This window comes from Mus caroli, unplaced genomic scaffold (genome assembly GCF_978045245.1).
Source record: "Mus caroli unplaced genomic scaffold, Mus_caroli_1 scaffold_4, whole genome shotgun sequence".
Lineage (NCBI taxonomy): Eukaryota > Metazoa > Chordata > Mammalia > Rodentia > Muridae > Mus > Mus caroli.
This window is the reverse complement of record NW_028227259.1, coordinates 139,098,951-139,168,296: the sequence shown is the minus strand read 5'-3', so window position 1 is coordinate 139,168,296 and position 69,346 is coordinate 139,098,951. Positions and strand designations below refer to the sequence as shown.

General features: G+C 50.4%; 4 protein-coding genes and 1 pseudogene across 5 annotated transcripts; 4 read left to right on the top strand and 1 right to left on the bottom strand.

Annotated features, from left to right (window-relative positions):
• Window positions 1-12,616: 12,616 nt before the first annotated feature.
• Window positions 12,617-14,418, top strand: Cldn4 (claudin 4). Its single transcript, XM_021163738.2, has one exon. The coding sequence runs from the start codon at window positions 12,813-12,815 to the stop codon at window positions 13,443-13,445; it is 633 nt and encodes a 210-aa protein (XP_021019397.1). The 5' UTR covers window positions 12,617-12,812; the 3' UTR covers window positions 13,446-14,418.
• Window positions 14,419-18,348: 3,930 nt separating this feature from the next.
• Mettl27 (methyltransferase like 27) lies at window positions 18,349-27,048 on the bottom strand. Of its 2 annotated transcripts, XM_085837255.1 has the most exons (7): window positions 27,003-27,048; window positions 26,583-26,791; window positions 25,887-26,015; window positions 25,069-25,204; window positions 23,612-23,704; window positions 18,887-19,123; window positions 18,349-18,688 (listed from the first exon to the last, which is right to left on the bottom strand). In XM_085837255.1, the coding sequence occupies exons 2-6, from the start codon at window positions 26,703-26,705 to the stop codon at window positions 18,888-18,890; spliced, it is 717 nt and encodes a 238-aa protein (XP_085693381.1). In that variant the 5' UTR covers window positions 26,706-26,791; window positions 27,003-27,048; the 3' UTR covers window positions 18,349-18,688; window position 18,887. The 2 variants fall into 2 exon arrangements, with proteins under 2 accessions (XP_085693381.1, XP_085693382.1); XM_085837256.1 differs by lacking the exon at window positions 25,887-26,015 and having other exon boundaries at window positions 18,349-19,123.
• Window positions 27,049-39,541: 12,493 nt separating this feature from the next.
• LOC147005364 (claudin-13-like) lies at window positions 39,542-43,259 on the top strand (annotated as a pseudogene).
• A 3-nt stretch (window positions 43,260-43,262) lies between these two features.
• LOC110293857 (claudin-13) lies at window positions 43,263-44,306 on the top strand. The gene is made up of 2 exons (XM_021161703.2): window positions 43,263-43,890; window positions 44,299-44,306. Exons 1-2 carry the CDS (start codon window positions 43,263-43,265, stop codon window positions 44,304-44,306), a joined length of 636 nt encoding a protein of 211 aa, XP_021017362.2.
• Window positions 44,307-53,385: 9,079 nt separating this feature from the next.
• Window positions 53,386-58,076, top strand: Tmem270 (transmembrane protein 270). The gene is made up of 3 exons (XM_021163727.2): window positions 53,386-53,474; window positions 56,625-57,062; window positions 57,784-58,076. Exons 1-3 carry the CDS (start codon window positions 53,403-53,405, stop codon window positions 58,066-58,068), a joined length of 795 nt encoding a protein of 264 aa, XP_021019386.1. The 5' UTR covers window positions 53,386-53,402; the 3' UTR covers window positions 58,069-58,076.
• The last annotated feature ends 11,270 nt before the right edge of the window (window positions 58,077-69,346 follow it).

Genomic DNA, 69,346 nt, shown 5'->3' with positions numbered 1-69,346 from the left:
TTACTCCTGCGAATCGCAGATGGCCAGGGCATGGATCTGTTCAAAACTACCCACATTGGGCCTGGTAATGGAGGCATGTTAACCCAGCTACTGAGGCAGGAGAAACAAAAGGTCAAGGTTTTCCTAGGGTAGAGGGTAAATTTAAGACCAGCCTGGGTAATTTAGTGGAACTCTGTCTCAAAATATAAGCGGGGCTGGAAGATTGCTCAGCGGTTAAGAAAACATACTGCTCTTTCAGAGGATGTGAGTTTCATTTATTTTTAAATTATATACATGTGTGTTTGTGTGTGCGCAAACAAAGTTACAGGAAGCTGTGGGCTGTCTGACCAGCCTGGTCTACAGAGTGAGTTCCAAGATAGCCAGGGTTACACAGAGGAACCCTGTCAAAAAAAAAACAAAAAACAAAAACAAAACCCACACATATAAACAGACAGACAGACAGACAGACAGACAGGAAGGGCTGTTAATGTGCTCAGTGGCACAACTTCTTGGCAGCCTTCAGCACGTGGAAGACAATTGGGAATCAGAAAACCAGAGAGCATCTCCCAGCAGAGAATGAGGCTTGTTCTGGCCATTACTGGAGAGGCCTGGGATGTCACATCAGCGCCCAGAACCTTGGTTTTTCTCATCTTTATTACCATCTGGCAGTTTAATTGGGACATAAGTCCAATGCCTGTTTTAGAAAGGTCCCTAGCCCAGTGAGTGCCCAGCCTATACAGGTTCTTAGGGAAGTTTGCTGGCACTGGGGTTTCTTTGCCTGGGGAGGCTGCAGGGATAGGGAAACCGAGTTAGGGCATCAGATTAGAGAGACTTCGAGGGTCCCGGAGCTGTGTGGTGCTGTGTGGGGCTGAGAGCTGTGTGGGGCTGTGTGGGGCTGTGTGGGGGCTGTGTGGGGTCTGTGTGGGTCTGTGTGGGGGCTGCGTGGGGGCTGTGTAGGGCTGACGGGCTGTCCCTCTAAGCCACCGGCAGACAGACAGCCTTTAGAAACCAGGCCACCTGAAATGAAGTCTTCGGAGGAGGAGAGGGGTGGATGAGAGGAGGTGGCCTTACTAAAGAAACCTGACGGGCCTTAGAGTGCTGTGAGGAAGTGGGTTGATAGTCACTGGCAACAGAAATGGTGGTAAAGAGGTTATGGCAGAGGTCATGTAATGTCAGGGGAGGAGCCAAGGGTCTTGGGAATTGCTTAACCCTGCTTTAGCCCCTGGGGGAGGGATTCTGGGCAGGTGCTCTATCACTGAGACACACCCCCAGCACCTAATAGGGAAGGAATTCCTGTGAAATTAACAAATTCCAGGGAAAGTAACTTAACAGCTGTCCTCGGAGTGACTAAGTCTCCTCTACATCCCTGTTCCTGTTTCCTCTCTCTGAGTATCTCTTTCTCTTGAGCCCTCCCCCCCTCTCTCCCTCCACGCGCTGTGCCATCCTCCTGGGCCTTCGGACTCCAGCCACGAGGCAGTCAAGTGTCTTTTCTATTCCTAGGAAACATGGCCACCTCCACCCCAGGCCACGTGGGGCTCAGCACTCGCCCGCCCGGCTAGTCTAGCCAGGCAGGGCAGCCAGGCCTGTCATTACCTGGCCTCAGGACTTAGGGGGTCGGGCCGGGCGTGGTGGCGCACGCCTTTAATCCCAGCACTTGGGAGGCAGAGGCAGGTGGATTTCTGAGTTCGAGGCCAGCCTGGTCTACAGAGTGAGTTCCAGGACAGCCAGGACTACACAGAGAAACCCTGTCTCGAAAAACCAAAAAAAAAAAAAAAAAAAAAAAAAAAAAAAAAAAAAAAAAAAAAAAAAAAAAAAAAAAAAAAAAAGGACTTAGGGGGTGGATGGCCTACCCATTTAGGCTGCCAGGACAAGGCAGGGCTAGAGATTGCCATGCTAGAGTTAAGTACACTATCATTAGCTACATCCCCAGCTCTGATGTTACTCTTCTTGTGCGTGTCCATGTACATGTGTGTCTAAGTATGTAGATACACATGCAGAGAGGTCAGAAGTCAACCTCTGGTATCATTTCATTTCTCAGGAACCATGTGTGTGTGTGTGTTTCGAGACAAGGTTTTCTTTCTTTCTTTTTTTTTTTCCAGAGCTGAGGACCGAACCCAGGGCCTTGCGCTTGCTAGGCAAGCGCTCTACCACTGAGCTAAATCCCCAACCCCGAGACAAGGTTTTCGCTGTGTAGCCCAGGCTGCCCGGGGAACTCACTCTGTAGACCACCCTGGCCTTGAACTCAGAGATCCACCTGCCTCTGCTTCTCACATGCCTAGGTCAAAGGTGTGCACCAGGCCTGGTGAGACTTTTTGAGACAAGGTGTCTCATCTAGGCTGCGTGGCTAGTGATCTGTCTCTACTTCCCCAGCTCTGGGACTAAACCGTGCTTGACTTTGTATGTAGATTCTAGGAATTAAACTCCTTCTGTTTTACCCACCCAGCTGTATCACTGGTCCCTTACTCCTGTTACAGGCTCAGCAGAAGTGAAGATGTTTCAAAGAGACACCCTCATCTCTCAATCTGGTCATCAGACTACTGGAGTGGGGGATCCCAAAGAAATGAGAGTGAGTCCCATCCTGAGAGGAGGGAGAGGTCCAGGCAGAGGAGGAAGTGGCCTCCCCGAGGGACACTTCACACGGCTCTAACAGCTTCACTGACAACCTTCCAGGATGAGAATGAAGCCCAGACAAGGATGAGCCTGTGTGGATGGGACCACACCTTGACCATGGCTGCTTAAGTGTGTATATTCTGCCAAGCATGGTGGCGCACACCTTTGATCCCAGCACGTGGGAGGCAGAGGCAGGCGGATTTCTGAGTTCGAGGCCAACCTGGTCTATAGAGTGAGTTCCAGGACAGCCAGGGCTATACAGAGAAACCCTGTTTCGGAAAAACAAGAAAACAAAAAAGTGTGTATATTCCTGGCCATCTATTTAAACTTGAATCTCATTTTAGGACATTGAATAAGGCCCTCCCCTTTCTACTTCCCACTATTAATTTGGCTCTTTGAATTAACTAATTGAAGACCAGTGGCAGAACCTGCCTTGGGCATAGGCTGAGACAAATTCAGTGAAGACCAGTGGCAGAACCTGCCTTGGGCATAGGCTGAGACAAATTCAGTGCAGGCTGTCCTAGCTGACCTGGAACTTGAGATCTTCCTGCTCAGCTCTTCCTCCCACATCTGAGACCTAGGACCTTGGCTTTCTAGTGGCTTGGCAAGTCCAAACAACCCAGCCTATTGGTCAGAAGAATTTAAGGCAGTGGCTCTCAATCTTCCTGACTCTCAGAACCTTTAATAGAGTTCCCCATGGTATGGTGATCCCCTCAGCCGTAAAATTATTTTCACTGCGACTTCATAACTAATTTTGCTACTCTAAAGCATCATAATGTACATATCTGAGATGCAGGATACCTGTTATGCACCCCGTGAAAGGGTCATTGGACCCCCAAAGGGGTCGTGACCCGTAGGTTGAGGACCACTGATTTAAGGGGCTGCCCAGGCCTGGCTTCCAAGGCTTTGGATCATAGAGACAGAGAGGAAGTGTTTATTCTCAAATGAGGAGATTGGCTGAGAGGCCATTTCTGTTGCCCCGCATCCTTTCCTGGTAGTAGAGCGTTTGGAGCCCAGCCCAGGGCCACAGTATAGAAAGTGGTCAGTCCATACTGGCCCGTGTCTGAGGGAGTGCCCTGTTTCCTGTAACCGGCCACATGACTGCCCTTCAAGGGCATTCCATGCCGATGACTCTGCAGTGAATCTGCAAGGTATACATTTACACGGGGGAATCCGTTTAAGGTTTTGTAAAACCTTTGACAGACTAGTTACTGTCAAAATAGGGGGTGCGGGGGGAGCTGGAGAGGTGGCTCAGTGGTTAAGAGCACTGGCTGCTCTAATAGAGGACCCAAGTTCAGACACCAGAATCCCCATGGCCACTCAGATACACAACCATTTGTAACTCCAGTTCCAGGTAATCTGATACGTTTTTGGGGGTTCCATGGGCACCAAGCACGTATGTGCCCATACATATGTGCAGGTAAAATGCTCACACACATAAATACATCTTCAAAACAAAAACAAACAAATAAAACTGCTGAGGAAACATGATCTGAGCTTGATCCTTTTTTTTCTTTCTTTCCAGATGGAGTTTCTCTGTGTAGCTCTGGCTGTCCTGGAACTTGATCTGTAAACCAGACAGGCTGACCTTGAACTCAGAGATATGCCTACCTCTGCCTCCACAGTGCTGGGGCTAAAGGTGTGCGCCACCACTGTCTAAGTTCCATTCTTAACCAGCAGACAGGCTGAGGCTGGAGCCAGGAGCATCCCTGAAGCTAGCCTAGCTAAACTGGTCAGCTTCTGGTTCAATGAGAGACTATCTCAAAAATGAAAACAAATAAAAAGACAAACAAACAAAACAACAACAAAGGAGAGGGGCTGTCTAGATGGGCAAAGGAGCTTGCTGCCAAGCCGGACAGCCCGAGTTCAATTCCTGGGATGTATGTAGTGGAAGGAGAGAACCAACTCTTGTAGGTTTCCTCTGATCGCCACATGTGTACCAACCCCCTCCAAAATAAATAGACATAATTAAAATAGTAAGGTGGGGAGTGATTGAGAGGACACCCAACACCAACCCCTGGCTTCTAGGTGCCACGCAGGTGCAGGAACATGAATTTACACAAACACATATGTATGCCACACACGGACACGGATCTGTGTACCTAACACTATTTGTATTTGTGTATAATTGGAGCCAGGTTGGTGCTGCATACCTGTAATTCCAAGAAGATCAGGAGTTCAAGGTCACGCTCAGCTAAATGGCAAGTTTGGGTCTAACCTGGGCTACGAGGGACTCTGTCTCAAAAACAAACCGAAGAAAATGCTTATCCTTGTTCCCCTTATCCTGACTCTCTTCACCTGGGCCCAGAAGGTGATGAAAAGCAGAGGAAAGTTTAGGTCTCCGCTTCCATTTTGGTTCTGTCTCCTTGATTTTGGGTCAGCTGCTGCCTCTGCTTGTAGCCATGTTAATCATTCAAGGAATGTCTTTCTTTCTTTGTGTGTGTGTGGTTTTTTTTTTTTTTGTTTTGCTTTTTTTGTTTTTTTGTTTTTCTGTGTAGCCCTGGCTGTCCTGGAACTCACTCTGTAGACCAGACTGGCCTCGAACTCAGAAATCCACCTGCCTCTGCCTCCCAAATGCTGGGATTAAAGGCGTTCGCCACCACGCCCAGCGTAAGGAATGCCTTTCTAGAGTTCAGCGATACCTAAACTATCTAATCAACCTTCAAGGCAGAAGGCCCAGAGATTAGAGGAACAAGCATCCTGCTGCAGGCTTTTACAATATTCTGTTCCAGGTTTCCTGCAAAGCACCTGAAGGTGTGCAGTCATTGTTCCGAACCCGCAGTCACCTTAGCCTCTAGGGACAACAGAGCCTCTCTGGGCAAATCCAGTTCCCTAAAGAAGGCATACACTATATCCAAACAGCGCTCTGGAGCCAAGTAACAATCTCCTTCTAAGCAGTTTGTGGGGCTGACAAGAGGGCTCAGTGGCTAAAGGTTCTTGTGATCAAGCTTGAGACCTTGAGTTCAACTCCTGGGATCTACTTGGTGGAAAGAGAGAACTGACTCTTACAAGCTGTACTGTGACCTCTACACACACACACACACACACACACACACACACACACACATACATACACACCCCAAACATAACAAAGCTAGAAGCAGCTTGTTCCTTCAGGTAGGAAGGGTTTCTCAGGGCCTTCTTATAGCTCACATTCTCCACCTGGGTGTGTGTGACCCTTTTGGGGGGGGGGTCCACATATCAGATATCCTGCATAAATTAGTTATGAAGTAGCAATGAAAAAATTTTATGGTTGGAGGTCAGCACAACATGAGGAACTGTATTAAAGGGTCACAGTGTTTGGAAGGTTGGGAACCACTGTCATAAATCAACGAGACCCCACTTTCACCTGGACTGTTTAGTTATGCGTGACTCTCACCACCAGCACCCCGTTCTTCCATTTTCTGAAGTTGATGCTCAGGTCACTGCTCTGAAGATGAACTTGACCTTGGTTAAATCTCTTTTCTCTGTTTCTCATCCTTGCCCACCTGCTTATGTGACACACTGGGATGCACGGCTGGGGAGGCTGGAATCATTTGAACACTCTCTCCCTCCTTCTTCCTCTTGGTTGTCAGGTTCACGTCTGTATCTATAAAAACAGATACAGCGAGGAGGCTGGTGAGCTAGCCGATGCTCTGGGATGGCTGTGGTGGTGGTGGTGGGGTTAGAGGAGCGTGCTACCCCTGAGGAAAGCCAGCTTGGATACTATGTATCCACTTGCACAGGCATTGAAGACTCTGCTATGAAAAAGACAGTGAATCTGTAACAGTCCTGGCAGGAGAGCATTCTAAACACACACCTGTGTCCCACCCTTTGCCCATCATTCTGCTAGAACAATGGCTCCTAAGACACTGGAATTCGCCAGGAGTCTCATGTTGGGGGAAGAAAAAGGCTGAAGCCTGGCGCCAGCCAGAGGGGGAGTTTGCCTCCCCTGGAAAGAGACCTTCAGGGTGCTGACAACTTTCAGTTGAGAGGAAGATGGATGGGTGATGGTGGGCCCAAGCCTGACTGTGCTTGGCCCTGTGTTGAACAGTATGGGACCCTTGCAGCTCTGCCTGTCTCTTGTCCTGTATTCAAAGCTAAACCTCTTATCTGGACCCCAAGGGTGAACTTTCAGGGGTGTCAGCAGATCTCTCTGTTACTCTTCACAGGGTGGCTACACTAAGGACATCTCCTTTCTCTGCTAGTCACTGTTGTTCCTTTCCTTGGGGTTTTGAGGATACGTTCCCCCTCCCCCTTGTTAGGGCTGCCGGTACCCAGCCTGGGAACCAAGGGTAGCTCTTGGGCTGAGGAGCTGGCACAGGGGGTAAAGTGCTTGCTGCACAAACAAGAGGCGCTGAGTTAGGGGGACCTGTAGTTCCAGCACTGGGAAGGTGGAGGCAGAGGATTTGGGGCTTGTTGTTTAGCCAACCTGGCCAACTGGTGAGCTTGAGGGTCAGCAAGAGTCTCTCTCTCTCTCTCTCTCTCTCTCTCTCTCTCTCTCTCTCTCTCTCTCTCTCTCTCTCACCATACCTACACACCACACATACCACACACATATACATACCAAACCCACCCACCCACCACATACACACTATGCACACAACACCCATACACACTATACACATACACACCACATACACATCACATATTCACCACATCACACACATATACACACACACACACTGCACACACACAACATACATACAGCATAACATGCACACACACACACACCCCAATCTGCATCCCACAGCCCACAAATTGCAGACACATGCTGAAGGCTTACAGCACGAGTTTGCATGCCATCTGCATCAGGGCAGGTGCACGGGGGGGGGGGGGGGGGGTTAGGGGTGGGTGGGTGGAGGTGAATTTTTTGTTTTCTCCACTTTACTGTTCAGGGAGCCATAGAGGCTGCAGGAAGGTTTCCTGGGCCTGCAGGTGCTTTGTTCTACGGCAGGCGGGGTGCGGGGGGCAGGCGGGGTGTGCGGAACATCTCTACCTGACTCGCGATCCATCAAATGTCCTCCAGTCTCGCCCAGCTACTGCCTGTCTGTCGAGACCTGGATGTTGTCCCAGGATTCTGCTTTGTTTGTCTAACCTCTGGCTGGCTCCACAGCCTCCCATTCCCTGGCTGACCACCTCTGCCTGTGGGATCCGCGAACACCTGTTCCCCCACCCCCACCACAGCCCTTCCTATTTCCTGTTCCTGTGTGGATGGCTGGACCTCTTAGTCACTTAGGATACAGGTGGAAAGTTTTAAGGCTTGTGTGCTTCCCCTCCTCCACCCCTGCTCCCTTAGTGCCATTTGGCGAAAGTCTGAAGTGGAGGGCAAGATGGTAGGGGTGGGGGTGGGGTCTGGCCACCTGCTTCCTGTAAGGTAACTCGGGCAGGGGCAACAGGGAAGGAAAACCTGCCTAAGGCTACCCTACCCATCCAAGGCAAGCGCTGGCTTCCCCTTGGGCCTCAGTTCGCTCTTTAACGCCAGTGCCCCTGGGGTCTTGCGGAGTGACTGGGCGTCTGGCATGAGGTCATTCGTGGGCAGGAAAGCGCTTCTGGTTTGCCCTGCTGTTTATTTGTTAGGATTGAGTCCGCAGCCTTCTGAGAGAGTCTTCAGAACCTTGTATGGAAAGTCCAGGGGAGGCGTGGTCCAGGCTGAAACTGTCCCTGTTTATGTTGCTGAGCTGTTCCCGCCTGGGGGAGGAGCAGGAAGGTGGCTAGAGAACAGGAGATGCCCGGTGCACCCTGAATCACATGTCCACCACACACCTACTAAGTGCAAGTCCTGAACACTGAACTTGCTTTTGTATGTTTGTTTTGAGGTAGGGTCTTACCTCTGGCTTGTGCAGGACTCTCTAATGGAGACCTTCCTGCCTGCTCTCTGCCTTCCATGACTCTCCTGCCTCTGTCTCCTGAGTGCTGGGATTACAGATGGATTACACACCCATCTTTTCTTCTCTTTCTCTTCTCCTCTCGTTTCCATCTCTCTTCCTCTCCTTTTCCTTTCCCCCCTTTCTTTTCTTGTTTCTACCTCTTTCTCCTGAGTGCTAGGATTAAAGGCATGCACCATCATGCCCAGTCTTCTTGTTGATTTTGAAGGCATCTTTTTTTTTTTAATTTTATTTATTTTTTAATGGTTTTTCTGTATAGCCCTGGCTGTCCTGGAACTCACTTTGTAGACCAGGCTGGCTTCGAACTCAGAAATCCACCTGCCTCTGCCTCCCATGAAGGCATCTATCTTATGTGGTCCCCAGACCGCCCTTGGAACGTCTAATCTTATTGCTTCCACCTTTGGGTTCTGGGGTTACAATTGTGCCCCACATGTTTAGTCTATGTTTAGGCCATGGATGGAACCTAGGGCCCATGTATGATGTGTAAGCATGATACCAACTGAGGTATATCCCTAGCCCTTAATTTTTTTAATTTTAATTTTTATTATTGATTGATTGATTAATACAGAGTCCTGCTATGAGCCCAAGCTGGTCTCAGACTTGTAGCTGGTGAAAGGGCTTTGTGGTGAAAGACTGTCTAGCCATTTGGTGGCCAAACCTTGAGGGCAGGCCTTTTTTGTTGTTTTTTTGTTTGTTTGTTTGTTTTGTGGTTTTTTTTTTTTTTTTTGAGACAGGGTTTCTCTGTATAGCCCTGGCTGTCCTGGAACTCACTCCGTAGACCAGGCTGGCCTCGAACTCAGAAATCCGCCTGCCTCTGCCTCCCGAGTGCTAGGATTAAAGGCGTGTGCCACCACCTCCAGGCTGAGGGCAGGCCTTATAGGAGGTATGACACATGTGTCGGCAAAATACAGAGACTCTGGAGATGTGTCGCCTTGGTGATGGCGTTATGCCCAACAGCCTGTCTCAACTTGCTTCAGCTTACCCAGGACTGGAATTACCCCTCATATCCAGAGAACTTTATTTTTTGGAATATTGTTTAGATAGGTAGCCCAGGCTGGCCTTGAATTTATGATAGCCCTCCTGCCTCTCCCTGGGAGTGCTGAGTTTATAAGTGTTTGCTGCCACGCCTAGCTTGAGCATTTAACTTGATAAGACATTGCCATAGGCTTACTGAGCCCCCAGCTCAGAAGGAGGCATGGAAGTGTGTCACCACGGCCTTAACATGAGAGGGGATCCCTGCTCCGTTGGTTCTTCTAACCCAGAGCACAGTATTGGCCCCGATTCAGTCTCCAACAAACTCCAAGTACTGAGCGCTCACAGACCACGTGGGATGGTGGAAAATCAGATCGTGCTCCATAGAGTCAGGGATTATGCACCAGTTGTATACAGTAGCGTACACACCTGCAATCCCAGCACCCAGGAGGATGAAGAAGAAACATGTGAGAGTCTGAGGACAGCTTGGGCTACATTAGTGGTGGTGGGGAGGACTATTTTAAAGAGACTGTGCATCTGTTGGGGTTGGAATTGGACAGACCGGCAGGCAGGACACAGGGTTCTGGGCAGTGACCGGAGTTCAGAGATCTATGGCAGCTGTGGTGTTCGTGGTGTTCACCCAAAAGTGGTACAAAGAGAGTAGAGTACACACTTGTAACCCTAGCAGATTGGAGATTGAAGCAGGAGCATTGCCAGGGGTTTGAGGCCAGTCGGTGTTACATAGAGTTCCAGGCTAGCTTAGATACACGAAGATGCTGTTTTAAGAAACAAAACAAAGCCAGGGATAGAGGTGGTGCTTGCCTTTAATCCCGGAGGCAGAGGCAGGCAGATCTTTGAGTTTAAGGCCAGCCTGGTCTACAGAGTGAGTTTCAGGACAGCCAGGGCTACACAGAGAAACCCTGCCTCGAAAACCACAAAACAAACAAACAAACCCAAACCAAGATCAACAACAACTAAGTCAGAGACTAAGCCGGACTTGGTGCTGTGCACACCAGGAATCGAGCACTTGCAAAGTGGAAGCAGGGCCGGGAACAGAAACTTAAGGTTGGAGTTGGAAATGAGGTTCGGTTGGGTAGAGTGCTGGCCCTGCATCCACAAAGCTCTGGGTTCCATGCCTAGCACCATATGTGGCTTGTAATCCTAGCATTTGGGAAGTGGAGGCAGGAGGTTTGGATGTTCAAGGTCATCCTTAGCGACCTCGGGAGTCTGAGTTAGTCAGAAGTATAGGAAACCCTGTCTCGAAAGAAAGAAAGAAAGAAAGAAAGAAAGAAAGAAAGAAAGAAAGAAAGAAAGAAAGAAAGAGAAGAAAGGAAGAGAGAAAGAAAGAGAGAAAAAGGAAGAAAGAAAGAAAGGAAGGAAGAAAAGGGAAAAGAAAAGAAGAGAAGAGAAAAGAAAGGCACACACTAGCCAAGGTCAGACAGAGGGGTGATCCCAGATGGAGCTATGATGACAGGAACTACATCAATGACCCCCTACTCCTAGTTCCCCTCTGCCCCTCCTGTGCACCTGCAGTTCTCCTTATCTGTATTTTCCCAGGGATATACGTGGTCCCTTCTCAGCCTGCTCTCTCTTGGATGGACATGTTCATCTCTGTCCTTTGTACCAGGTGGGGTGGGGGCGGGGCAGGGGGTGAGGGAGCACAGGAGACTCTTTCCCTCGGCACCCCCTCCCCCACCTCCCCAAGGCCAGTGCCTGGTCAAACTAGATTCCTTGTCTGGTGAAACATCTCTCTGACCTGGGTCTCCTTGCTGTCCCCTCCCTGAGATGTCCTCTTTGACCCAGTCCCCACTGCATTGCCCAATCACCCTGAGAGGGTGTGTGTCTCTTCGTACTGGTGTCCCTAGCATAATCTCAAAATACAGTGGCTCCTAGAAGTCCCCTAGAATTGTGGCTGGAAGCACACCATCTCTCTTCATCTCCCTGTTGGCACCTCTGGTGGAGGGCCCCCTTTCTCTTTGATGTCTCCAAGGACTTTGTGCCCAGCAGGCTGGCTTTATGGGAACGGCTCCTGTGTCTCGGAAGAGTAAACATCCTGTCTCTGGGGCCTGGCTGGGTTTTGAATTTGTCTTCATCCAGTTCTCACCAAGCAAGGCTCAGCCCTAGGAAGGAAGAGAGGACAGGATTCTGTCACCACCCCACCATCCCCAATTTTATTTTATTTTATTTTATTTTATTTTATTTTTTTTTGTTTGTTTGTTTTGTTTTTTCGAGACAGGGTTTCTCTGTATAGTCCTGGCTGTCCTGGAACTCACTTTGTAGACCAGGCTGGCCTCGAACTCAGAAATCCGCCTGCCTCTGCCTCCCGAGTGCTGGGATTAAAGGCATGCACCACCACGCCCGGCCATCCCCAATTTTAAATTGCGTTTATTTATTGATGACATTTGCGCATCAGAGGACATGTGTGTCTCCTGTCACAGAGGTCCCAGGTCCTTGGGGCTTGGAAGCAAGCAGCTCTACCCACTGAACCATCCCACCAGCCTTTCTGCCTTTCCCTGTTTCTTGTTCTGGACCAAAGTGCCTTGCCTCTACACCCTGAGGCACTATGGCTGGGTGGGGAAATCACATTAGGACAGCAGGTGATCTGGTTCTCGCTGTCCCCACCCCAGGTCCTCATTTCCCCACACCAACTTCCTCTGGCCAACAGTAGGAAAGTTGCTGTTGAGGCAAAGTACAGATGGTGTTCCATTAATGACAATAATAGCCATGATGGTGGAGATAAAGTTGATTTGGTAAAAGCAACACTAATTAAAACAGGGGTTCTCTTGGACACCCCCCATTCACTAGGCTCAGATTCTCCCGTGAAGGGTCTTCATTCTCTTGTCTCACGGGAGCCCAGAATGAGTCTTGGGGACCTTCCCTATAGGCTCTGAACCCTGGAGAGGCTTGCTTCTCAGTCTAAGTTGTCCCCACCCGGTGAGCATCCAGGTGCTCTAGGCTGGTGACTCAGTGTCTGTGTCCCAGCTGACCTCAGCGTGAGCCTGGGGGCTGGGGGAGATGATAGTTTCTTGTGATACTGGCGGGTGACTCAGGGGCCCAGGACTGGGGCCTCTGAACGCCTTTGTTGGCCCAAGCTCAGGAATCCAGAGAAACTGGTCCCGAGGGAGGCCTCGGGGACTGAAACCCCTCCCTCTGCCTCCGCCCCTCCTCCAGGAGCTTTAACTGCAGCACCTGTGGCCTCCCCTCCTCGTTGCAGGTGCAGGCAGGAAAGAGCTGCAGTGTTCGCGCTTGGTAGCTGGTGTACGGGACTCGGCTGGCTTTGTGTCCCTGAAGCTCACCAGAAAAGACTTTCTCAGCCCTCGGACTCCAGAGAGAGAGAGGTACTTTTTGTGATCACCGACTTTGACCTCCTGCAGAGGCTGAGCGATGGCGTCCATGGGACTACAGGTCCTGGGAATCTCCTTGGCAGTTCTGGGCTGGCTGGGAATCATCCTGAGTTGTGCGCTCCCCATGTGGCGGGTGACCGCCTTCATCGGCAGCAACATCGTCACGGCACAGACCAGCTGGGAGGGCCTCTGGATGAACTGTGTGGTGCAGAGCACTGGTCAGATGCAGTGCAAGATGTACGACTCGATGCTCGCCCTGCCGCAGGACCTGCAGGCCGCCCGAGCCCTTATGGTCATCAGCATCATCGTGGGTGCTCTGGGGATGCTTCTCTCAGTGGTAGGGGGCAAGTGCACCAACTGCATGGAGGACGAGACCGTCAAGGCCAAGATCATGATCACCGCCGGAGCCGTGTTCATCGTGGCAAGCATGCTGATTATGGTGCCTGTGTCCTGGACCGCTCACAACGTCATCCGCGACTTCTACAACCCTATGGTGGCTTCCGGGCAGAAGAGGGAGATGGGGGCCTCGCTTTACGTCGGCTGGGCAGCCTCCGGGTTGCTGCTCCTGGGAGGAGGCCTCCTCTGCTGCAGTTGCCCACCTCGTAGCAACGACAAGCCTTACTCGGCCAAGTACTCCGCAGCCCGCTCTGTCCCCGCCAGCAACTATGTGTAAGGTGGGCCACTCTATGTCCACATTGCCTTTGTTATCTTCTTTTCGGATTGAGCTCATAACAGCCTGTGGCCCCTCACATTCTCCAAGACCTGCCCTGCTATGGGCCACTAACTGCTTGCTGGGGACAGGCAAACCCGGACTGTGCAAAGTTACTAGCCCGTAGCTCTTGGGCTGCTCCACATGGCTCCTTACTGCTGGCAAGGATGGATGTAAAAATATCACCTTGCTGCTTACATCCAAATTGCTGGTGGATATGGGGCTGAAGGCAGAAGCAGCTGGGAAGGGCAGTAGAGGCGCAAGCTGGGTCCTGCTGGCCGGGGTAGCTCAGCTGTGACTTTGGACTCTGGAGTGGATGTCCTCATGTTAGCAAACGTCCACTGTCCTTTCTCTATCCCCCTCACTCAGCCTACACGTTACTCCAGCGCTACTCTTGCCATTACGCCCCGTGTTTCTGAGCACAGCTGGTCCTACCCCAAGTCATGGTGTGCTGAATGACTGACTGAGGGGCCATTGAGAGCCGGTGGGCTCTGCCATGGAACCCTTCTGTTGATTAGCAATGACTGTGCTTGACCCACCCACCTACCCTACTAATGAATTTCTGTAGAGTGGATGGACGGGTTTGAGGGAAGAAGGGTGGAGGTGGATTAAACTGGTTTGGGGAGGGCTGGGGACCTAGAAGCAGCCCTGTGTGTCCCCACCCCTTTTCCGCACTGTCTTGCTAATGTTCTGATCACTGTGCGCCCCCCCCTTCAGAAGGACCCTGGGCCTCTTGAGTTGGCCCCTCTGAGTTCCCTCCCTTTGCCCATTTCAAGGACACCGGCCAGTCTGCGGAAGGAAGGTACGGGGGTGATGGCATTGTACCAGGGAGTCTCCTGGACTCCCCTGCCTTCTCTGTGGTTTCTTGTTTTGTAATTTAAGGTCTGTTCACAGCTGTAATTATTATTATTTTCTACAATAAATGGCACCTGCATACAGGAAAGGTTTGGGCTGTTCTCTCTCTGTGGATGGGACCGGGCTGGAGGGGTGGCTCAGGGTTCACAGGAGACTTTGATGTTCTAAGCAGTAGGTTCAAGGCTAGCCTGGTCTACAGGAGGCCCTGTCTCAAAAAGTGATTCAGGAGTTCTCACTGTAAAAATGAGAACTTCCCCTATCCTGGAGGACCATGGGCTTTGAGACCTTTATTTGCTTTTTTTTTTTTTTTTTTTAGACACAGTATAAAGCCCAGACTAACATCAAACTCAATTCAATTCTCCTGCCTCAGTTTTGAGTGCACTACCATGATGGCAATCTCTTCATTTGTTAGAAGGGAAACCCTGTATCTAGGGCCCAGTGTATGCCCAGGACTGGGGGTGGGGGGTGGGGCTGGGGGACTCTGGGAGGGACAACAGATGACAGGAACAACAAGGGCTAATTCCCTTGCCTCTTCCTTTCTGGCCTCCCTTTCTCTGAGCAAGCAGGCTGGCCTGCTTATCTTCCACAGGCCACGTTATAGCAGTCACCTTCTCTAAGGAATGTCCTTCCCCCACTCTTGAAGCCTTGCTGGTCTTACAGGTCCAGGCTGTGGCCTCTTCCCTAGGGAGTCCTCCCACAGCCCTGGAATGCTCAAGGTACTGAAAGTCCTTAAACCTACACCTGCACCATCCCAGGGCAGCCTGGGCCACACCCTGACTTTCCTATCCACTCCTTCGGGGAATGGGATCATTGTTTTGATGTAAGATCTTAATTTAGCCCAGGCTAGCCCCCAGGTAGCTAAAGACGACCTTGAACTCCTGATCATCCTGCTTCCATTTCCCTAGTGTTGGGATTAGAGATGTGAACCACCACGCCTGTTTTATGTGTTGCTGAGGAGGAAGGGTTTGTGCTTGGGAGACATTGCTATTAGGGCAGGATCCCTACTCTGTTGAAACAGGGATTTGTATCCTGGCTGAACTCAAACCTGATCCACCACGAAGGCTGGTTTTGAGTTTCTCATTCTCCTTTCTCCCCCTCTCAGGTGCTCTGATTATGGACAGGGACACCACAGATTTATTCAGAGCTGGGATGGGACTCAAGTACACCAGCTTTCTAGCTCTGAGCCCCATCCACACAGAATCCTTCCCTGTTCATGCGCAACTGTGGCTCAGCTCCAGAACTGAGACCAGAAGACCACGTTGTGGAGGTGACTCTCCCCTCCCACCTTTACGTGGGTTTTGGGGGGGGGGACTCACACCACTGCGCTTACGCAGCTCCTGCCTTTACCGGCTGAGCCCTCTCGTCACCCCACTTACCACTTCTTGACTTTGTGGGGACAGCCAAGTTCTCATGAAGGTATCAGATTGTTTTCAAGTCTGGAGAGTGGGCTTGTGATAGGATCCCAGCACTCAGGAGGTAGAGATGGGAGGATCACAAGTTCAAGACCATCTTTCATTACATAGTCAGTTTGAGGCCAGGCTACCTGAGACTGTCATAACAGACCCAAGCTGTTCTATTTTCTCTTTATAGTTCATTTTTTTACTCCCTGTGGTCCTTGGGGATCAAATCCAGGGGCTCCCATGTTAGACAAGGGCTCTATTGTTGAGCAGCCCCAATCTCCTCTGTGTTAAACATTGAAAAACCAGGTAGATGTGAGGCAGGCAGAGACTTCTGTGAGTTCAAGGCCAGCCAGGTCTACATAGTGAGTTCCAGGTCTACCAGGGCTACATAGTTTAACCCTCTTTAAAACCAACAAAGCCAACAAAACAAAACAAACAACACTGTCCTTTCACCAAGGTGCGGGGATGTACCTTCCTGAGTGGGGGCTAGCCTAGCGTACCAAGGGTCCTGAGTTCAAGTCCCAGCACTGCCTAATAGTAAGCAACACAGGCACACAGGCCAGTAAGTAGTCCTAGATGCTTCAGAGGAGGCTGCAGAAGGATCAGAGCTTGAGGCTCCTGCTAGGCCTTAGCCAGTTAGAGGCCCACCAGGCCTCCCTCTGAGAGTAACAAAAAAGATGAATCAGAATAACAAAAGAGACATTACATCATTTTCCTTTTTTGGGTATGTGGGAAGGCTCAGCTGGTAACTGCTGCCAAGTCTGATGACCTAAACTGCATTCCTGGACTCAAAGGGTTCTGCAAGTTGTCCTCTGACCTCTGTAAGCAGGTATTCCATGACACACGAACACACACACACACACACACACCAGGTCTGGTGAAGCATGTCTTTAGTCACAGCCCTGGGGAGGCAGAGGCAGGTGGGTCTCTGTGAGTTCGAGGCCAGCCTGGTCTACAAAACTAGTCTTAGACAGCCAGGGCTGGCTACACTGAAAAACCCTGGGGACAGGGGAGAAATATATAAATGTAAAAAAAAAAGATGAAGACAATCAAACTTTTTTTTTTATTGTTAATCTATTTTTAGCCCCTGTGCTAGGGATGGACTCCAGGGCTTCTAGGCAGGGCTTCCATACTACCGCTAACACATACCTTTAGCCCCTCACTGGGGGATCCCAAAGTGCTCTACATCTCTAGATCTTTTAAATTATTTATTTAATTAGTTTTATTTTACACACATTGGTGTTTTGTCAGGTCCCCTGGAAATGGAATTACAGAAAGCTGTGAGCCGCCGAGCCACCATATGGTTGCTGGGAAGTGAGCCTGGGTCGTCCAGAAGAGCAGTCAGTGCTCTGAACCTCAAAGCCATTTCTCCGGCCTCTCTAGATCTTGTCTCACTTTTTGAAATGGAGTGTGGCAAATGGTTCAGGCTGGCCTGGGTTTTACCCTGCAGCCCAGGCAGGCCTTGGACTTCCTATCTTCCTGCCTCAGCTTCTCCGGAGGCTGGGGTGCTGGGCTTGTACAACCAGGCCAACCTAGGTCTAGCTCTTTGTTCTGGGTAGGTCTAAATTACTTATCTCTTTGCCCTAGCTTCCCACGTGACTCAGAAAAACCCAGTCTACCCACCTGTTAGCTTAACTACAGATAACATCTCTGATGGGGGTGGGGGAACGACTGGATGGGACCAGATGTTGGATGGTTCACAGCTGTTTACCTTGCTTCCTCTGTGTGGGTTTGGATATTGCCTTGCCTAGTTCAGACTGGTTGAAGCCAGGTTCTTGGACGCAGCAGAGTCCGGGAAATGTTATTTTGGTATCACGGGGCCCCAGGCTAAGATCTCAGATCAGGCTAAACCACAATTTTATGAATATGCTTCTCCCATTCTCCCATAAATCAGATCACCCCATTTCTTTTTTTTTTTTTTGGTTTTTCGAGACAGGGTTTCTCTGTGTAGCCCTGGCTGTCCTGGCACTCACTTTGTAGACCAGGCTGGCCTCGAACTCAGAAATCTGCCTGCCTCTGCCTCCCGAGTGCTGGGATTAAAGGCGTGCGCCACCACGCCCGGCGATCACCCCATTTCTTTGTCGTTAGAATTTATTTTTACATCTCTTTACTTTCTATTGTTGCTGTGTGCTTGCGTGCGTGCATGCCTGTGTTTCGTAGCAGTCTGAGTACTACTTGCTGGAGCTGGTTCTCGCCTTTTGTGTGCATCCTCGAGATTGAACTCAAGTCTTCCTCTGAGCCATCTTGCCAGGCTAGCCAAACCTGTGAACTCAGAGATCCACCAGCCTCTGCCTCCTGAGAGCTCGGAGGAGTAAAAGCATGCATCACCATTGCTTGTTTAGTGTGTGTTTTTGAGTGACACCCTTATTTAGTTCATTTACTTACCTTGCGTGCCTCTGTGTGTGTGCTTTATGCTATGTAGACAGCAAAGGACAACTTGTAGGGGTCATTTCTCTCTATTTACCATGTGGCTCCTGAGGATCCAACTCAGGTTATCAGGCTTGGTAGTAAGTGTGGCTTTATCTGCTGAGCCATCTTGCTGGTCCTAATTCAACATCTTTTGCAAAATGGGGATGGGATGGCGCTTGGCTGTGTTACAGTACACACTGGTCTCTGTGTTGTTTTATTTTTATTTTTTTCTGTATCTGGTATCTGTGTGGCTCGTGCACCTGAGTGTATGGGTGCGCTCGCACATGTACAGGCAAGGGGCTGGGGGTCGTCCTCTCTGTCACTCTCCATCGGTCTGCCTTATTATTAAGACAGGATGCCTCACCGAGTGCAAAGCTGCCTGTTTTGGTCGGTTGCCTGCTGAGAGACCCACCCATCTCCCACCTCAATGGTGGTATTACACACAGGCATGTTGGAAACCTGTGATTTGTATGTGGATGCTGAAGACAGCCGCTTGGTTTCTCACGCTTTGCAGAGCAAGCACTGTTGGTGATCACTCGAGCCCTGGGTCCAAAGAAAGTAGAGGAGTCTTTTCAGTTCCTTTGGGCTATACCTAGCAGAGTACTCCTAATGGGCGTAGCTAGGAAGTTGGACCCATTTTACAGACAGAGCAGGGAAGGCCAAGAAAACACACTGGGCTGAGACCATACACAGAGGAGCATTGGTCAACTAGGGGTGTGATACTGAGCCTCTCTCCCTTACCCTACACTGTCTCCTGCTTTCGGTAAAGGTAGATGATGCCAGAGATGAAGCCATCATTGGCACAGGTGCCTAGCCCCATCTCTTGTTCTGATGTTGCTAGCTCCCAGTGGTCCACAGGCTGGGTCACCAGGCATTCCCACACTCCAGCCTGCTCCAGGGAGTCTAAGGTCGCTTCCAGCGCCTCCTTGTATGGAAGGTTGGATGGGTTGGTCCTGGTAGTCAGACAAACAAGTCCACCTGGGGAGGACAGGAGAGGGACAGGTGAGCTGCACGGATATCCCCAGACTTCAGTTCTGGGCCAGCTTTCCACTTCCAGGGCTTGGTACCTAAAATTGTCTGCCCCAGGAATCCCCTTCAGTTTCCTTAACCTGATAGTTTTCCATGGACTCCATTTAAAAACATTTTTTTTTCTTTTTTTAACAGCTCTGCAGATGAAAACATGGTCCTCAAACATGCTAAAAAAGACACTACAGTTAAACCATACTCCCAGCCCCTCCCTTGGGGATTCTAGGCAGGGGCTCTACCACTGAACCACACCCCAACCACTCACTGGGGGATTCTAGGCAGGGCCTCTACCACTGAGCCACGCCCCCAGCCCCTCCCTGGGGGATTCTAGGCAGGGGCTCTACCACTGAGCCACGCCCCAGCCCCTCCCTGGGGGATTCTAGGCAGGGGCTCTATCACTGAGCCACGCCCCCAGCCCCTCCCTGGGGGATTCTAGGCAGGGGCTCTACCACTGAGCCACGCCCCCAGCCCCTCCCTGGGGGATTCTAGGCAGGGGCTCTACCACTGAGCCACGCCCCCAGCCCCTCACTGGGGGATTCTAGGCAGGGCCTCTACCACTGAGCCACGCCCCCAGCCCCTCCCTGGGGGATTCTAGGCAGGCAGGTGTTCTTCCATTGAGCCACGCCCCCTAGCTATCATGGCGGTTCCTAGGTGAGCAGTCTACCCCTAAGCGATATGCCGCCCCTCCCCCTTTTTTAACTTTTGCTTTTGAGACAGGATGTTGCTAAACTGCCCAGGCTGTCTTTGAAACCACTGTGTAGCACAGGGCAGGGCTTGGTTTTGAGATTCTGCTACTTCAGTTTCTTAGAAGTCGAGATTACTAGGCAATCCCTGAACAGCCCGGTGTCCTTTACTCTGGGAATTCTTCACCCTGATGCGGGCAGGGAGCTCCACGCCTTCTGTAACCTAGTCCCATGAAAAGGCAAGCCTGGGTCTCAGGGCACAGCAGGAAAGCAGGGAGCCTTGGTCCTTGTAAGACCCTCCATTACTTTTTGCTAAGTTTCTTGCAGGCATGGGGAGAAATGATAATTCCACTTCAAGGGGAGGACACGTGTGTGCATTGTGCATACACAGGTGCAAAGCCCCTGGCAGAACCAAACATGGTGGTTCAAGCCTTAACATCCCAGCATTTAGCATGAGTAGGCAGGAAGAGCAAAATAAAATTAAAAAAAAATGTGGAGAGCGTATTTTAAAAATCTTGTGTTTAGTTTTGCCTGCCTGTATGTCTGTGCACCATGCGTGTGCCGTGAACACAGAGGCCAGGTAAAGGTGTTGGGTCTCCTGGAACTAGGGTTACAGAAGGTTGTGAGCCACTCGTGTGGGTGCTGGCAATCAAACCCACGTCCTCTTAACCAGCGACCCATCTCTGTGCTCAGACTTTGAATCTGGGCTTCAGGGTAGTTTTCAGGCAACCATGGGCTATGCAGCTATAAAGAGAGGTAAGGGCTGGAGAGGTGGCTCAGTGGTTAAGAGCACCAGCTGCTTGCTCTTCCAGAGGTCCTGAGTTCAATTCCCAGCAACCACATGGTGGCTTACAACCATCTGTAATGGGATCCAGTGCCCTCTTCTGGTGTCTGAAGACAGCTACAGTGTACTCATATAAATGAAATAAATAAATCTTAAAAAAAAAAAAAGAGAGAGAGAGGTAAAAAGACACTTGTGCCCCCTCCCTTGGGCTGTCAGAATATCGAAACAATGGTTTTCCCCAAATTAGAATTTCCCCAGGAATCTCGTGGTGGAAGAAGGAAAAGACAGGAACCTGGAGCTACCCAGAGGAGGAACTTGTTTCTCTGAAAGGTCTTCACACAGTTCTGACACTTGCCAGTCCACCTTGCTCTCAGATAGGGTTTTTCTACGCAGCCCAGGCTGGCCTCAAACTCAAAGAGATCTAACCATCTCTGCCTCCCAGCACAGGACTAAAGGAGAGTGCCACCAATCCCTGGCAATTTGATTTGAACTGATCAATTGGTGACGGGCGGCCTAATTTGTTAGGGCTGTCAGGACTCAAGCTTTTTTTTTTTTCCCCCCAAGACAGGGTTTCTCTGTGTAGCCCTGGCTGTCCTGGGACTCACTCTGTAGACCAGGCTGGCCTCGAACTCAGAAATTCGCCTGCCTCTGCCTCCCGAGTGTGAGATTAAAGGCGTGCGCCACCATGCCCAGCCCAGGACCCAGGCTTCGACCTTCACTTTCTTTGGGGAAGGCGGGGAAGCTGGATGTGATGAAGAAAGCATCTTTAGTTTATGTTCAGTGCATGTTTGGCGGACGGTAGGGAAGCAAGCATACCTTGTGTATGCCTGGTGCAGGTGGGCACCCGACAAGGGTATTGGAGCCCCTGTAATTCAAGTTACACACAGTTGTAAGCTGCCACGTGGGTGCTGGCAATCGAACCTGAGTCCTCCGCAAGAGCATTAAGTGATCTTAACCCTTGTTTAGGTTCAGACCCCAAGGGGCTGAGGTGCATATTTCACATTCCAAAAACCTAGCCTCCAGATTTTCCCAGCATCCTTTAGTCCCTACCTGGCATACCGTGACTCCAACCTTACTCTGCTCTGGAGTCTGGGTTACCTTCCCCCTATATAACCTAGACATTTGGGTCTTCCCCCTCTCTCCTCTTTCTCTGCATGCACACACCTTCTCTCTCTCCCTGCCCACGATGACTTCCTTAGCCTCCTTCCCTGAGGCCAGGGAGCTTGCCCGAGAGCGGCTTCCCAGTAAACTTGAATTTAATATAATTTAATCTGGCTTGAATTGTCTCATTTCACCAGCAGAGAAATAACTTATCATGTCTAAGTCATCTCTCCAACCCAAAGCAGAATTTTAATTCTAGCACTCTGGAGGCAGAGGCAGAGGCAGGTAGATCGCTGAGTTTAGGCCCATAGAGGGCTCCAGAGTCCTTGTCTAAAACATAAAATAAAGCCTGGCCAAGTCAAGAAGCCCTGGCTGTGGGCGGATGACAGACTTTGTCCAAGTAGCTGCAGGGTATCCAGTATGGCTGGTTTCTGGCAGATGGGGGAGGAAGGTGAGGGGCCAGGCTGGAACAGGAGAGTCTGTTTTGTTTAGGTTCATGCAACGGGCATTTCCGGTGCTTTTCAGCCCAACCCGTGGCACTGCTGATGACACTATCGATGCCCTAGCTTCTGTTGGCCTCTCTCAAACAGAATCCTGCCCAGACATGCCAAGGCTTAGCTCCAGGAGTACGGCCTGGGAGAGGAAATATTTTTATCTCCCAGCTTCCTCATTCTGTCCTTAGGCCTAGTAGACCCTCTTCTAGATTTTTGTTGTTCCGAGTTTCTGACTTCTCCCAGGCAACTCCCTACCCCATCTTCTGTGACTGCCCTGCCCACATTTGAAAATGCAACTTCATTCTGAGAGTATTGATCTTTCCTGCCTTCTCTGAAATCCCCCAGGGAGGGACTGGGGGTGTGGCTCAGTGGTAGAGCCCCTGCCTAGAATCCCCCAGGGAGGGGCTGGGGGCGTGGCTCAGTGGTAGAGCCCCTGCCTAGAATCCCCCAGGGAAGGGCTGGGGGCGTGGCTCAGTGGTAGAGCCCCTGCCTAGAATCCCCCAGTGAGGGGCTGGGGGCGTGGCTCAGTGATAGAGCCCCTGCCTAGAATCCCCCAGGGAGGGGCTGGGGGCGTGGCTCAGTGGTAGAGCCCCTGCCTAGAATCCCCCAGGGAAGGGCTGGGGGCGTGGCTCAGTGGTGGAGCCCCTGCCTAGAATCCCCCAGTGAGGGGCTGGGGGCGTGGCTCAGTGGTAGAGCCCCTGCCTAGAATCCCCCAGGGAGGGGCTGGGGGCGTGGCTCAGTGGTAGAACACCTGTAGAATCTCAGTGGGGGCTGGGAGCATGGTTCAGTAGTAGAGCTTTTTCCTAGAATAGCCCAGTGAGTAATTTGAGGGTATAGAACCTGCCTGAGGTGCTGAGTTCCATCTTCAGCATCATAGAAAAAGAAAGCCCTAGCCTGCTCCACCCCTCAGTGTATGGAGTTGATCCAAGAGGATCCCATTGTCATCTTGAATGAACAGACCTGGACCTATGCCAGGAAAAGAGAACTATCAAAAATATTCAAGGAAGAGCAGTCCCCAAATCAGTTAGGAGACTGAAAGATGGAGCTCAGCTGACCTCTATCGGGTACCAGGGCTGAAGCAAAGGCCTCACAGACATGACTCAGTCTCACAGTCCCCAACAGTCACTGTAGTCTGATGGGGACGGGATCCTAGAGACAAAGCCATTTGATTATAAGAGCGGTGACAAAGGGTAGAAGGGTGGAGATGAGAAGCAGGTGAGCTGGCCAGCCAGGGCAGAGCACTGAAGTGACAGATGGAGAACTGGGGCACCGGTCTGGGGTGGGCACCCCTATGCAACACCCCACCCTTCTTCCGCCCGAGTGATGTGGAGAGGGGAAAGGGTGCCCGAGGGGTGGGGTTGGCTGGGTGGTGACTCACCTGGCTTGGTGACTCTTAAGAGCTCAGGTATGGCACTGCAGGGCACCTGTCCCTCACTGAGGGCGCCCACAATGATCACCGCGTCAAAGGTCCCTGCGTGTGGGGCAGGGTGGAGATGTGTAATGGTTACTGTTGTTTGCTAACCTGACAGGATCTGGGAGACAAATCTCTGGGCTTGTCTGTAAGGGAGTGTCTAGACTGAGGTCATTTAGGAGGGAAGACCTGCCCTAATGGTGGATGGCACCATCCCAGGGCTGGGATCCTAGACTAAGGTCAGAATCCAGAAGGGGGCACTGGATCCCCTGAGGTTGCCTGATATGGGTGCTGAGAGCAGAGCTTGATTTCTCTGTAAGAGCAGGAGGAGATTTTAACTCCTGGGTCACCTCCCCAGCCCAGTGTATGCACGTGTGTCTCTTGGTGGACGCAGGCGCTCACAGAAGCCAGAGGCATCCTACCCTGGGATTGGGGTTACAGGGGGTTGTGAATCACCTGATCTGGGTGCTGGATCCAAACTTAGGTTCTCTGTAAGAGTAGCAGGTGCTTTTCCCCAGGGAGCCATTTTTCCACCCCCTTAAGATGCTGTGTGAATATAATGTGGTGTGGTCCCTCGAACTGCCCATTCCACCCAGTATGCTCCTCTAGCTTTGGCTAAATTCCTTATTTATTTTTGTTTCTTTTAAGATCAAGTTTTTTTTTTGTGTGTGTGTGTGTGTGTGTGTGTGTGTGTGTGTGTGTGTGTGTGTGTATGTGTGTGTAGCTCTGGCTATCCCAGAACTAGTGTCTATAGTGTCTGTAGTCCAGGATGGCCTTGAACTCATAGAGATCCACCTGCCTCTGCGTCTCAAGGGCTGGGACTAAGGTAGGCACCACCATCTCCTGGCACCTCTTGCTACTTTCAGGTCTTGTTTTGTTTGTGACCCACTGAGTATTACTGGGGGTTCCTGCATGAACTTGGAGGAGCGGGGTGGCACTGGGGCACAGGCAACTTACCCATGGCTACATCACTGAAGAAAATGACTCTCCCTGCAACTGCCAGTAGCTCCCTGGGGATGGGAGGGGCCTCATGATTATGTTCCATGTGGTGCTTTGCCACAGCAGTAAGAGGAGGAACTAATAGAACATGTCATAGGTGTGTGTGTGTGTGTGTGGGGTGGGTGGCACACACCTTTAATCCCAGCACTTGGGAGGCAGAGGCAGGTGGATCTCTGAGTTTGAGGCCAGCCTGGTCTACAGAGTGAGTTCCGGGACAGCCAGGGCTACACAGAGAAACCTTCTCTCAGAAAACAAACAAAGATGTCCTATACACTGGGATGTAGTAGAACCCCAACACTGTGCATGAGATGAGGTGACATCAGACTCTAGATGGAGAAGAGGACTCCAGAGTGAAGATGGTGGCTGGACAACAGGGGATGCTATTCTTGAGAAGGTGAGTGAGGGGGGAGTGGGACGGGAAGTACCTTCAGGGTCGGGCAGCGGCTCCTGGCCCAGGGTACAGAGGCTAAGGTGGTGGTACAGGCCACGTGCCCGCGCCTGCTTCAGCATTTCCGGGCTTCCATCCACCCCCTGCACCTGGAGGAAGCCCCGAGCCTGCAGCTGGGAGAGAAGGTGGCATCAGTCATGGGTCATCCCCCTGCCTCAGCTCAGCTGGACCCTTCCTTGTATCTTGGGATCAATGAGCTTGAGGTAGAGGATGAGCTCTTGGTCAAGAACTGGGAGGGAATTGGAGCAGATGGGAGCTAGGTGTGGAGGCTTAGGCCTGTCTTCTTAGCTCCTCTGGAGGCTGAGGCAGAAGAATCCCCAGATCAAAGCTTGCCTGGGTTATAGAGTGAGTTCAAAGCCAGCCTTGAGACCGTGTCTCTAAATAAAAAGCAAACTAAAGGGCTCAGGGTGTGGCTCAGTGGTAGAGGATTTACCAATAATCCCCCAGCGAGAGTCTGGGGGCATGGCTCAGTGGTAGAGCCCCTGCCTAGAATCCCCCAGGGAGGGGCTGGGGGCGTGGCTCAGTGGTAGAGCCCCTGCCTAGAATCCCCCAGGGAGGGGCTGGGGGCGTGGCTCAGTGGTAGAGCCCCTGCCTAGAATCCCCAAGGGAGGGGCTGAGGGCGTGGCTCAGTGGTAGAGCCTCTGCCTAGAATTTCCCAGGGAGGGCTGGGAACATGGCTCTGTGGTAGAGCTCCTGCCTAGAATTCACTATCCAGGGCCTCAGGGCTAATTTAACAGTGGCATGTTGGAGGTCCTGGGTGCTGAAGGGAAGGCAGGATGGTGTATCAGATCTTACCTCCACAGCTACCAGGCCAGTGCCACAGGCCACATCCAAGATCAGGGCATCATGGGGTGAGCCCCGAAGGGCTCGACTGAGACAATCCACAGCAAGGCATGGGGCTCGGTACTTCAAAGCAGCCACATCCTGAGGAGATAGCACTTAGTCCAACAAAGTGTTTAGACGACTCACCTCATGGGGTGCCCAAGTTCTGCCAGTTTGAGCTTGTGTGTGTTAGAGTTTAGATCTTCCTAGGACCCCAGTAACAGAAGACCCGAGCTTGAGGTGTCTTACCCGAGACAGGGTTTCTCTGTAGCCCTGGCTGTCCTGGAACTCACTTTGTAGACCAGGCTGACCTCGAACTCAGAAATCTGCCTGCCTCTGCCTTCCGAGTGCTGGGATTAAAGGCATGCACCACCACGCCCGGCTTTGAGGTGTCTTACTGTGGCAGCTCTTAGCTGGTCTGTCTATACCGAGTGATGTCTCAATAGCGCCTCCTGCAGGCTCTCTCCCCGTGTTTATTGCGGGATTAATTAAGGGGTTGCTTACAGGTCAGCGGGGTGGATGGGGGTGGGGTGGTGCAGTTCTCTAAGGAGCACATCTCCCAGGTCTCTTTTCGGCTCCCAGTTTCCCTGAGATGCATGGGTACTATTCTAGCTTTGCTCATAAAAACAGAATCTGAGCCACAAAAGTCGAGGACCCACGTGCTTTCACCTGGTCATACTCCGGAGCCCAATCGTCATAGAAGCGGAGCTTGCAGGCCAGGTCGGTGATACCGTGGGAGGTTCCGACCCGGGCCAGTACTTGGGGCAGCCGCCCAGCCTCCTCCCGAGTCATTCTCCTGCGGGGGCAGAGTCCACCCAGTGATGAGGTCCTCCACAGTCTTCCGGTGGAGGTTATCAGTGCTCCAACGCGGTCCCAAGCTACAAACAAGACCTTGAGTGGGAGATGGCAGGAGCTGACCTGTATGCCATGGCACTGTTTGTAGGGGGAGGGGCTCGTAGAGCGGGGGTACTCCCGCGCAGGGAGGGAGGACTACGCCTCAGCCCATTATTCCCGGAGGTGGATCGGGGGCGCGGGTGGGGTTCTTCCTCACCACAAGGGTCTCCAAGGAGGTACAGGCTCAGAACTCACCCCGCAGAACCCCCTTCTCCAGGCCGACCTGCGGGAAGTGGAGGGGCGTGTCTGAGAGCCTGGCCCCGCCTCTAGCACATCAACGATTGGGTTCCCGGGAGAGAAAACAGCCAATCCGAGAAAGAAATGACAGACTACCCCTCCCTGAGCCAATGAGCGTAATGCTGTAGTCCTATTGCGTGAGAAGATCTCAAACTCTTGTGAGGATTTGTTTTTGTTTTTTCACAAATAAAAAAGTTTCTCTCCCTGCCTCGCTTCCTCCCTCGCTCCCTCCCTCCCTCTCTCTTTTTCTTTCTCTCTCTCTCTTTCTTTCATTCTTTCTCTTTCTTCCTTCCTTCCTTCCTTTCCTTTCCTTTCCTTCTCTCTCTCTCTCTCTCTCTCTCTCTCTCTCTCTCTCTCTCTCTCTCTCTCTCTTCCTTCCTTCCTTCCTTCCTTCCTTCCTTCCTTCCTTCCTTCCTTCCTTTCTTTCTTTCTTTCTTTCTTTCTTTCTTTCTTTCTTTCTTTCTTTCTTTCTTTCTTTCTTTCTTTCTTTCTTTCTTTCTTTCTTGACAAGGTCTTGCTATGAAGCCCAGGGTGACTTCGAACTCCTTATATAGACCAGGTGGACCTATGCCTGTTCCTGGGATATTGGGATTTAAGCGCTGTGCCATTGCTCCCGGCTACAGTATTTTAAAAAAGGAAAACAACAAAAACCCAATTTATTTTTTGGAGGGATCGTGTGTAGCAGCCAGAGAGCCACTTTTTGGATTCCTCCTCCTACCATGGGACTTCCAGGCATGGGACTCAGATTCTCAAGCTTGGCAACAAGTGCTTTGATCTGCTCAGCCATCTCACTGGTCCCCGTTTTTTTTTAGTATTTGTATGGTTTCTTAGGGTCTGAAAACCCAAGACAACCCATGCAGACACAAGAGTCCACGCAAAGCAAGAACTTTGAGTCAGGGGCAGAAACTGACCAGACAGGGACAACAGCACCGACTTGGGAGCAGACTGCGTCTTCCAATGTTCATCTTAGTATTTAAGCAGCTAGTAAAATTTTAGTGTACTCGGGCGCTGCTGATCGATCAGGACCGAAGAACAGACCTGGAAGCTGAACTTCCTCTCAGAGCCAGAATGGTACAGAGGTTTTAAGCTCGAAAGCCACAAATATCTGCCCCTATATGCAGTCACAACTCAGATTCATTTATTTGTTCATAATTAGAAACAATCATTATGTTTTGGGGGACAAAAATGAGGAAGTTCGCTAGCCATCTGGGAAGTCCTTGGCTCCCCTAGAGCCTGGGAACTTGATCTTCTTATCTCCTTAGAATCTAAACGGAGGAGTCTGAAACAAAACGGTAGTACTTAAGACTCATGTGTTTCATCCCAGCAGTTCCACATAGCTCAAGTTGGCTTTCAACTTTCTATGTAGCCAAGGATGTCCCTCAAACTCTCATCCTCCTGCTGCTACATCCCAAGGGTTGAGATTCCAGGTGTGTACCACCATGCCTGATATATGTGGTTCTGGGCATTGAACTCAGGATCTAGTGTATACTAGACAAACACTCTCTCAACTGAGCTATATCCCCACTCCTTGGAAGTATTTTATTTTAATTAATTAATTTAAAAGCATTTTTTAGGAAGGATTTTATAATCTTCACTGTTCATCAGAGGTTAGATATGGCCACGAATGGATATTGAGAATGCCAAATTGGTTAATGCATGAGAAAAAAATTAACTTTTACTTGCATTCATAATAATAATTTATTTATTTATTTAAAGATTTATCCATTTATTTTATGTGAGTACACTGTAGCTGTCTTCAGACACACTAGAAGAGGGCATTGGATCTCATTACAGATGGTTGTGAGCCACCATGTGGTTGCTGGGAATTGAACTCAGGACCTCAGGAAGAGCAGTCAGTGCTCTTAACCACTGAGCCATCTCTCCAGCCCTGTATTCATAATTTTTAATTGATTAATTAATAATTAATGTGTGAATTATGTTTTTGAGATAGGATTTCACTATGTAGCTCTGGCTGTCCTAGGACTCACTATATAGACCAGGCTGGCTTCAAACTCACACAGATCCTCATGCCTCCATCTCCCAAATGCTGGGACTAAAGGCGTGAACACTCTGCCCAGCTGTATTCATAATTTACATAGCTATCCTGGGTGGTGGCTCCGTTCCTGGATGGGGCAGTTTCAACCAGAAACTAAGCCTGGGGCTACAGCTCTATTGGCTGAGTATGTATCCCATGGGGACACAGCTCTGGGTGCTGTGGTACACTTGACAGGCCTAGGATGCAGAATCAGGAGCTCAGGGTCACTCCCTGTCCCTGGCTTTCTGCTCAAACTCAGGATGCTGCAGATGAGGTCATTCTACACAGGAAACCAAGGAGTGAGGCAGGGTTGGTTGGAGGAGGACATGCTAAATTTGAGGTTTCTGTGATGTTTGCAGCAAATCATCTAATAAAGTGTCAGAGAGGTCATTTTGTTTTGCTCTATTGTTGGGACATCTTATTCTGGAGCCCAGGCTGGCTCAGGCCTTCAAATCCTTTTTTTAGACAGATCTTCTCTGTGTATGTAGCCCTGGCTGACCTGCAACTTTATAGACCAGGCTGTTCTTGAACTCAGAGAGATCGGCCTGTTTCTGCCTCCCAAGTATTGGGATTAAAGGCATACATCTCCACTGTCTTCCTGGCTGCAAATCCTCCTTCTCTGGCCTCCACAGTGCTGCGATTGCAGGTGTCTGATACCATGACTGGTTCTCTGAGGCTCTTGGAACCCAGACCTGAGCTTGGAAGAGAAACCAAGCTGGGGACACATTTGAGGCTCCAGAGGGGTTCAGGATCCAGGCAAGGACCCCTCAGTACTTCATGGGACATTAGAAAGGGGAGCTTTGAGGGACTGGGTTGTGGAGTTCTTGTCTATCATGCAGGAAGCCCTGAACACCGTCCCCAGCACCACATCAAGAGGATGGGAATTTTAACCTTAGCCTGGCTGTGGTGGTGCACACCTTTGACCAAAGCACTTGGGAAGCAAAGGCATCTCCATGAGTTCAAGGCCAGCCTGGCATATTTTTAATTAGAAGTAAACAAAGAAAGAAGAAGCCTAATGATATCTTGTGCTGCATAACAAGTTTGAGGATAACCTGTGCTACCTAAGGCCATGTCTGGGAAAGGAAGGGATGGGGGAAACTGGAATGTTAGTGGAAAGGCAAGGCAGGGAGGACATGCACGCACACGTGTGTGCACACACGCACTCACACACGCACACGTGTGTGCACACACGCACTCACACACGCACATGTGAGTGCTGTGTACGCACTCACACAGCACATTTTAGAGAAACCCGGGGGCAGATCTGGCCTTATGTTGCAGAAGAGGGAACACTGAGAGCTGCTGAGGGCCATGGAGACTGCTTAGTGGACAAAGGCGCTTGCTGCTGAGCCGCACAGCCTGAGCTCCATCCTTGGCATCCAAGGGTGGGTGAGAGGGGAGAACTAATTCCTGCAGCTCTCCCCCCACCCCTCTAACAGACACACACACACACACACACACACACACACACACACACACACACACATAGAGACACTTTAAATATATGTAAAAAACATAATGCAAGGGTGGAGAGATGGCTCAGCAGTTAAGAGCACTGACTGCTCTTCCAGAGGTCCTGAGTTCAAATCCCAGCAACCACATGGTGGCTCACAACCATCTGTAATGGGATCTGGTGCCCTCTTCTGGTGAGTCTGAAGACAGCTACAGTGTACTCACATACATAAAATAAATAAATAACTCTTTAAAAAAGTAAACAATGCTACAGAACTGAGCACTGGGCAAGGATTCTGAGTTATGGAAGACCCCCTTCCTGTAGGCCCGACCACGTGAACAGAAATCTGATGTGTACCGAGCAGACCTAGAGCATGATATGGATGTAGATCTGTGTCCTTTCCTGAAAAGGCCTCCAAAACTCCAGAGTCGGTGGGGTCACTGGATGAAGGGGCTTGGATTCCCAAATGCGAGTGTGAGGCAGGGCCCTCCACACCCACCAGCAATATTCTAGAATAAGGTCCAGGCTTGGATTGTGGGGTCTGGTCTCACATCTACCAAAGACCACTAGGATAGTCATGGTTATTTTAGGTTGTGTTGGGGATGGGACCTGTGGATTCATCTATGCTAGGAAAGTACTTTTCTCTAATAGACACCCCAGCCTATGTTTTGGGTACTTTTGGTAATGGATGTGGAACTACGGAGAGTGGGGAAACCCTGATTTCATGGTTTAATGAAAATTCCCTGAAATAGGCCAAACCCACTACGAACACTCGACACGACTGATTGACAAGTTAGAAATTCAGTGTTTTGGGAAAGTTGGAATACCGCAGATCCAGACTCTTAGCTCCCTAAATAGGCATCTATTGCCCATCTCTGTGAGCCATCTAACATCCTTGTGATTGTCATATGAAACCTCTAGGGATGTATAACCACACCCCTACCTTCTACCAACCCAAAGCAAGAATGTTCCCAGAGGCCTGGAGCAGAGATTTGATTTAACTTGTCCATGTGGTGTACCCACAATTATATATATATATATATATATATATATATATATATATATATATATACACATATATATTTATATATAATGTATGTATGTAAAATATGTATATATATAAATATATATACATATATATTTACAGGGCCTGGAGAGATGGCTCATTGGATAAGAGCACTGACTGCTCTTCCAGAGGTTCTGAGTTCAATTCCCAGCAACCACATGGTGGCTCGCAGCCATCTGTAATAGGATCTGACACCCTCTTCTGGTGTGTCTGAAGACAGGAACAGTGTATTCTCATATATAAAATAAAATTTAAAAATCCTTAAAAATTTACAAAGTCAGGTGGTGGTAGCACATGCCTTTATTCCCATCACTCGGGAGGCAGAGGCAGGTGGATCTCTGAGTTGGAGGCCAGCCTGGTCTACATAGTGAGTTCTGGGACAGCCAGGGCTACAGGGAAACCCTGTCTCAAAAACAAACAAACAAATAAACAAAATTACATGTCTTTTCATTTATGCACCTCTCTCCCTCTCCCTCTCCCTCTCCCTCTCCCTCTCCCTCTCCCTCTCCCTCTCCCTCTCCCTCTCCCTCTCCCTCTCCCTCTCCCTCTCCCTCTCCCTCTCCCTCTCCCTCTCCCTCTCCCTCTCCCTCTCTCTCTCTCTGAGTGTGTGTGCATGCACATGCCATGCATGTGTGTAGAGACAACTGTGGTCTTTCTTTCCATCATGTGTGTTTGATTGAAGTCAGGTTGTCAGTCCTGGCAGGAAGAGCCCTTACCTCTGAGCCATCTTGACAGCTCTCATCAATGGATTTGGAAGCTGTTTTGATTTACGATTTTTTTTTTTTTGTTCTGTTATGACAAACACTTCATAAGAATCTGTGTTCCTGTGCCATGGTCACTCATATTTGGCTCCAGGGGAAAAAATTATCCTGATCCCTTTTGAGGCAATCTGTTTTTAGGTTGACTTCAGAATCCAAGGCCACCTGCCTCAGACCCTTGCAAAAGGTGATCAGAGGCAAACTCACTCCATCGGTCCAGGTATGGACGGCAGAATGTCTGCAGCTGGATCCCTTGTGGGAGAAATCTGCTAAGGATGGAGTCTACCGTTGTTCTGATGGCCTTCTGGGGCGTGGCGAGCAATGGGGCACTCCCTTGGTTAACAGAGTTTTTCCTTCTCTGACCTTGTTTGGAAATCTAAGCCCTCACACTTGCCTCTACCTGAGGAATGTCAAGTAGGCTCAATTAGTTTATAGGATCAATTTCCTTTCTCCTCACTAAACCTGTTTAGCCACCACCTGAAATTTCTGAAATGCCCCCCCCTCTGCATGCTAATGAGGTATGTCAGGAACCCTAAGCCTGGAGCCATTGACTTTGCTCATCGTGGATGACCCTGCCCTCAGTCCCCCAAAACTTCAATCACCCTAAGTGAAGTTGCTCTGCCTCCTGACAAGCGGTCCTGGTGTGGTCCTTCACCTTACACACTCCCACGGCTTCTGAACCCTCAGCTCGCTCTCTTGTGGACTGTATCGGTCAATGGTCTATGAAGATGAGGGAGACCCACGATCCCTAAACAAGGAGGGAGGCTCATGTGTAATCTGAGTGTCCAGGGCTGGCGCTGGGATGGCTCATTTGGGAAAGCACTTGCCTATCAAAGCCAGAGGCTCATCCCGAGAATCTCACCTGTGTGGTGGTGCCCACTCGCAATCCCAGAACTCTGTGGTGGGGTCAGGAGGATCAGAAGGTCAAGGTTATCTCTGGCTACACAGGACTTTCATGTTAGCCTCGGACACGTGAAACCCAGTCTTGAAAAGGTGTGTGCCGGTGTGAGGGGGCAGGAACAGGATGACTCAGTGGGTAGGGATGGTTGCCCGATGTTGGATGACCTGAGTTGAAGTCCCCAAACCTACGTGGCACAAGGAAGAACTAACTCCTGAAAGTTGTCCTCGACCTCCACGCATTTGCCTTGGAGCATGCACATACATGTACACACACACACACACACACACACACACACACTACATACAATACAAATTGTAAATTTTATTTAACAGCATTGACATTTTGCCTGCATGAATGTCTATGTGGAATTTGGAGTTCTGGACAGTTGTGAACTGCCGTGTGGGTGCTGGGACTCGAACCCAGGTCCTCTGAAAGAGCAGCCAGAGTTCTTAACCAATGAGGCATCTCTTCAGCCACCAATTAAGTTTTCTTTCTTTCTTTCTTTCTTTCTTTCTTTCTTTCTTTCTTTCTTTCTTTCTTTCTCTCTCTCTCTCTCTCTCTCTCTCTCTCTCTCTCTCTCTCTCTCTCTCTCTCAACAGGGTCTCTTTGTGTAGTCCTGGCTATCCTGCCTGTTCTGGAACTTGCTCTGTAGACCAGGCTGACTTGGAACTCAGAAATCTGCCTGTCCATGCCTCCAGAGCACTGGATTAAAGGCATGCACCACCATTACCTTTAATTCCATGTTTCTTTCTACTGAAGCCTAAGATGATGGGGAATGAGGGCTCGCTGACCCTTGTCTTAAGTCCTAAACCTGGCTGAGTTGTTCTAATCCTAACTTTTCACCCCATGTGTGAGCATTTGGAGATGTCTGGAGTGTCCATTCCTGGTCTGGGTTCACTGTGAGAAAGAAATCCACCAGCCTATCTGCCAACCTCTCCTACAGCGCCATCTTTCTGTCTTCTCTCTCCTGAGACAGTGTTACCTAGCCCAGCGTGGCCTTACTCCATGTATCTGAGGAGGATGATTTTGAACTCCGGATCCCTCGACTTCACCTCTGAATTCTGGCACGACAGGGTTTGGCCACCACAGCTGGCTAAGCAATGCCAGGGATAAGGTTAGAGCTATGTTAGGAGTGTACCCTACCCACTGTACCAGGTCGCTGGCCGCAGAGGGGTTTCTTGATACTGCATGGTGACTCTTGCCTAAGGTCCTCAGGATGCCTTTGTTGGCTTGGATTTAGATAATCATAGAAAGGTTAGCATGCTGGTGGCCTGCAAGAGAAATGAACTCCTGCCTCCTGCTGATACAAACCCTGCTGTCAGGAAGGAAGTTCCTTAAAATCCCTGGTTTTCAAGAAACTTTGTAGATTAGGCTGGCTTCAAACTCACTGAGATCCATCTGCCTGGCAGGAAGGCAGTTCTGTGGGCAAGTTTGTTACCCTGTCTGTCCCAGTCTCTGGAGACCCCTCCTGGTGGCAGCAGCAGCTCAGAAGGACTTCCGTTGCTCAGCGCATGGTTTCCCAATGGTGGCAGGCGGTGGATGTCTTTCTGGTCATGAAGGGCTGGGTGTGCACCATACTGAGCTGTCTTTTGCCCAACTGGCAGATGATAGAGTATTCCGGCAGTTATATCATCAGAGCATCAACTATCTGGAAGGGCCTGTGGAAGTCCTGCGTGGCACACAACATTCCCCAGGCTCAGTGCAAGGCATACGACGCCTTGCAGGAGCTTCCTGAATCTTGGTAGAAGTCTCAGGTCCTCATGGTCGCGTGTGTCATTGTCGCTAGACTGGGTTTGCTTCTGTGCATGGTCAGAAGCAAGTGTTTGAAGTGTGTGGGGAAGGAGAGCACCAATGTCAAGATCAGGATGTGGGCAGGGGCAGCGTGCCTGCTGGCTGGCCTGTTAGTGATGGTGAGTGTGTCCTGGGTAATGCATGACATCATGCAAGAACTCTCCAGCCAGCATACCCTCTGTGCAGAAGGGAAAGATGGGTACTGCACTCTACAATGGCTGGGCCAGCTCTGGATTGTTGCTTCTAGGAGGACCCCTGCTCTTCTGCAACTGCCCACCCCTCACTAACTGCCATCACTCAGCCAGGTACCATGCTGCCAGCTCCAGCAGCGTCTGTAGCAGTGGCCTCAACCTTCCTAAAGCTGTGACCCTCTAGGATAGCTCCTCATGTTGTGGTGACTCCCAACCATACAGTTATTTTTGTTGCTATCTCATAACCATAATTTTGCTAATCTCATGAGCCATAATGTAAATATTTTTGGAGATAGAAGTTTGCCTAAGGGGTCATGACCCAAGAGAACCACTGGCCTATAACAATCTGTAAGCCAGGCACCTTCTTTCTTTTTGGGGTCTGTTTGTTCCTAGGTTGACCTCAGCATATCCCGTGACCCTTCAGGATGGTCTTCCCAGGATCATTGACTGAGCCTGGCTGGAGGCTGGGAATTCTAGAGCTTTTTAATTTTTTTTAATTTTTTTTGACTTATTTTGACACCTTGCCAAGGCTTTCAATTGTCGATGAAAGTGACAGGCAGCTGTTGTCCTAGAAATCTATCCAGTTACTGATCATGTGGGACCAGGAACCTCAACCCACAAGGAGACTATGGATTGCTTTGGTGCAGTTTGGATGCTCTATGATCCTGGGAATTCCAAAGTCTTGATGAATTTCAATGCATCAGCCTCTCCTCTAAATAAATGTCATTTGCAAAATTGCTTGCTGGCTGATATGTTTGGCTGAGCGGGAAAGCTCTACTAGTCCTTGTCTTGGAAAGTTATGAGTGGTGACTGGTATGGAGAGGGGAGAGGTGACCATGGAAGGGCGGGATGGACTGTCCCTGGACATCTGGGTGACTCCCATGAACCTAGGTGTCTTTGGTACTTTTCTCTCTGTTGTCTCAGAATATTTGACAAAGCAACTCAAGGAAGGAAGGGTTTATTTAGCTCACAGTTCCAGGGCACAGTCTGTGATTGTGGGGAAGGCACGGCAGCAGGTGCGTGAGGCGGCTGCTCACAGGGCATCCACTGTCAGGAAGCAGAGAGACAGATGCTGGGGCTCAGCTCACATTCTCCTTTGTATTGAGTCTGGGAACTGGTCCCATGTGATGGTGCTGAGCACAATCAGGGTGGGTCTTCCCCCTCAGTTAAGTTACTATAGAAACTCCCTCACAGGCATCCCAAGAGGTTTGTGTCCATGGTGATTCTAAATTCTATCAAGTTAACAAAATTAACACCTATAGCACTGTAGGTGACCTGGCTGTCCCTGAGCATGCCCATCATCAGTACTTCATGGACGGTCCCTATGTGAGGGGTGGAGAAGGAGGATAGTCCCTTTACATGTTGTGGACTCGGATTCCCCTTGAATCCAGTACCAGTGATGGACCTGGTTTAGGATGGAGCAGACCATGCCACCTCTGCAGGATGCTGAATTCGTGGAAGAGATGAATTGTGTCCAGTCTTGGGCTACCATCAAACCCTGACCCAGTGAGAACTATCATGTAGTATTCAGCATGGGGATGGAGACTGGCCAGGGAAGGGTATGGGACCTGACCATCCCCTTGGGTGACCTTGGAGTGTCTATCATGTGGGCAGCGAGGGATCTCCTAGGCTGGGCAGAGTTGAGACCAGTTAAAGAGCAAGCAGCTAGGCAGAAGAGATCTCTCTTCACTTGGAAAGGTGTTGAGAGTGACTTTGGAGTGTCACACGAATGGAGAAGGACCTCTTGGCTCTGGCTGAGGTAGCGGTAGTCTCCCTGACTATTCGTTCCAACATCTCTGGGCTGTAAATCAACCCCAAGGCTACTGAGCTGTTCTCCTGTCCTCTGTTCTGAGACAGTAAGTTGAATGGTTGCTGATTATGCAATGTGGAACCGAACTTTACCAGGTTTTTTTTTTTTTTTTCCTGGCCTCTCTGAAACGAGGTCATACTATGTGACCCCAGGCTGGCCTGGAACTCAAGATGTCCCTGCTTCAGACTTTTCAGGATAATGAGCAGGTGTCAAATCACCATGCCCAGCTCCAAGGATCTCTTTGATTGTTGAGTGTTTTTTGTGTGTATGTGTGTACCTATTTATGTATGTGCAAGTGTGTGTGTGTGTGTGTGTGTGTGTGTGTATCAGTACACATGCATGTGAAGGGTAGAAGTCAGACAAGAATGTTTGCCCTCAGGCACCATTCACATTATTATTATTAGTTATTATTATTATTTTGAGCCGACTGTTTTCATTGGCCTGGAACACACAAATTCAGCTAGTCTGGCTGGCATCCTCCTGTCTCTGCTACCCCAGTGCTAGGATTACAAGCATGGATAGCTATACCTGACTTCTTTTTTTTTTTTTTTAATTTTTTTTTTTTTCGAGACAGGGTTTCTCTGTGTAGCCCTGACTGTCCTGGAACTCACTCTGTAGACCAGGCTAGCCTCGAACTCAGAAATCCTCCTGCTTCTGCCCCCCAAGTGCTGGGATTAAAGGCCTGCGCCACCATACCCAGTTATGACTTCTTTATTATTATTATCATTATTATTATTTCTGGGAATTGAATTTCGATCCCTATGCCTATATGGAAAGTGCTATTCTGATTGAGCCATCCCTTTAATCCTAGTGGCTGAGTCTTAAGCTCATCAGAGTGACTAGGCTGGGGAGGGGGAGCCTTCTGAGCAGAATGTGGCCAATGAGAGTCCTCACCAAGTGGGAGGAAAAAAAGGAGGAAGGGCTCAGAATCTATTGTGAGGACCCCAGGAACTTCCCAGCAGGTCAGGGCTACGCAGACAGACCTGCTCTAGACAGTCACAGTGGGCCACTCTCTACCTATGTCTATCCCTGGACTGAGCTCAGACCGTCTTGTGATGGTCTCTGCCGCTGTGATCTTTGAACTAAAAACGCTCTCTCTTGCAAACTCAGTAAACCTACAGGACGCAAGGCTGCCATTGGGCAGCCTGGGCCCAGAAAGGGCTTGTTTGGCTTAGAGGATGCAGCAGAGGTCCATCCTAGCAGTGATGGCACTGGGGCAGGAGCGTGAAGAAGGTGGTCCCATCTCCGTCGGGAAGCAGAGGGAGGTAAATGCTGCTGTTCAGGTCTGTCTGTCTGTCTGTCTGTCTCTCTGCTAATTCAGTTTGGTATTCTACATCCGGATAAGATGACAAGATGGAACATCACGTCAGATACAGCACTGCAGCGGATCCTGAGATGTCCCAGTGTGGTGTGCAGCTGTCTAATATATCTGTTCTGTATCGTCTCCTTAGATCCCTTTACAGGCCAGTGCCTATGATGGCCTTGGGAAACTATGAGACCTGTCACTTGCCTCTGCGGGATCCTGGCCAACGATTCTAGCCTTATCGGTGACTCCAGGCCAGTGAGGGACTGTATCTCTAAGGTGGTAGATAGAGTTCCTGAAGATGACAACAGAGCTTGTCTTCTGGTGTCCACAGACATCTGCATGAACATACACATAAATATAAAACCACACATATTATACACACATACACGTTAAAAGGAAGCACAGATGGAGCGTCTCTGGCTAACCTGAGCATGAGAGCATGTCTCTGCCCTTAGGCCTTGACCTTCTCCCCCATTCCCTCTGCCTTGCTAAGAAACCTAAGGACCACATTTCTAAAGCTGCCACCAAGGTTTATTCCCTTCTTGGGCCACTTCCTCCTCCTGAGGCTGACGACCAAGGTCCAGCTATCAAAATACTGAAATCCAGCAATTAAAAGCCCCCCATTGGCTTCCCTAATTAACATGCTCAATTAAAATTAAATACCTCATCCTAGCATGGAGTTTCCCTTTGTACTTTTGTACCTGCCTATGGGCCACATCTGTCTCCTTTCTATCCAGCGTCAGTCCTTTGTCCCCCCTGGACGAATATCCTTCCCCATCTCCCTTGTACCCTTTCTCTTCTCCCTTATCCTCTATGTCCTGTCTTTGTCTCTTATTCCCTGCCCTCTGTCCCTCTGGGGCACATAAGTCTCCTTGGTGCTGAGAACTTGGTCTTGGGGGGTCCTGAGTCCATTCTTTTCCTTTCAACAGAGATGTGATCACAGGAGGCCATTGCTCTGAAACTCCTTCCTCTGCCAAACCTCGTATTAGCTTAATCTTCTTCACCAGGTCCCCTTATCAGCTACTGATGTCATACCTGCTGGCAGCATGTCTGACTCTGTAGAGACACTTGTTCCTGGGGCTGGGTCTCAGGTCTCGTCAAAGTTCACCTTCAGCCCTTAGAATCCTGCAGCTGAGAGTCAGACCCTCACTGTCTCCTGTGTCCTGAGTCCAGCAGACAGTGAGCTATGGCTTGCCCAGAATCAGATGCGACCAGCTTCTCTCTGGCCATGCTGGGCTGGCTAGGCTCCAAATGTGAGCTGTGGCTTGCCCATCTGGTGTTTGAAGAGTCTTTCTGAAGACACGAGCATTTGGGAGGGCCTGTGGAACCTGTGTGAGACTCAAGACCTTGGGAGCCTGAAGTGTCTGATGAACATCTCATGTCCAATATAGCCGCAGGACCTGCAGATGTCTCTAGTTTACGTGGTCATCTGCGTCATTACCCCATGATGTTTGCTGCTGTACCCAATGGGCCTGGGATGACTGCATCACAGGGGTGCTGAATAGAACAATTGAAGAAATGATCATGATGGTGGCCAGTTGGTTGTTCCTGGGGTTGGCCTGCTGCTGGTGGTGTCTGTGTTCTGGGTAACATACAACGTCAACACACAATGACCTCAACTGGTCATGACTGGAAACCAGAGATGGGTGCCTTGCTCTAAATCTGGGCTGGCTCAGCTCCTCCCTTCTTCTGCTGGGAGGGGACTCTGTTTGGTCAACTGCCCAACCAGCAAGGACCAGCCCAGTCTCTCTGAGGGCCCCATGGACACCCCTGCCTCAGACAACAACAATGTATGGGTGGGGCCCCTCTCTTTTCTGGATTGGTTTATCTGTAGCCAGCTCAGACCACCTTGTGACTTCATGCTGTAGCGGTTTCCCTGTGACTGAAGAGTCCTTCCCCCAGGCTCTAAAGCAGTAAACTGCTGATGGGGATACAAGGAGAGAGAAAGCTCTTCTATGGAGCTACCTGCAAGCTGTTGTGGTTCGATTCCCATGGATACAGCAATGAGTATCCTAGGAACATGCGGTCCAACTGAAGTCACTGGTCCCCTAACCTGGACTTGGATGGCGTCACTCCATAGTCTACAGTAACCATCTGTATCTGGGCTAACTGATTAGGATCAGATTAAAAGGAACAGAGCTGCCACTGGGATGTCAGTGCCAGAGTGGCTGGCGGTTGGGGGATGGGCAAGCAGGGACTGAGCCAGCCTGGTGCCAGCCTGGTCTGATCTGAAACACTCCCGAAGGTCTTCATGTCACAGAGCTCAACTCTCAAGTGACTGATAGTCTGTGTCCCTGGCACTCCTGCCGCTGGTCTGGAGAAGATAAGCCTGGGTGTTGGTAACCACCTTCTCCTGGCTGCCTGTCACTGTGGTAGAGGATCTGTAGATTCTGGTCATCCCGGGGCTGGAATGACTGGTGACAACCAGCCATGCTCACTCTGAGGGCTTTTGGTTTTAGTTTTTAAGACAGGATCTCAGCTGGCCTTGACCTAGTTCCTTTGGGGTTGACCTTGAGTGCTGGCATGACAGATGTGACCCACCTTGGGCTATGGGTCTCAGTTATGAGGTGCTGGGGATGGGACCCAGCCTCTTCGTGTTAGGTTAATAACTCTGCCAATTGAATTACATCCCTAAGCTCTCCGTGTGTCTCCTGGGGAGCTGTGCTTTGAACTTAGGATAGAGTTCAGCCTTGAGTGGGGGGGGGGGGAGGAGGGAGGGCGGCAGAGCGTGACTGTGCCCTTAATGTCTGGAGCCAGTGGGTCTGTGTCCAGTGAATGGAAAAGGCAGGGAAGGGCTCAGGATTTGAGGGGAGGCCCCCTCGCCCCCCATAACTGCTGGGTAGGTCAGGAAGTGCAGCACTTTGAGTCCTGGAGAAACACAGATCATCAGGAGGTAAAAGGAGCAACGTTTGAAAGACAGAGTAGAAGGCTTATGGCTCCACAGGCCATAGAGGCACCATATGAGCATGCTCAGAAGGTGGGCGTGGCCACTGTGGCTTTTGGACAAAGAACAAGACTACAATCCCCATGGACCAGAACCTACAGATCTGATGCTCTCTGGAGATGGCGCCATCTAGCTGTCACCTTGTGGAGCCGATGCTGAATGTGTGAAGCAGAATGGTGGCCTTCTCCTCAATGCCACTGCCCTGTGGCAGGAATGAAAAACAGACTTTCACCGTGTGAACCGTGAGACTTGGGTTAGTTTGTTTAATAAATTCCTGTCAAACCTGTTGTACGCAGCAATCCTTTCTCCTTTTTTGTTTTGTTTTTGTTTTTGTTTTTGTTTTTGTTTTCGAGACAGGGTTTCTCCGTATAGCCCTGGCTGTCCTGGAACTCACTTTGTAGACCAGGCTGGCCTCGAACTCAGAAATCCACCTGCCTCTGCCTCCCAAGTGCTGGGATTAAAGGCGTGCGCCACCACCGCCTGGCTTTCTCCTTTATTTTTAATTGTATGTGTAAGTATATGTGGTGGTTTAAATAGAAACGACCCCCATGCATTTGAATGCTTAGTCACCAGGGAGTGAAATCCTTTGAAAGGATCAGAAGGGTTAGGAGCTGTGATTGGGTAGGGGGCTTTCGGGGAGGAGCCATGTGAGGAGGGGCTGAGATAAGGATGTAAAGTGAATAAATTAATGGGGAGGGGGGGGAGACAACAAGGGTGTCATTGAATTAAAAACTTTTGCTTGTCTCTGCATTCAGAGGTCTGGGATCCTTCCCAGTGCTGGTCAGTGGTGGCACCCGAATTGGACTCCAGTTCTCAGGGCAGAGGCAGGAGGATCTCCAAGACTGAAGCTAGCTTGGTCTACAAAGTTGGTTCCATAATACTCAGGGCTACACAGATAAACTCAGTCTCTAAACACAAAACAAAACAATGGGAGAAGTCCCCTTTGCTACAGAGGTGAGGGATGGTTAAGAAGGACACATAGCCCTGCAAAGAAGATCTTGTCCTATCAGGAAACCCCCATGCTGAACCTTTAGGTGTTTTCCATTGGCCAGAGAAGAGTCTCAGGGCCACCATGCCCTGCAAATTCTTGGCATTGAGTTGAGAAAGGAAGCCAGGCCCAGACTCTGCTGTTTCAGTGGCCTGATACCCTACTGAGGCCAATAAACAAGGGCAGAAAGGCGCTGTCTTCCCCTTTAAATTATGTTGTAGTTATGTTTTTTAATGTCTATGAGTGAGCATATATGGATGGTAGCTGTCTGTGTGTGACTGTGGGTACCCATGTAGAGACAAAGGGGGATTTCTTCATATCAAATGGAAACTCTTATTCAGAATTGAGGTTTTAAGGTGACTTTGCTGGGTCTGGGTTCAGAAGTCCACGGTTCCAGAGTTGGGGGTATAGATCAGAGGGCCCACGTTCAATTCCCAGAACCCCCATAACAATGTTGGATGTGGTGATGTTTGGTGGTAAACCCAAGGCCATGAGGTAGAGACATGAGGCACTTCTGGGCTCACTAGCCAGCTAGTCTAGCCTCATTAGTCAGCTCCAGCCTAATGTGATTCCCAGCACGCAGGCGCATACACATGCATGCACACATGAGCATGCGCACACATTTAACAGGTATGCTCAGGGGCACACATACTCATTGTGAAAGTCAAAAAGAAAAGAAACCCAGGGATCTCGTCCAGAGAAGCAACAGGAACCGAAGCTCCTCCCCTCTGCCCCACCCTCTGACAGAGCCTCCTGGAAGCTCAGTCTTTCACCAGATAGGGTTCTGTGTCAACTGCTGTGCTCGCACTTGCTGGAGCTCGACATTTGACTACCTAGATCATCGTTGGTGGCAGTGGCCTCTCATACGTGCTGGCCCCCGATACTTTAAAATTCCATCCTCGGCTCTTGGAAACCTGCATCTCTACAGCTGGACCCCTGACTCGTCCTGGTCCTGCCATTAGCAGACTCTGAGCCATGGTCTTCAGCAAACAAGAGGCCATCAGCTTCTCTGTGACTACACTGGGTTGGGTGGGTGCCATTGTGAGCTGTGTGCTGCCCGTTTGGAGGGTGACATTTCCAGATGATGAGACAGATCCAGGTGCCATCATTTGGGAGGGTCTGTGGCACATATGCCAGGTTCGGGAAAACAGGTGGATACAGTGTACACTGTATGACACCCGGCTACTGGTAGCACAGGACATAAAAGTGTCTCGAGTCTTTATGGTCATCTGCACCATTGGAACCTGGCTGGGATTGCTGCTCTGCGTGCTTGGGGATTGGCGCATCAATTGTTTCATGAATTTTACTATTGAAGAGAACCTCTTGAAGGTAGCCGGTGGGATGTTTCTTAGTGTTGGCCTTCTGATGCTGGTACCCCTGTCTTGGGTAACACACAACATCATCCATGGCTTCTTTAACCCATTGATGGGCTTCTCGAAGAAAGTACAGATGGGCACTTCACTCTACCTGGCCTGGACCAGCTTCCTGCTGCTGTTGCTGGGAGGTATCCTGCTCTGTGTCAACATCCCAGTGTGCAGAGACTTTCCCAGTTGCATTGAGATCCCTGGTGTCAGACCTTCAGAAGCCAACAGCAATACCCCAGGTAAGTGTCTCTCTTCCCCCCACCCCCACCCCCAGACGGAGTTTGTCTGTGTGGACCTGTCTGTCCTGGATCTCTGAGATCCGCCTGCCTCTGTCTCCCAAGTGCTGGGATTAAGGACATGCACCATCACTGCCCGGCATCTCTCACCTTTTTTTTTTTTAAAGATTTATTTATTTATTATATGTAAGTACACTGTAGCTGTCTTCAGACACTCCAGAAGAGGGAGTCAGATCTCGTTACGGATGGTTGTGAGCCACCATGTGGTTGCTGGGATTTGAACTCCGGACCTTCGGAAGAGCAGTCGGGTGCTCTTACCCACTGAGCCATCTCACCAGCCCCCCATCTCTCACCTTTTGAGTTGCTTATTTTTAGACTGACCTCCGATCATCTTCTGACCCTATTCTACAGATGTTTGATGGCCAGCACACTCACGCCTGGAGTGGAAAACTTCCTCAAGAGGCCTCTCTCCAGGTTCTAGAATCATTGAACTGGAAGGAGGAAAGACAGGTCACCAGGCGCTACTCTGAAATTACTGATAGCCCTTTGTCCCGGCACCTCTGCTGCCCACAAGCTGTGCAGTGGACTCTGTGGATGAAGCTAGCTGTGTCAGCACCATGCTGAGGTGGGGCTTCCTGGTGCTGAAGCTGCCCGAGTCTCCTATCTAAGGGACCCCAATAAAGTCATTGTTTCCCTAGACTGGACTTGGATAGAGCTGTTTCTTTGTCTGTAGTTGTTGTCTCAATTTGCGGTGACTGGAAATCAAGAAAAAGGGAAACAATAGACCCCAGAACAGTCATGCTAGGGCTTGTTGGTTGTTGGAGGATGGGCAAGAAGAGACTGAGCCAGCCTGGTGTCATCCTGGCTCACTGTGACACTTTCCTGAAGGTCTTGTCACCAGGCGCTACTCTGAAATTACTGATAGCCCTTTGTCCCGGCACCTCTGCTGCTGACTTGCAGAAGTTAATCACTGATATTGATAACCACCTGCTCCTGGCTGGTAGTCACTAGGGTAACACATATGCCAGCCCTCAGGAGACTCCAGCCTGGCCCCATATATCATGTGTGTGTCTTACATGTATGTGTGCTTGTCCACATGTGTGATGGGGAGAAAACATGTGTGGAGGCCAGAGAGAGAGATGTCTTTCTCAAGCCTTTCTCTGCCTGATCTTTGAGATAGATTCAGTCACTGGAGCTTGAATTCATGGAGTCTTGTAGACTTGCTGGCCACCTGCAAGCTCCAGCGATCCTCTTGTCTGTGCTCTGTCAGTGCTAGGATTGCAGGTGTGCGCCTCCACATGTGACCTTTCACATGGGTCTTGGGCTCTGAACTCAGGTCCCATGCTTACTCCCTTCCTTCAGAAGTTCTGAGCTGTATGGTGAGGAGGAGGAGGGGGTGGAGGAGAAGGAGGAGGGTTGTATGTGTGCAAGGATAGGGGTGGGTGTCCCTCCCATGGCTTGGTGACTCCTGTAAACCCAGGTGTCTTTCTTATTTCTTATTTATTTCTTAGTTGCTCTGAGCAAACACCTGACAAAAGGTACTTTAAGGAAGGGTTTATAGTGGGGAGGTGATGGCCCATTCCTTTGATCCCAGCACTAGGGAGACAGAAGCAGGCAGCTCTCTGGGTTCAAGGCCAGCTTGATCTATATAGAGTGAGTCCAGGATATCCAGGGCCAGAAAGAGAAATTCTGTCTTAGAGAAGGAAAAGGAGGAGGAGGAGAAGGGAGGAAGGGAGAAGGAGGGGAGAAGGGAGGAGGGCAGGAGGATGGGGAGGAGGTAGAGGAGGAGGAGGAGAGGAGAGGGGGGAGTGGGGAACAGGAGGGGACAGAGGGAAGAGGAGCAGGGCAAAGAAGGAGAGGAAGAGAGTAGAGGAGAGGGTCAGGAGGAGAGAGGAAGAGGAGGAGCAGGAAGAGGAGGAGGAGGAAGAAGAGGTGGAGAATCTAATATGTGGTCGTGTGGAGAGCCGTGCCGTGAGCAATCACCATTATAAGATGGCGCTGGCTTCTGCTGTGCCTAACTAGTAAACAAGCTTTGTGCATAAGTGCGAGAGTGAATTCACGCCCAGTCACTGCCCATCTCGGGGCGTAGTAATGAGGTGATGGGCGAGCAACTAATCAGGTGCTGAAACGCCACGCTGAGGGCTATATAAGCAGCACCATTTTCCGGGTTCTGGGTCTTCCCTCCTGAAGAAGCAATAAAGCTTGCTGCAGAAGAATCCGGTTGTCCGAGTGTGTTCTTGCTGGCGAGAACGATAGCTCAGGACATGGTTAGGGACTGAAGTTTCCCTCTCTGCCCTACCCTCTGACAGTCATATAGAAGATCAGTACCACTGGATCCCTGTGTCACCTGCTGTGACCACACTTGCTAACTCACACATTACACAGATACTGGTGTTAGTGGAGTCTCTGACTAGCTTTGACCTCACAGGGAAGGCTCTCTCAGCATTCCTCTAAAGGGCACCATCAGCTCTTAGAATCCTGTAACTCAGAGCTGGTCTGCCCATCACCCCCCACCCACATCCAGTTTCCCTGTCCTGACTCTCAGGGACTCTGAGCCATGGCTCCCCTGGACCTGTTAGCCAGTCAGCATCTCTCTGGCCACACTGGGCTGGCAAATGCTCCTGTGAGCTGTGTGCTGCCCATGTGGTGAGAGATGAAACATTTGGAACGTGAGATGGCCGTAGCTGTCCGTTTGGGAGGGCCTGTGGAAGATCCGTGAGGTTCAAGGGTGTGGCTAGATGCAGGGCCTTGCACACAGCGCTGCCATAGGACACACATGGCTCTCATGGGCATCTGCATCATTGTAACAGGCCTGAGTTTGCCTCTGTGAGGCACTGGAAATAAGTTCAGTGGTGAAGGCTGAATGAGAGAGTCAGGCTCAAGATCATGACGGGGTGGTTTAGCTGCTCTCGAGAGTCCATGACCTGGGTAATACACATCACCCATGGCTCTGACCCACGATTGGTCCAAAACCAGATGTGGGGCTGTGGTGGTTTGAATATGCACAGCCCAGGGAGTGACACTATTAGGAGGTGTGGCTTTGTCCAAGTAGATGTGGTGGGGGTGGGCTTTGACGCTTCCTCCACTGTAGAAGAGAATGTCTGTTTCTGCCTTCTTTTGGAGGAAGATGTAGAACTCTCAGCTCCTCTAGCACCGTACCTGCCTGCAGGCTGCCATGCTTCCTGCCATGATGACAATGGAGTGAACCTCTGAACCTGTAAGATAGTCCCAGTTTAGTGTTGTGCTTATAAGAGTTGCCTTGGTCGTGGTATCTCTTCAGAGCAATGGAAACCCTCACTAAGTAAGAGGCCTTACTCTACATGGGCTGGAGCAGTTCAGTCCCCCTGCTGATGGGAGGGTCCCTGCTCTGATGCAAATGCCCACTTTGCAGTGGCTTTTCCAGTCTCCCTGACGACTCCGAGGACAGACATCAAGGCATGAGCTAGCCTCTACCTTCTGAGGCTTCTGGTAAACAATTACCTCACACTCTCTCTCTTTTTCTTTTTTTGATTTATTTATTTACTATATGTAAGTACACTGTAGCTGTCTTCAGACACTCCAGAAGCGGGCATCAGATTTCATTATGGATGGTTGTGAGCCACCATGTGGTTGCTGGGATTTGAACTCAGGACCTTCGGAAGAGCAGTCGGCGCTCTTAACCACTGAGCCATCTCGCCAGCCCTACCTCACACTCTCTTAAGAGTCCCTTCTGTAGTTGTTCCCTGAGAACAGAAACATTCTCTGGGAGACTCAGGAAACTTACCAGACTCCAGAGGCCCCTCCCCAGGTTCTAGATGTGGCCAACTATTGCTGAGGTAGGGGAGAGGAGACTGTTCTAGGGAGCTTTCAAGTTGTGTAGGAAATCCCGGGATAGCGTTCTCTTGGGTTGTCTTCATTCTGTGATGGGTTGTCTGAGTCACTGGTGATTCAACGAACATTCCATCCCTCACCCCCCCCCCCCAAGTTGGACTCAGATCAAATCATTTCATTATTTTCTGTTTGGAGTGATCAGGAATAGCCTAAAAGGAACACAGTAGATGCCTGGGATGCTAAGGTCAGTACTGATGGCTGTTGGGGGGATGGGCCAATTAGGACAGAGCCAGGCTAGCACCACCCTGGCTCAGTCAGACACTTCTCTAAGGCTCCCCTGATTGTCACTGGTCTGGCATAAATGAATAGATTATAAAGAGACACCTTAGCTAACAGGATATTAAAGCAAGGAACCCCAAGAGATTGGGATGTTCCCAGGAGTCTTGTGCTAGGAGAAAAGTCTGGTCCAGCCAGAGCTGGGGGAGGCAGATTGATCATCCCCCTGGAAAGGAAATTTACAGCCTTCTAGAGATGGTGGTGAGCCAGTGATGGGCAGGATTGCACTTTAATGGGCACGGCTTGGTTGTACTCATCCCTAGCTCTTTATTAAGTGTTAATATCACTTCGGGACCCGAGGGTTTCACTGGATCTCTCTGTCTGTTCTTCAAATGTGGGTGCATTTAACAAATCCACATTTTAAATTAGTTTAGTTTTCCTAATTGGCTTATTGAGGACAGAGTATGAACTTGGCCTCATGGGGCACAGACTGCTAGCTGATCAGTCTGGCATCACTGCTACTTGCCTGCAGTCTGTAAGTTGTGGTGCTGACCACCTGCTCCTGGTAGTTAGATTGTACCCGCTATCCCATCCCACTGGCACTCCAGCTTGGCTGAATGGAGATGCTGTGTTGGCGTGTGTGTGTGTGTCTAGATATGTGTGGTTCTGTGTCTTAATTTTCTATTGTTGTGACAAAACACCATGACCAAAAAGAACTGGGAAAGGAAAGGGCTTATTTAGCGTATACTTCCACAGCATAGTCAAAGACAAAGACAGTCAGGGCAGGAACTCAAACAGGACAGGAACCTGGAGGCAGGAACTGAGTCATTTCTCTCCTTCTGCCGCGGGCTTCTTAGACTTTGAACTTAGGTTGTAAGGCAAGTGTCTTTAACTGCTAAGTCAAGGCTTCTCAACCCGTGGGTCGCAACCCCTTTGGTAAACTTCTATCTCCAGAAACATTTCAATTATGATTCATAATTACTTTGTAATTACAGTGTTGAAGTAGCAACAAGATTAGTTTTACGGTTGGGGGTCATCACAACATGAGGAACTGCATTAAAGGGTCACAGCATTTGGAAGGAGTTGAGTTTATTCAGGGATTTTTTTTTTTTAACATCCAGTCTTAGGATTTCCATTGCTGTGAAGAGACACTATGACCATGGCAACTCTTGTTTTTTAAAAAATATTAATGGCCGGGCGTGGTGGCGCATGCCTTTAATCCCAGCACTCGGGAGGCAGAGGCAGGCGGATTTCTGAGTTCGAGGCCAGCCTGGTCTACAAAATGAGTTCCAGGACAGCCAGGGCTACACAGAGAAACCCTGTCTCGAAAAACCAAAAAAAAAAAATATATTAATGAATTTATTATTTAGTGTATGTGAGTACACTGCCGATTTCTTCGGACCAGACGAGGGCATCGGATCCCATGGCGGACGGTTGTGCCCTGTGTCCCATTTTCCTTCTTCTGGTTTGTCTTCTCTTGCTTCCTGATCATTTCCCCTCTGCTTGGGTCTCTTCCCCCTACTTAGTTTCCATCTCATCTTCCGGGTGGTCTAATGGTTGCCCACGCTGACCTCAGACTCAATGTGTAGTCAAGGGTGACTTTGAACTCCCTGGCCTCTGCCTCTGTCTCTGCCTCTGGAGCATGGGTAGGAATTACAAGCTCGTGCCAATATATCTGGTTTATACAGGGCTGAGAGGACCAAACCCAGGGCTTTGTGCAGGTTGGGCCATCATTTTACCAACTGAGCTACATCCCTGGTCTAAATTTCAATCTCTCTCTCTCTCTCTCTCTCTCTCTCTCTTCAAAATCTTTAAAAAAGATCTATCTATCTGTCTGTCTGTCTGTCTATTTATGAGTACACTGTAGCTGTCTTCAGACATACCAGAAGAGAGCACCAGATCTCATTACAGATAGTTGTCAACCACTATATGGTTGCTGAGATTTGAACTCAGGACCTCTGGAAGAGCTTTCAGTGCTCCTAACCTCTGAGTCCAGAGACTGTTAGTTGATATTGTTTTTCCTATGGGGTTGCAATCCTCTTCAGCTCCTTCAGTCCTTCCCCTAACTCTTCCACTAGGGTCCCTGGGCTCAATCCGATGGTTGGATGTTAGTATCTGCACCTGTACTGGCCAGGGTCTGGCAGAGCCTCTCAGGGAACAGCCATGCCAGGCTCCTGTCAGCAAGCACTTCTTGGCATCAGCAGTAATGTCGGGGTTTAGTGTCTGCAGGTAGGATGGATCCCTAGGTGGGGCAGTCTCTGGAAGGCCTTTCTTCAGTCTCTGCTCCATGTTGTTGTTGTTGTTTTTGTCTTGTCTCTGCATATCCTGTGAGCCTGGGTGTATCAGAACTCCTAGGGGTCAAGCTGTAGCTGGGTATGATTGGGGTGGGGAGTGTTGGAGTACAAGGTCCACTATCAGGTGCAAATGCAAACCAGGATTGTGTCCCTGGTTGGGTGGGAGTTCCTGAGTCCCCCAAGCCTGGCAAACATATATTAATGCTGTCACGCTACAGGTAGCTCCTTGGAGCTTCCTCTTTTCACTTAACCTTATTTTCCAGACCTTTCTACGTCAACCCAAACAGATTTCATTTATTCCAGCCAACCTTAAGTCATCCCTCAAAGGAGTTTCCAATTTTATTTATCCACCTCTTTACTGATGGAAAGACCTGTCTGTAGTTCTGCACTTATCTTTACTCATGAGTAGACGTTTCCGTAGGCGTCCTTTTGCCAGTGGGGGTTGTGAAGTAGGGTCAGTAGAAATTAGAGCAAATGTATGGTAGGTTGAATCTTCCAGCCCCCTCCCTGGGGGATTCTAGGCAGAGGCTCTACCACTGAGCCACGCCCCCAGCCCCTCCCTGGGGGATTCTAGGCAGAGGCTCTACCACTGAGCCACGCCCCCAGCCCCTCACTGGGGGATTGTAGGCAGGGGCTCTACCACTGAGCCACGCCCCCAGCCCCTCCCTGGGGGATTCTAGGCAGGGGCCCTACCACTGAGCCACGCCCCCAGCCCCTCACTGGGGGACTATAGGCAGGGGCTCTACCACTGAGCCACGCCCCCAACCCCTCACTGGGGTATTCTAGGCAGGGGCTCTACCACTGCGCCAACCATTCAGCTCTTGGTCTATTTCTAGTTTTAGTTGTCCACATGTTCATGGGCAGCATTTGCATGATCATTTCCTGTATGGATCTTTAAGATCCTGCATCAGGCTCTGGGCTCTGCATGAATTTCAATTTGCCCTGTAAAGTCACTGGTGCACAGTGTGCCCCTGATTCTTTCGTTTTTGCTAAGGAAGGGGAGATAGCATCTTGGTGTGTCTTTAATTCACATTTCCCCCTGACGACTAATGAGACTGGGCTATGTTTGCACAAACCTCATGGCTTTTTTGGTTTCTTTTGTTGTTAACTTTCTTTGCTTCTGTGCTTCATCAGGTCCTTTGTTTTAAAAAAGAGTTTTTAAGCTTCTCTTTCTTTTTCTTCCTCCCTCTTTCCCCCCCTCTCTCCCTTCCTTCTTTTCTTCTTTCTTCCTGTGCTGTGAGTGCACACATGACAAAGGTCATGTGGAGGTCGGAAGACAACTTGGGGCAGTAGCATCTACTTTTCCACCATGTGGGTTCTGGGGATGGGGCTAAAGTGATCAGGCTTGGTGTTAAGTACTTTAACCTCCACCTCTGATCCCTTTCTTTTCTTTCCTTGTTTTCCTTTTCTGTGTTGGGCGTGAAACTCAGTCTTGCACCTGTTAGCCGCGTACTTTACCACCTCCAAATTCCAGCAGAATTGGTTCTCTCCTCATACTGTGTGTATCTCTGGTCTGGGGCCAAACTCAGGTCAACAGTCGTGACAGCAAGTGCTTTACCAACTGGCCAGGTATTTGATTTCTTTTCCTTTTCTTTCTTTTTGAGACAGGGTCGGTCTCTCTCTCTCTCTCTCTCTCTCTCTCTCTCTCTCTCTCTCTCTCTCTCTCTCTCTATCTCTATCTCTCTCTCCCTCCCTCCCTCCCTCTCATTTTTTCAAGGCAAGGTTTCTCTGTGTAGTCCTGGCTGTCTTGGAGCTCACTATGTAGACCAGGCTGGTTTTGAACCCAGAGATCCACCTGCCTCTGTCTCCCGAGTATTAATGGCATGTGCCCCTATGCCTGGTTCCATTATTTTATTTCTAACCCACTCTTTGATTATTTTCTGAAGTATACAAAAGTCTGCGATATACCGTCATGCGCATTCGTATGGAAACTTGTATTTTTTTTTTTTTTCTCGCTAAAACCAGCTCTTTCCATTGGGGCCAGAGATAAGAAAAGTGTCTGAAGATAGCTACAGACAGCTATAGTGAACTTACATATAATAAATAAATAAATCTTTTTTTTTTTTTAAAAACCCAGCTTTTTCCAAGCCACAGAAATTAAAAAAAAAAAAGTCACGTTAAAAAACTGGAAATAGCAGGAAGCGGGGCAGAAGACTCAGAAGTTTGCCTTAGAGACACGGAGAAATGGAGGCCAGGTGGGGTGCATGGCTTGCAAAGCCCCGTTTTCAATCCCGAGTTCTGCACATATTAACAAGAGGGTTAAGTAAAAGGAAGACTCTAAGCCTCATTATCTCCGGGTGGTTCCCTTCTTGTAACCCAGGCATTGACTGGAAATGCACAGGTAGCTCTCTCGGGTGTCTCCAGGAGGTTGTTACCAGGAAATCAGCCTTGCAAAATGAGAAACTTTCTCCTGCCTGCCAAGCGCCCTGCTCGCCCCCGCGGTGTCTTCTGCCCTCGCGCGACCGCATCGCGGTACTGCACCCGCTCGGAGCTCTTTTAGGTCTTGTTCTGGGGATGTGAGCACGCTTCTCCAGGAAGGAAAGCAGAATGGCGCCCCCTGGCGTGGTGCAAGGCAGCGTACACTGATTCCTTTGTGCCCCCAGCTGGTCATCCCTGCTCCCAAGACTGCACACTGGTTCTTCAGCCTGAAATTGATGGGGAGAGGGAAAGGACAGAGAAAGAGGCCTGGGGGTGGGGGGTGGAGGTGAGGACAGAGGGGTCTCAGTTGAGGATGCTAAACTGAGGCTTCTCCTATGGGAAAACTGCTACCCTTGCGGTCCAACTTGGAAAGTAAGGCCATAGAGAGCCCATCTCCTCCCTCCTTCATTTTGTTCTCCTTTCTCCACATCCCTATCTCCCTACCACTCAACCCCCCACGTCTGGCAGTAAACTAGGCGATTCTGAAATGGGCTCTGAGTTTTTTCCCAGGTAGTAGGTAGACAATTGATCCTAAGGATAGACATCTGTGATGATCATGGAGCCAGACTTGAGCTCAGAGGAGCAGGTAAGGGGAGCTATGGCAAAGGGTAGTGTGTCATGTGGCAACTGGGTCCCCATGGCAACTGGACCCCCACCCTATGGCATCTGTGAGGTCACCCTGCCTCTCCTGGCTGGAGGAATGGGTGGAGGCCAGACATGGAGGCCGCTCCCCGGGTCAGATCTGGCCTTCTCAGAATTCTTCTGCGGGCTGGGAGGCTCTCTGCACTGGTAAGCAGGGTATGGAGAGGGCACCTGGAGATTCAGCCATTCTCAGCCACCAAGGAATAAACAGTCAAGTCCTGAGAGCCCCATCTCCCAAGTGCTGTGGCATCTTGCTTCCTTCTCCTCCTCTCCCCCTCCTTTCTCTTCTCTCTTCCGTGTGTGTGTGTGTGTGTGTGTGTGTGTGTGTGTGTATGTGTTTAAGATAAGGTTCTATTATGTAGTCCTGGTGGTGTCCTGGTACTTTCTGTGTAGACCAGGCTAACCTTGAACTCAGAGATTTGCCTGCCTCTGCCTCCCCTGTGCTGAGACTAAAGATGTACATTGTTATTCCTAGCCCTTCATTTCTTTCCCTTAAAAAGATTATATATTTATGTCTATAAATAGTGTGTGTGTGTGTGTGTGTGTGTGTGTGTGTGTGTGTGTGAGTCCTCTCCTTCCACCATGTGGGTCCTGGGGATTGAACTCAGGTCGCAGGCTTGGCCGACAGTGCCTTTACCTGCTGAGCAATCCCATTGGCCTACATTCCCTTTCCTTTCCTCTCCCTTGCCCTTCTCCCTCCCTGGCCTCCTCTCTTTCTTTCTCACCTTTCTGTCTAGTGTGCATGTATGTGGGTGTGGGTATGATGTATATACATGTGTGTAAATGCCTGTGTGTGCACATAGAAGCCAGAGGAGGGTGCTCTCTCTCTTTCCCTCTCTTTCTCCCTCCCTCCCCTTCCCACTCTTTCTCTCCCTTATTTCTTTGATCCTTGGAACTTGGAGTTGATACATTTGTTTATTCATTTTATTTTGTCCAGCAGCTTTGCAAGCCACAGATATCCTCCTGTCTTCAACAATACCTTCAGTACTGAGGTTGCATGCATGCACTGGGCCATGTGTGTCCTGAGGCATACATGCACTGGGTCATGCGTGTCCTGAGGCATACATGCACTGGGTCATGTGTGTCCTGAGGCATACATGCACTGGGTCATGTGTGTCCTGAGGCATACATGCACTGGGTCATGTGTGTCCTGAGGCAACATGCACTGGGTCATGTATGTCCTGAGGCATACAATGCACTGGGTCATGTGTGTCCTGAGGCATACATGCACTGGGTCATGTGTGTCCTGAGGCATACATGCACTGGGTCATGTGTGTCCTGAGGCATACATGCACTGGGTCATGTGTGTCCTGAGGCATACATGCACTGGGTCATGTGTGTCCTGAGGCATACATGCACTGGGTCATGTGTGTCCTGAGGCATACAATGCACTGGGTCATGTGTGTCCTGAGGCATACATGTACTGGGTCATGTGTGTCCTGAGCCATACATGCACTGGGTCATGTGTGTCCTGAGCCATACATGCGCTGGGTCATGCCTGCTTTGGTTTATTCTGTGGGTGCTGAGACCAGCACTCTCTGATCCTCATGCTTCACCAGCAAGCACTCTCCTCCTCCTCTTCCTCATCTTCCTCCTCTTCCTCTTCCTCCTCTTCCTCTTCCTCCTGCCCCTTTTCCTCCTCCTCTTCCTCCTTCTCCATCTCTACCTCCTCACCTCCCCTGCTGTCTCACTATGTGGTCCTCAAACTCACCATGTAGCCCAGGCTAGTTCCAAAACTCACTGTATAGCCCAGGCTAGCCTTGAACTCTTGACCTCTGTTCAAGAGCAGTTATGTGCACCAGGCCTGGCTTCTTATCCTGGTCCTTCAGAACCCACAGTTCCTAGACCCTGAGGTTCCCATGGATATAGGGTACTAAGGGGTCAGTCCAGGTTGATCATCTCTGTCACCTCTGGGCTGGAGGCTTTATGCTCTATCAGAGAGGCAAGCTCTTCATTGAGGAATTCTCAATTACAACCTTATCTCCCCTGCAACTTATCCCACTTCCTGGTGAATAGAAGACACCTTGAACAACCTGCCACTCAGATGAGAGACCTGGAAAGCTGTCTCTCCTCCTCTCTGTCACAGTAGGTCTCGCATTAAATCTGCCACCCCTCTCCCATATCTCTACATCTCCCTGTCCTTAATGATACTTTTATGCCCAGATTCCCTCATGCCAAGGGCAACCAGGATTCTAGGCAAGCCCAGGTATTTGGGAGAAGTCAGCCAGCCCTGTGCTCGAATTTCACAGAGTTAATTAGAGGGGAGGTCATCTCTACTTATTCGTTTTTTTATTTTTTATTAATCATTATCATTGTGTGTGATGTGTTTGGTGGGTGCTTGCTTGCCACAGCACTTGTGTGGGAGTCAGAGGACGATTTGGGGGCGTTGGTTCTCTCCTCCCCCCTTTCCATGGTTCTGGGATCAGACTGAGGTCACCAGGCTCGTGGGGTGAGAACTTGAGCCACTGAGCACTCTATGCTCCGTCATTGGTTTGGTTTCATGTAGATGAGGCTAGTTTTGAACTTCCTATATAGCCAGAGGACCTTGAACACCAGATCCCTCTGCTCTTACCTGCAAACTGCTGAGACTACAGGCATGCACCACCTCTCTTAGTTTTATGAAGAGCTGGGGCTTGAACCCAGGGTTTCATGCATGTTAGACAAGCACACCACAGCCAAGCTCCATCCCCATGCTTAAAAGTCAGAGGACAAAGTCAAAGTCTCTTACGGGGCAGGAGAGATGGCTCAGCAGTTAAGAGCACTGACTCTTCTTCCAGAGGTCCTGAGTTCAAGTCCCAGCAACCACAAGGTGGCTCACAACTATCTGTAATGGATTCTGATCTGCAACAGCATGCTTACATACATTAAAAAAAAAAGTCACTCTTAAAAAAAATCTTTGGAGGTAGAGGCAGGTAGATCTCTGAGTTCAAGGTCAGCATGGTCTTGTTCCAAGACAGACAGGGCTACACAGAGGGGAAAAAAAGATCATAGGCAGGGCACGGTAGCACATGCCTTTAATCTTAGCACTCAAGAGGTAAAGGCAGGAGGATCTCTGTGAGTTCAAGGCCAGCCTTATCCACACAGCAATCTCCAGAATAGTCAGGATTACCTTGAGAGCCCAGGTCTCAAAAGAAACCAAAATCAAATGAATGAATGAATGAATGAATGAATGAGAAACTATTCCTGTGTATCACAAGTGAATTGAGACAGCTCACAATGACCGAGCAACCCCTATCTCTAAAGCACTGGTTGGGTTTCACCCAGGTTGGTGACACTGGTGTCCCCATCTTCCTACAGCTGATCCAGAACCGCACTCACTTGTACCGCTTTCTGCTCCTGAAGATGGCCATCTTTCAGCACTGGGTATTGGGGCTGGCCCAGGAAGCCCGGGGTTCAGGCAGTGACCAGGCCCGCCTGCTTCAGGAAGTCATCATAACCTGTGCTCTGAGATTGGCCCTTCGAGCTGGACTGACATTGCTGTGGGTCCCCATGTGGCTGCTGCTCTGGGGACCCAGGCTGGCATACAGAGTCGGACTGTGCTGCACTCGTACTGTGAGGCTGGCCCTGGGGCATCTCTGTGCCTGTGAACCTCTCGGTCTGTCTCCAGCCACCTTCAGGGACCTGTTTCTATCCTGCCTGCACAGCCTGATGCTGGTAGCTTTGCTGATGCTGCTGCTAACCTGGAAGCTGATGCAGAAAGCCCATCACTTTAGTCTGGGCTGGCTACCCAGCCAGGTGGGTTAACAGGGATGCAGGCGGATGAGCCTGGGGACTTTGGGTGTGGCCACAGCTGGTCAGTACTGGCCATGGGAAGGTCCTGGGGGGGGCACTTAACATGCTGTCTGTCTCTCTTAAATTTTCTTATTTTAATGTGTGTGCGTGTGCGTGCGTGCGTGTGCGTGCGTGTGTGTGTGTGTGTGTGTGTGTGTGTGTGTGTGTACATGCGCAGGTATCCTCAGAAGTCAGAAGAGGGCGTTAGATCCTCTGTAGCTGTAGTGACAGGCAGTTGTGAGCTTGTACCTACATTACTTAATGTGGTTAATAGAGACCAAACTGGAGTCCTCTGTGAGAGCAGTACTTGCTCTTAGCCGCACACCCATCTCTACAGCCCCGTACAACATTGCTTTTAACTTTTTTTAATTTTTTTCCAGACAGTCTCTTTAAGAAGCCCTGGCTGTCCCAGAACTCCATCTGTAGACCAGGCTGGCTTTGAATTCTTAAAGCTCTGCCTGCCTCTGCCTCCCAAGTCCTGAGGATCCAAAGGGGTGCGCCCTGCCACCAGGCTCATAGAGTGTTTCTTTAAAAAATTTGCATGTTGCACACAAGTGGGTGTCAGAGAGCATCAGGGTTTGTTTCTTCCACAATGCTGGGGCTGAGGCCAGGGCTCAAACTTGGCCGACTTGAACCATCCTTCCAGTCCTTACCAATGCTCTTGCCTGGCCGGACCCTCCTGCAGAATTCTGTGTTGCTGGAAGCCCCGGCCCTGCTGAGACGCCTCTACCTGTGGGTGGAACACAAGACCACACTCACTTCCTGGAACCTGGCCTATCTTGTCACTTGGATGACCTGCCTTGCTTCCCACCTGCTTCAAGCTGCCTTTGAACACACAACCCAACTGGCCCAGACCCAGGAAGTCAAATCCCAGGAGACCTCGGGGCCCCCTCCTCAGTTCTTAATTCCAGAATCCTCCACTACTGAGTCTGGACCCCTCCCACCCCAGCCTGAAACCCCTGGAGAATAAATGTGTCCCCCACCTGCCCCTCCGACTCACCATCTTTTTACCTCGCTATTCTGTGGAAGTCTATTCTGTGTCATGTGTGCACATGTGCATCTGTGTACCCGTGCTTGTGAATGTACAGGGGTGAAATCCCGGGCTCAGCACTTCTGGAAGGAAATCACATTCCTCACGTGCCTCTCAGGTGTCAGGCATCAACCTCCTCGGATACTTTACACATCGTTTAGTTCGTCTCCTAGCAACCCTAGCATCTGGCTTGACTCTCATTTTCCATACTAGAAAATTGGGCCTCTGAGATTGGACATTCCCAAGGTCATGAAATGTCAGTGTCGGCTCAGGTCTCCAGATGGCTTTGTTTCCCAGGTTGCTGTGTCTAAATCTATGCCCCTGGTCCTTAGCTCCCCAGGGATTTAAAGGGAGCTGGGCAGTTAGAGGCTCTGACCTCTTGGGGGTGCCAGGACCTCACAGTTTAGAGATGTAGACAAAATTTTGGAGTAGCTCTCTTCAAGTCTGAAAGTAGCTTATCCATTCACCCACACATAGGAATGGGTCTGCATGCTCACTGTTACATATACACACCCACCGACTATCCAGAGGACCTCTCTCTCCTCCTTCCCTTCTTCCCACCTTTCCCTCTTTCCCTCCCTCCCTCCCTTCCCCCTCCTTCACCTCTCTGCTCCTCTCTTCCCCATCTCTCCCTCCCTTCCCCTCTCTCCCTCTATTCATCCATCCCTCCAACTTTCCATCCCTCCTTCCCTCTCCCCCTCCTTGCCTCCTTTCTTCTTCCCTCTATCTACCCATCCCTCCATCCACTCAAAATTCACCCATTTATCCATCCTTCCAAACACCTCAAATTCATCCATCTATCCTTCTATACATCCAAAAGTTCTGTCACCCCCTCACCCACCCACCCATCCATCCATCCACCCCCAAATTCATTCTTCCATCCCTTTGCCCCTAAATCCATCTGTCTATCCCCAAATGTATCCCCCATCCCACCCCCATCTACCCATCCTGCTCCCCCCCACACACACATGCATTCTTTTGCTCTTTTCTCTTTCCAGAAACGTCATAGCACAGACTATCAATCTCCCCCAGGCAAGGGAAGACTTCTCCAGTCTCCTCAGCCTCTCACTGGCAAAGGCAGGCTCCTTCAGACCCAGGCTAACCCAGGCTGTGCAGAGCCCTGGCCTTACATGAGTGATGCGTATGAGGAAAGGAGGGGCTGATTTCCCAAGGGTCAGCCGTCACCTCTCACCCCTATCCCTAGCTCAAGACCTGGCATCCGTGTGTGTGTGTGTGTGTGTGTGTGTGTGTGTGAGGTTCAGAGAACCTACGTTCCCCAGTCTTAACACTGTTCCTCATCTTCAGGGCAGCTAGTGCCTCCCTTATGACTGTAAATGGTCTAGGTTAGCTGTGTCTTCCACGTTCTTCCTCCAAATACAAGAAGCAACTTACCTGCCTTCGAGAGACCTGAGTGGGCTCTTTTTTGTTCAACGTGGCTGGAGCCTGTGGAATGACCTACAGGCCCCTGATTAAAGGGCAGTCTCTTCTGGGTTCCAGAGCACCCACAACTTATTGGGAGGACCTGGGTACCAAACCTGTGAAAGTGCTTGAGCTGCCAGGAACCAGGGTTAAGGCCTCAGCATTGAGACAGAAACAGCAAAAAACAGGTGGAGAGGAGTTCAAAACCCAAGAAGGGAGAGGAAGGTGACAAAGGTCTGAGTGGGGTGTGTGTGTGTGGGGCACAGTGTAAGCAGGGTGGGGCTGGGGGGCCAGGGTGGAACCAGCCCTGGCATTGAACTGAGGTGAGACCGTCTCTCTGTGGGACCGACACTGGCAATTGTTTTTTCATTAGCTCCCCTGCTTCCGTGTGGCATGAGTTCATTATGTGTGCACATGTGCAGACATGCATGTGGTGGCAGGAGGTTGACACTGGGTGTCCCCTCTATGACTCTCCTCCTCTCTCCTTGCACCTGAAGGTCGCTGATTTCGCCAGACCAGCTGGCCATTTACAGCTCCAGACCCCTGTTTTTAGTTTATTATTGATGTTGTTTGTTTTTTGAGATGACATAGCCCTGGCTGGTCTGGAACTCACAATGTAGACAGAGACCTGCCTGCCTCAGCCTCCTTAGTGCTAGGATTAAAGGTGTGTGCCATCACTCCGGGCTTCTTTTACTTTGAGATAGAGTCTCAGCAATTGGTCCATGCTGGCCCTGAAACTGCAGTCCTTTCTCGGTCTCCCAAATAGCTGGGCTAACGGGCCTGAATCACCAGTCCCGGCTCTGGAAGCCCCTTCAGGCTTTGCTCTTGAATGCCCCATTTGATAGCTAGTAGTCTACCTGCAGACTGCTTAGGCAGACCTCTGGTATATACATCTCTGCCCACTGGATCTTTACATAGCTACATGGGATCTGATCTCTGGGGTCTCTGGCCCCAAGATATCGCTGTATTTGCTTTAGAGCCTTGGAGATAAATACCCCAGTCCTTTAAAGACCCTGGTGGCCTGGGACACGGGTTTGGGAGAAAGGACTAGCATATCCTTCCCGTTGCTGCTCCGGCCCCTGCCCCTCGGCTCATTGCAGGACTATCGTCCAAGCTGAACAACCAACCATCTTTTGTGTCTGTGTGCAAAAGATTCCCATGGCTGTGCTGGTTCACTGCTGGCGGTCCCTCATAGATGGGAGGGCAGGGAAGTCTCACCAGATCCTCTCACCTGATTTTCAGCCGTTTGTACACAGTCCTGCCCTTACGGCACATGGCTTTGGCAAGGTTGGAGTACATAGGCTGGGGAAGACTATGGGAAGGGGATGCCAACTCTATGGTCACAAGGGAGTCATCGTCAAGCTGCATTGTCACATTGCATGCAGACCTTCCAGGGTAGCTGCTTTGAGGTCACCCATTCTTGTGAGCCCATAGTCTTTCGCTCAAACTGTATAGGAAAACCTAATAAACTTATTAGTTCTCTGGGAAGAACTTTGGTTTGTCAGTGGAACCTTGGGAAGAAGGGAATAAGATGGTCACACTCCTCCATGGAAGGGATTTTAGCAACACACACATTTGTGTGAGTGTAGGCGTGTGAACTACACAGCACATGTATAGAGGTCAGAGGACACTCTCTGGTATTGGTCCTTGGCTTTTGCCTCATTTGAGACAGACTCACACTCCCTACTTTATATAGCAGGCTAGTTGGCCAAGAGATCCTCATGTCCCCACCATGTCTCATCCCAGGACCACTTTCATCTGGGTGCCATTGCACCCAGCTGTGTGGGAGTTCTGGGGATTTGAACTCAGGTCTTGCTGCTTTTGTGGCAATCACTTTATCCATTGAGCCATATCCTAAGCCTCCCTCCCCCCCCCCCCCCAGCTGCACAGAGCAGAGACCTAGGAGTGAGAACACCTTGGACTGGAGCCATAGCTCTGGAGTCTAAAGTCTAGACAATCTTGGCTATGTGAAATGGCTGGGCAAAGTTAACTCTGCAAGCCTCAGTTTCCCCATCTATGCTCAGCAACAAACCGCAGCCTTCCCAGGGCTCTTGTGTAGCCTGTGCTTGTGTCACGATGTTCTCAGCTGGCCCCACTGCCCATGGCTATCTCTTCTAGAGTCACTGGCTTCCCAGGGGCCACAGCCTGATCAGGATTCTGAGGCTCTATGGCTGAGGTCACCAGTTCATCTTCTCAGGCCTGCGAGTGTGGAATGGTCTCTGGCTTTCGGGAAGAAAGCAAATGGGGGAGCGGTGAGGAAAGGAGGGGGGCCTCGGGCGGGGGCAGCAGGCTGGAGGGCTGGCCGGCAGCTTCACGCAATCTGTCTGCTATGCAGCCTCGGCCCGGCCTGTATTTATTTATGCTGCGCGTATATTTATACCAACCCCTTTCTCATTATTACTACAGGAAACGGCTAGAATTGTTACATACCTGGCGGCCGAGGGGTCTCGCTCAGCCAAGACACACAGGGCCCTTTGGCTGTCTCGCCATGATTGCGAGAGGGCCCCCCATCCCCAGACTCTGGCCCTTCACTGACCTTGCTAGCACCGGCTCCTAGCTTTCTCTTCTCTCTAGGGCCATAGCTTGGGTGAGGGATGTTTAAGGTTCTCCCCATGTGCCTGGTCCTTATCCAATCTGACCCCAAACAAGGCCATGATTTCAGGGGTTATATAGATGGCTGGCTGGAGATGAACACCCCAGGCAGAATAATAGATTTGGGGAGGGGGAGAAGTGACCAAGGTCCCCCAATTTAGGGAAGAAATCTTAGTTATTCTGGTGTAAGCGTGGGGCTGGGCTCTCTGAAGATTAGCTTCCCACCAAGCCCACCCAAGCCCACCCAAGCCAGGATAACTTTCCACCTGTGGCTTCCCCCCACCCCCAGCCCAGGAGAACACTCCCCACACCTCTCCTTTGTCCCAGGCTTGGCAGGAGTTGGGGGGCTCAGCTGTGGACTGCCTCCACCCCTGGGACCCGCATGCTCCACTCAGAGCCGCCAGTCTCTCTCCAGCCCCAGCTCTGGGCTTGGCCCCAGGTGGGGCTTGCCAGAGAGGCGCGGCCCCCTCCCCAGAGCTCTGGCCTGACACAACCTGTTAGGACTTCACGCCTCAGTCTGAAGGCTCCCTGGCTAGACTCTCCACCCAAGCCATGTGATGGCCGCTGACCCTGGTGTCCCCAGCGGGTTGCAAAGAGCCCCCTGTATGCCCTAGAGCTTCCGCAGCAGGGCTTAGGGACTGCTGTCTATCCACAGGCCTCAGTTGCCTTGTGGCTGCATAGGCTTGACCTTTGACCTCTGCCTCCTATGGCCTCCATGCCTTCCTGCTTCCGAGTCAGGAGGGGATAGGGTTTCCCTCTTGTCTTGTTACCTTTGCTTTCCAATTTCTGTGCCTGGTAGGGTTGGGAGGTTCTACTTGCGCAATTCTTAAAAGTTAAAAAGAAAAATGAGGTTGAAGGGCTGGAGAGATGGCTCAGAGGTGAAGAGCACCTGTCTACTTTTCTAGAGGATCCGGGTTCAAATCCCAGCAACCGCATGGCAACTCACAGTCACCTGTAACTCCAGTGCCAGGGGATCAGAGACTCTCTTTGGATGTTCACTGGTATCAGGCACACATGTGGTGCACAGACATACAAGCATACATTTATTCATTGGCTGTATTTTGTGTGTGACACACGCAAATGCAGAGGTCAGAGGACAACCTACAGCTTTCAGGAGTCAGTTCTCACCACATAGCACGTGGGCTCCTTGGTTCTCAAACTTGGTCACCAGTCTTGGTTGCAGGCACTTTACCCACTGAGCCGAGTCGCCAGCCTTGGGCAGTTCTGGATATGCACAGAGGCCTCTAGCTTGTTTGGAGAGTATAGCTGCAGCCTTCCTCCCCTGCCCCCCTGCTCAGGGCAGGTTCAGGTCCTGGGCTATACTGTTAGCAGGAGTTGCTGGTTATGTCTGCAGTGTGACCCTGGGGCTCCTTTTAGAGACCCTCTTGGAAACCTTCTGGAGCCTCTCTGCTTCCACTGCACTACTTCATTCAATCAGTGGGTGCGTGTGTGTGTGTGTGTGTGTGTGTGCATGTGCGTGTGTATGTGTGTGTGTGTGTGTGTGTGCGCGCGTATGAGACAAGCTGGTCTTGAATTTATTCTGTAGCTGAGGATGACCTTGAACTTGTAATCCTGCTGCTTCCAATTCTCAGATGCTGGGATTACAAGCATGAGCTATGTAGACAGTGCTAGGAATCAAACCTAGTGCTTCAGGCATGCCAGGCAAGCGCTCTGCCAACTGAGATACACCCTCAGTTTACATTACCTGCGCTCCGAGGGTAACTTATCCTTCCTCTCCACTGGGACTCAGTTTTGGCTGGTCTCTGGCTTATATAGCCCTGGGCAGATCAGGCTTAGCTCTTACTTCCACCACAGGACTCTGTTAACATCTGCAACTTAGCATTTGTGGATCTTGAAGCTTTCCTGAACCAGGGATCAGAGTTCTGTAATTAGGGGTTCTAGAGGGACCCCCCCCCAAGTCTAAATAGAATAGAGAAATTCGAGCCTAGCCTTCAGGTCCCTGTTGCAGCAGCTGGATCCTGCAGCCATTCTTGTTCACAGTGTGCACATCTGGGGTGATGTACTCCTCACCCACCCCCAGCCCAGGCTTACATCTGGAGACCAAAGCTGGCTCTCTGGCTAAACACAGAGCATCTGGATGTGAAGAGCTGTTTCTGGGTTAACACGGCCCATCTGGGCCCCTGGCTGCTGCTCCGCCCCGTCTCCACAGCGGAATGCTGGCTGCACATCTGGACGGCTGGAACCCGTGTCCAGCTGGGTCAGGAGCCGTGTCTGCCACCATCACCCACCCCCCTTCTCTGTCTGCTTGAGGTCCTTGCCCTGAGGTAGGGGATCTGTATTCAGAGAGTTCCCCAGACTGTCTATAAGGCACTGGTCTCTGGGTTTTGCCTGATGGGCTTACCTTGGCAACAGATTCATCCTAATATACTCTGTACACATGTCCCTTGTCCAGATTGGTGACAGCTGCCACTCTACACCAGCCCACCCTAGGGAGGGTGTTGGCATGTCTTGAAAGAGCCTCTGGGGCCACTGGAGTGCCTGTCTGCATGCCCTCTCTCAGGGTTCCACCAACTGGAAGGCAAGGGTCTCTGCCTTGGAGCCCACCTCACGGGAACAACCCTGAGCCTAGCCCTCTACACCAACTTCCATGCTCGGCTAGAGGGAGCCGGTAGTCTTCCCAGAACCCTGCGACTCACATGAGGGCAACCTGGGTCAAAAAGGCAACTAGAGGAAACTGGGCTAGCCTGTGGAAAGGATGACTACCCAAGAGGTGAGGGACCTCCTGACATCGCACAACTGGATTTTTTTTTTCAATGAGAAGGGTCTTTCTCATGTAGCCCAGGCTGGCCTCAAATTCCTTATGTAACTGGGCCTGATTCCCAATCCTCATGTATACTAGGCAAACACACCACTGACTGAGCCACACCTCCTCAGCCCCTCAACTGGCTCACGTTTAGCTCAGTCGCTGATAACTATTTTTTAAAATTACATTTATTTATTTATTTATTTATTTATTTATTTATTTATTTATGTGTGTGTGTGCGCAATGCATACTGTGTGTGCAGAAGTCAGTTCTCTCCTTCCATCACATGGGTCCCGGGGATCAAACTGAGGTCATTAGGCTTGGCAGCAAGCCACTCTAGCTACTAAGCCATCTTGCTTAGGTCCTAACCCTTCAGACCTCAGGATATGCAACCATCAAGAGCTAAAGCACTTGGGACTCCAAAGTTACACGACCTCTACCACGAAGGGATGGATCCATGTGTCTCTGTCACTAATATGGCAGATGTTATGTTCTGTATTAGCATATATTAAATCCATAGTAATGAGTTTCATTAGGCCATCTTCATATGTATGTGTAATGCATTTTGATTAAAGTCACCCCAACACTGTCTCTTGCCCCCACCCACTCCTGTTGATCCCCCCCCTCAGATTCCCAACTGGTCCCTCTTCTATTTTCCCACCTCTTGTGTGTGTGTGTGTGTGTGTGTGTGTGTGTGTGTGTGTGTGTGACCCTGTGAGTTCAATTCAAGTTGCTTACAGGAGCCTGGTTATTTACCAGAGTGGCTGCACCACTGGAAGGAATCTCTCTCCCTCCCCCCAGTAACCGTTCATGCTTATAGATCTCTGGAGAGGGTTGGGGTCTTGTGAGTCCCTCCCACACCCTTGGTGGAAGGCATGAAGGCCTGGTCTTGTGCGGGTGAGTTCAGAAGTGTAACAGTCATGACATGCCTGGAAGACAGCATCTCAGAGCCCTTTACGCTGTCCTCTGCTCTTCCATCCTCTTCTGAGTCTGTTGATACTATCATCCTATTTTGGACGGAGCATTCAACAGGCAAAGGTTACCCTTGCAGGGAACCAAAGATATAAGACAACTTTTAAAGGTCAAGCTTTGGAGCTTTCATTCTGAGAGTTCTGTGGAGGGAGCACGTCGTGTGTGCATGTGAGTGTGTGTGTGTGCATGTGTGTGCATGCAAACATAGGGTGGGAGGACAGATGTTTGATGAGAACGGTGGATGAGTGGGTAGGCACAAGGAAAAAAAAACACCCCCCCCCCACACACCAACTCTTCCCCGGAGTCCAGAGCCTGCCTGCTTTGAATGGCCCCTGTTCTGGTACTGGCTTACAGCATCCTCAGCCTGGGATGTATTCTCTGAGCCTGGTGATACTGCATCCTGTGGTCCAGGCTTATCACAGCATCACTGGCTCCGATTGAAAGGAATTCTTTACAGCTGCAGCCTCTAGCCTGGGGGCCCTGGAGCAGCAAAGCAGCTGAAAGCAAAAGCCTTCTCCTGCCCCTCTCTGGCCACGGAAAATGTGAGCTAACCAACACGTGAGTTGGAGACAGTTGTGAATAATAATGGACATGGGCAAGGATTTTTTTTTAATCTTAATTCATCTATCTTTCATGTGTATGCATGTGTGGTATGCATGGTTTGGTTTAGTTTGGTTTTCTTGCAGATGGTGGGCACACACATGTAGTTGGGAACATGTGTGTTGATGTCAGGGCTCTTCTGCAACTGATTTTCACTCCATGTATTCAGATAGGGTACCATTCCCTGGGAGCTGGAGAGATGGCTCACCAGTTAAGAGCACTGGTTGCTCTTCCAGAGGACCTGGGTTCAATTCTCAGCACCCACACAATGGCTCCAGTCGGTTAACTCCAGTTCCAAGGACATCTGACGCCCTCTTCTGGCCTCCACAGGTACTGCACACAGGTGGTGCACAGAATTTTGTGCAACAAGATGCCCACACACATAAAATAAAATAACAAACACACCTTGAACAAAACAGGGCATTCCACTTGAACCCAGATCTTGAGGGTTTGGCTAAGCCTAACTAGCCAATTTACCCTGGAGACACCCCCTGTTTCTGCCTCCAGAGTGCTAGCTAGTATTCTCTCTGCCAAGTGCTGAGATTACAGACTCACCACAGAGATTAGAGCCACCACACCCAGGAATTGGAATCCATAACATCTCCAGGCAGTGGTGGCGCACGCCTTTAATCCCAGCTCTTGGGAGGCAGAGGCAGGTGGATTTCTGAGTTCGAGGCCAGCCTGGTCTACCGAGTGAGTTCCAGGATAGCCAGGGCTACACAGAGAAACCCTGTCTCAAAAAAAAAAAAACCAAATCCACAACATCACCTCCTATATACTGCCCCCAGTGCCTTTGACAGGAGAGTCACTCATCACCCCTATTTTCTGGTTATGGAAACTGAGGCTCCACAGAAGCAATCATTTGATCACATGGCTGACAAGTGTCCCAGGTCAGTTCGAACCCTCTCAGAGAGTTCCTACCTAGTACTCGCTATCACGAGGGCTGGGAGGAGGCCCCGTCTCCTTCTCATATCCTTTCCCCTCCCATGTTCCTCCTGTAGTGGGAATTACTACCCTGAGCTTGGCATGGTGGCCAGTGCCTGTATTCCCACCCCTCTGGAAGCTGAGGCAGGAGGATCAATCGTTTGAGGACAGTTTACAATATGTAACAAGAGCCTGTGCTCTTTTTAACACAGGGTTTCCTGTCGCCCAGACTAACCTCCGACTCTCTATAGTCCAGGATGGACTTGAACTCCTGATCCTCCTGCGTCTATCTCCCAAGCACTGGGATTCCAGTTAGTGCTGCCTGCCACACCCGGCTTATACAGTGCTGGGGAGCACACTGGGCAAGCACACTCCTCGCTGAGCCACACCCACAGTCCAAGACTGTGTCAAACAACAACAACATCAACAATAATAATTAAAAAGCTGGAGCCGAGTTTTGTGCCCCCACTTCCTAGCGGAGCTGGCTGGCTTATGCCCCTCCCAGCCTGGCCTGTGAGGGTGGGTCAGGGCGCAGAAGCAAAATCAGTCGGGCAGCAGGAGAACAATAGAAAAGAAAAGAACGGAAACCCTTTAGGAAGCCAGCATGGGGAAGGAGGCCAGGCTACATGGTGTCCCAGACGGGCTGGGTCCTGGGGTCTCTAGAACAAGGGGCACCGTGAGGACAAGGAGTGCCCAAGTGGCCCTCTGTCACATTGCAAAGTTGAGTGAGGTTTGTCAGGGCTGCTTGAGACCCTGTGTCTGCAGCAGCAATAACGAATCTCCCCTCTGCGTCCCAGTGAGCAAGCTCCTGTTGCCTGTACACCCAGAGCCCTCCTGCCGTCCCTTGCCGAAATCCCAGTGCACGTCTAGCGTTGTTATGGGATGCTTGCTCTGTTGCTGTGTCTGGTCTCTGGGACTGGGTATTTCTGCATCTACAAGCTCTGGCTGGTACCATGAGAGGATGTGTCTCCCCAGTTTCCCAGGCTCTTCATTGGCCTAGCATGCACAAAGACCAGGTTCTAGTCCCGGCTCTTCATTAACTAGTCACAGCAGCACACATCCCTGCCTCTGCCTCCCGGAGGTCATGGGTTCAAAGCCAGCCTGAGCTATGAGACCCTATCTCAAAAAACTGATAAAATAGAGAGAAAGGGCCCCTGTGTTTTTTCTCTCCTCAAGACCCAGCTAATTCTCCCAGACAAACCAGGCCAGTCCAAAAAGAGGCCACCAAAATAAGGAAGGATTGCGAAACTCACATCCAGGGAAAGAGGCCACCAGAAGTATCTTTCCAGGACAGGGGGCCATGACACGCAGCCAGGCCTGTGGGTCATAGCCTGCCTGGGCTGGAACTATTTCTGTCTGGGGGTGGGGGTGGGAGTCATGGTAGGAGTGGGGGCTGATGGAACTCTTTGTCTGACCCAAACACTTTCGCCCTTAAGCCGGGGCTGCATGTGGTTCAAATTCATTGTCACCTAATTCAGCACTCAGGGTTCCGTGCAGCCCCCCTTCCCCCGCCCCAAGGAAAAGATGAAAACATACAGTTGCTGGCAGGCGAGGTGGGTGTGAGGGGCTGTGACAAGCAGGCTGGCTGCCTTGACCTCATCTGCCCTCTGCCTGGCTGTCCCTCCATCTTCTTGGCTCCTTCCATCCCAGTCCCTGTGTCCCCAAAGGCAAGAAGAAACAGGCATCTGTCCAAGTCCCAGCATGGCTGAGAAGGGACCCTGAGGCCACCAGCTTCTTCCTTTCTACCTTGGGACTCAAGGAAATGGGAAGTGAACATGCCTAGGTTTGTGTAAGGGAATGTCCGGGCTCATGTATGGTAGTGTCACAAGTCACACATGGACCTGTTGGCATCACGGAGTCAAGGAAGATCCCTCCATCCCCTCCTCTCCCCTCCATCTTCCTCTCTTCTCTCCTTTCCTTCCCTTCTCCTTTCTTCCCCTTCCCTTT

What these genes read in the sequence shown, in the direction of transcription:
- Cldn4 (XM_021163738.2), top strand. Translation starts at nt 12,813, where the DNA reads ATGGCGTCCATGGGACTACAGGTCCTGGGAATCTCCTTGGCAGTTCTG.
- Mettl27 (XM_085837255.1), bottom strand. Translation starts at nt 26,705, where the DNA reads ATGACTCGGGAGGAGGCTGGGCGGCTGCCCCAAGTACTGGCCCGGGTC. An exon ending in GGGCTCCGGAGTATGACCAG is followed by an intron (nt 26,016 to 26,582) that starts GTGAAAGCACGT and finishes CTATCTCCTCAG; the next exon opens with GATGTGGCTGCTTTGAAGTA. An exon ending in CTTAAGAGTCACCAAGCCAG is followed by an intron (nt 19,124 to 23,611) that starts GTGAGTCACCAC and finishes TGTCCTCCCCAG; the next exon opens with GTGGACTTGTTTGTCTGACT.
- LOC110293857 (XM_021161703.2), top strand. Translation starts at nt 43,263, where the DNA reads ATGGTCTTCAGCAAACAAGAGGCCATCAGCTTCTCTGTGACTACACTG.
- Tmem270 (XM_021163727.2), top strand. Translation starts at nt 53,403, where the DNA reads ATGGAGGCCGCTCCCCGGGTCAGATCTGGCCTTCTCAGAATTCTTCTG. An exon ending in CTGGGAGGCTCTCTGCACTG is followed by an intron (nt 53,475 to 56,624) that starts GTAAGCAGGGTA and finishes ATCTTCCTACAG; the next exon opens with CTGATCCAGAACCGCACTCA. An exon ending in TGGGCTGGCTACCCAGCCAG is followed by an intron (nt 57,063 to 57,783) that starts GTGGGTTAACAG and finishes ACCCTCCTGCAG; the next exon opens with AATTCTGTGTTGCTGGAAGC.